The 72,089-nt window shown below is 40.4% G+C and overlaps 1 protein-coding gene and 1 non-coding gene across 2 annotated transcripts; one reads left to right on the top strand and one right to left on the bottom strand.

Moving 5' to 3' along the window:
* Positions 1-39,702: 39,702 nt before the first annotated feature.
* On the bottom strand, positions 39,703-39,773 carry TRNAG-CCC (transfer RNA glycine (anticodon CCC)). The gene has a single exon. It is a non-coding gene; the product is annotated as a tRNA-Gly (tRNA).
* Positions 39,774-48,096: 8,323 nt separating this feature from the next.
* On the top strand, positions 48,097-48,450 carry LOC133928054 (uncharacterized; the record flags this gene model as incomplete). The annotated part of the gene is made up of 1 exon (XM_062374341.1): positions 48,097-48,450. A coding segment is annotated over one exon (354 nt), but the record flags the coding sequence as incomplete, so codon positions are not given.
* Positions 48,451-72,089: the final 23,639 nt, after the last annotated feature.

Below are 72,089 nucleotides of genomic sequence, written 5' to 3'. Positions count from 1 at the left end.
GAGTCCCCACGCGCCCTCCTTCGTATCATTTTGCCTAAGTCATTTCCCTCGCCCATGCTAGGGTTCATCGCCGCACTCAGAACCCCGTAGCCCAGAGCTTCTCCGTTGCCCTTAGAGCCCCGCCGCCCTCTGGTCGCCACCGCTCTCAGAGTCCCGTCACCCTCCACCCTCCACCCTCCAATGCGCGACCCCACGCCACCTGCGAGCACTTGGTTTGGGTTTGGGGAAAGTGCTAACTGCTACCACTTCTCTACCCACTGCTGATCGCCAACACCTAGCATGGAAGAATGAAGAAGTTCAAATGATCAATGTTTTAGAAATGAATGTTGAAATTTTGCTTAGGAAGGTCTTCTAGTTACTTTGAGCATGTTTTGTGCTGGTATGTGGAATGTAAACCGAAAGATGCTTTCAACTTGATACATTTTCTTTTCAAACCACAAATATATTTGTGCACTAGTTAAAGTTAGATTTGATGTGTTGGGTGGACATGGTCTTTGTAAATATGGGTCATGACCATCCATGGGTAAAATATGGGTCATGACTATCCATGGGACATGATCTGTTTGTTTTGTTTTGTTGTTTCCTTGTTAAGAAAAGTTTTGTTGAAATGTTGCAGGCTGTGATATGTTTCATGTGAAATTGACACTATATGTAATATGTTGTTATCACCTATGAAGTGGACTTGTAAAGATGAAATGACTAATTCTCTATATCCCCATGCTATGCCAGTTATACTGTGGTTTGTAGTATATATTTCTATATCCCTTTGTTCAGTCCATATTTTAGTTTTCGCAGCTGATTGATCGACCTAAACCTAAACTTGGCAATATGAACCACAGAGAGTAGAAATGTATGTTCACATTTTGGATTGATTGTAAGAGTAATAAAGTTTCTTGTCATGAAAACCATTTTTGTTACATCCTAGTTGGCCCTTGTAGTTAATTGTCAAGCAGTTCCCTTCTTACGTTTGACCTAGCCCAAGCATATACATGATCTTATTATTGTGTGTTAGTTCCATTTTGACTTGCGATTGTTCAAGTTTATACAATGATTATATATATCAATTTATGTAGGTATATTCATAAATTAGGATTGACTTAAAAATGATATGAAAATTGACATATTATTTATGGGCCATGAGTCTCTATTTGACCATACGAGTGGATCTTGTTTCGGTTATCCTGAATTGATTTTTTGGGCATTGTGTGCAATAGTGTAATTATATCGCAAACCATACTAGGTACTATCGACGAACTATATTTAGAAACCGTATATACTTGATCAAAAGAAAATCCTTTGAATCTATCATGTTCTTAACCTTGATTACTTTTCTTTCCTCTAAGAAACCATGGTGCAGAAGAGGATTGTCACCCCTTAGAAACCACAAGCACAGAGGATGCTAGCACTAGAGACCACCTCGGAACAAGATGGGGTGGATAAGAGCCCAAGCCCGCACCCGTCATCCTCCTCTGGCAGCAATGAAAGCCAATATCATAGCCCAAGCCCTGTTTTGTGTGAGCGGGAGAGCCGACATCGGGCAAGTAGCGAAGAATACAATCTCGCAGAAGAGGTATTAAGATGAGTCAATATATTTTATACTTCTTGAATGGAGGAATATATTTTGTTTATGTCAACTCCCCTTGTTTTCTCTCTAGTTGGAGGAAGCGCACTCTCCAAGCCACATAGCTGGTAGTGGTGCATGAGCCCAAAAGCCAAGGTCACAAACACAATAGTCGACGGACAAGGTTATCGTCATGGGAATCGATACTGACGGGTTGTCTACGAATGAAAAGGCCTTAAAACAAATTCCGGAGTGTCGCTGGGCTCATGCTCGGGAGAGGGTGCCAATAACGACTAAGTTCGATGATCTCAGTGATGAAGTAAAGAGGGACTTGTTCGATAATGTCATCAAGGAGTATCTGGAGTACCCTTGAAACATGAGTGAGCGTCACACGATCGCCACGATCAATGAAGCAATGAAAGCGATCATGAAACTTCACTGAAGCTTTAAGATCAAGCTTGTTAATCGATTCTTGGCTAATGGGTTGTCGCCCTTTGAGAGCTACAAGCACTTGAAAGAGGAAGATTGGGATGCTTTTGTGCAGATAAAGAACTCAGAGCAGTTCAAAAAGGAGAGTGAGAAGAAGAAGCAGCTTTAGGCTAGGAACAAGGACAACCACAGGACCGACACAACCGGGTACGTGAGGAAAAGGGTGAAATGGCAGGTATATGATGAAATATTAGCCAAATAAGGTCACGAGAATCCTTGGTTATAATTCCTGGGACGAGCACGATCATATTTGCGTGCAAGGGGTGAGCTGTCCGAAAGCAGACAAATCACATTTAGAAACAGCGAAGCCTAGTCAATTGCAGACAAAGTAAAAGAAAAAGCAGCCGAAGCCAGCAAATGTTCTTTCACTGGGGTCAGGGAACATGATGTTCTCTCAGCGAGGCTGGGAAACCCGGAGCACCCATGTCGAGTTAGAGGTGTATCCAGTTCCTAGGGCTGGAAATACGACTTTCTTGAAGACCTCAGAATGTACAAGAAGAGGAAGAGGCTGGGTGCAGTGGACATGGATGCATTGACACAGGACATCACCTGAAAAGTTTATGCAAGTATCATGTGGCAGCTTGCAGCAAAGGGAATAGAGATTTCCATCCTAGAGGAAGCTAGCCTCGGAACTGCATGGAAGAGTAGCTGCACCTCCAATGAGGTCGATCAACCAATAGCTGTCATGACTGGGTCGAATACAATTGACCTGCTAGAAGGGTCCATGCCCTGTAGCCTTGTAATCAGGCCCGACGGGTATTACATTGAGGTTGCAAGGGGCCAGGTGTATCCAGACGTCCATATCTTGCATACGGTCCCAATACGTGCTGGCTATGTTGTGGTTACGGTGGACAAGGTACATAGCAATACCACCGATCACGTGTTGGAGCTCCCCCAATGATGAACTCACAACTCTGGGTGAAGCTCTTCGTCAAAGGATTTAGTGGAAGAGGGGCGACATTATGGTCTCCAGTGCATCCCATTCTAGATGAGCTTCAAGTGCACCACCGCTGCGCCCCTCACTTCTAGAGAAGGCAGCTTCATTGCCTTTTCCTCTGCATCTGGCGATCTTGCTTCCAGCTCCAATTCTGACTCCCCCAAAGAGCCCAAAGAAAAAGGAAAAGGGAGCCGAGAAGAAAGGCTCTAAGAAGCATCTACCGAAGAGGTCGAAGACCATTGTACCGGCGACGAAGTCCACGGACATTGGAGCAACGTGGACTAGTGCCAACACAAAATTCCAATATGGGAAGCTCTTGATGACAGTAGATGACCTAACAAGGGTGGGACAAGCATGTGTCAACCTGCATAATTACTACATGCAGACTTCTAGAGATACCAATGCTCAATACATAGTCGTACAATACAAACGATGACACTTCTTAACTGAATATGGCTACTTTCTTGTAGGTTTCAATGATTTATACGACCTCTTCAACCTTGATTCCTTGGACATATCATTATTACGAATCTTCACATTGTAAGTCCCTTGAAACTGGACATTCATTAATTAATGTCACTAAGTCTTGAATCTAAGTATATTCTTATATGTAGACACTTGATGAAATAAACAAAGAAGAACAAGGAGTCCATCGGATTTCTTGACCTTGAGGTCATTACAATCTCGGTCATCCAAGTTCACCCTGACTATGTTGTGGACTATATGGACAGGGCAATGCAACAACATTCCAAAATGGATTACCTATTAGGCGTCCACAACACCGGTGACTATTGGGTCTTACTGGTCATTTGCCTCAAGTGAAACTTGGTGTGGTAGCTCAACTCATCAAGACTAGTAGGACGAAAAGGCAAACCCGAAGAGCGTGATTACAGCGTTGTAAAATACTTCTCAACACGTAAGTTCTACTGGCTTAGTTCCCATATTTAACTTTTCTAACATTCAAATTTTCTCTAATCGATCCCTCTTTATGCAGAGCTTTTGACAAGTACCTTCGAGCTGAACCTGACTACAACGTGAAAGACGGCCGCATACTGACACACAAGACTGGGTTCGTGATGAATGCTACCAAACATATTACCAAATGCTCTATGTTGTTGATTTTTTTCTTTTGATCTAACAGTAAATTTTCTTTTCAACAATACCACCAACAACCACCCGACAACGCTTATAGATTCTATGTTGCGTGAAACATGCTCCTCATGCTCTAAGGAAAGGATATCAAATCCCCTGATGTATGTTCAATACAAAATTATTCATAACTAATCTCAGTAATTATTTTAATTCCATGAAAATATGACATTGGTTACGCATCAAGTTATGCAGGATTTTTCAGTTTCTTTTTTCGACGATGGTGCACTCTTGGAGATTCGACGATGTATCACTGAGTTCATTCTATGTGAAGTCATCAGCCCACACGGTGAGTTGCACTATAGAAACCCTAGGTTCTGATGTCTTATGTAATATGAATTGATTGGAACTTTGTAACCTTTGTGATTTTGTAATGAATTGATTGAAACTTTGTAACCTTTGTGATTATGTGATGAAGTGAGTTATTATATAAGTGTGTTTATTGATATGGAATTGGATGTATTGATGTTGTTTGCAATGAGAAGATGAATGTCAAATCCTAGCTATGCTTCAGGACGCAGCCATAAAATAAAACAATCCTGCAGGGCAACCTACACCTAAGTGATGGGTAACCTCTTTGTCCGTCACTTATATTAAGATATAAGTGACGGGTAACCTTGTTACCAGTCACTAATGTGATAACATAAGTGACATATAACTATGTTAATATATAAGTGATAGATGAAGACAGTATCCATCACTTGTGTTGTAATATAAGTAACAAGTAACTTATTAACCTGTCACTTATATATTAACATAAGTGAGGGGTACTAGGTTATCCATCACTTATGTCTTTCTCCCTAAACTTCAGTGATATGTCACAGTTACGACCCGTCACCTATGATCTCATAGGTGATGGGTTCTTACCTGTTACTTATGATTTATCATCAGTAACGCATTTGGGGTGATGATGCAGGACCCGTCACCTATATGATGGTTGTCACCCATCACCCATAGGCTTTTTTCACGTAGTGTGAAAAATAGAGAAATGAGACATCAAATTACTGATGGGTCATAACATCACTGATAATAATAGTTACGACCCGTCACTATTGATTGACTCATCGGTGATAGGTCATCATAGACTAGTCATTAGTGATGGGTCTCACTAATGACGATATTCATTCATACTTTTCAGCAATCAGTGTAGTTGTAGTTGTAGCATTATCCAAGCAACAAAAAAGAATAACAACAAAGAAATATAGTTTATTAGGTTAAATCTAATACAAGGAAAGAAGACTCTAACTAAGTCTAACAATACACTTACTGCTATATTTTTTATATGTGCATATGTGCATAGCATGATGATATATATATATTTCTTTTATTTTTCTCTTAGTTTTTCTCACCTGAGCAGCAGTAGATAGAAACTATTGTATATTTCTGCTCAAGTTTAATGTAAGAGATGGTGGCTATGGATATAAACGCGTGTTTCTAAAACGGTGCAGAAACTTCAGAGGGCAAGAACTCAATCTTCCATGCCGAATTTGGCCTCGAAAAAATTGCCAAACCAAAAAAAGTGAGAGAGAAACGGATGTAACTTTTTATGTATATGTTAGTGGTGTCAAAAAATAAAACCGACGAAATTGGAGTCCGTATGCTCATTTTACCAAAGACACTCCGAGCACCTATCAAATTACAATCATTGGCATGAGATATTCATAAATTCATAAAATATTTGTACAACTTTGGATGAAGAAAACTTTTATATGTAAATCAACAATTCAGTAAGCAACAACTCACTAAATTCGGTATCAAACAATTCAGTAATCAATAATTCAGCAAAAATAATCATTAGTGACAGGTCATAACCGTGACCCTCGCGTGCGTTCTGAAGGAAGCCGGATATTTTGTCCTGTTAATTTTTTTTATCGAATGTCATAAGTGACATGTTGTAACTATGACCCATCACTTATAAAAAGTCATAAGTGACTTGTTATATGTGACGGGTGACAGTTATGACCTGTCACTCATGACTAATCATCAGTGACATGTTCGGGGTGATAGGTACGGGATCCATCATCCATAACAATTATCACCCATCACTTATATAAGACATTTTTTCACGTAGTGCTGGCACTTTTTGATGCCAAAGTCATATGGAAAGAAAAATCGAAAAAACAATTGTAAGTTCTTCGCTTTGGACCTTGATCCAAAGTAAAATCCCAACGACCGATAACCTTGTGGTTAAAGGGTGGCCACACCCACCGAGCTGCCCCCTTTGTCCAAGCCATTTGGAAACTATGCTACACATATGCCTACAATGTTCATATGCAAATGAAGTATTGGCTAGGGTATGGAAAAGAGAAGCAAGATTTATGGCATCATCATTTACATGATATGTACATCAGAATGGGTTATCACAGATAGATTTTAAACCCTATCACAAATGGTTATCTATCTGTGAGTAGAAAGTGTTAGCGACGGTAGAATACCACACATTGTCCAGCACAACACACATTGTTCAGAATATAAACCTAGCTACATATACACAAAGTCTTCCAAACTGAGGAGATGATTGACATCATTAGAGACATCGTCTTCCAAAAGGGCGAGATGATTGACATCATGGACGATGCCATCTTCCAGAAGGATGAAATGATTAACATCATCTCAGCCGCCTGCATTTCAGTAATGCTCCATCTTGACTAACTCAGTCATGTGTTAGAACCAAACTTCATTGCTGCTGCCAAATCGCCAGCCATGGTTCAGAAAAAATGCATGTCCAAACTAGCCTTGCAGTTCACGAAAATGTCTCCGTTGTGAAGAACAATAATAGAAAAATTTCCATATCGAAGAACAAAATGTAGAATGCAATTGACAGCCAAAGCAGGATACACAGTGGTGCCCTTCACAGCAGCGAAGAACACATAGTCCACACGACTAAAATCTGCGCTAAGCATTCGCACAGTGGAAGCAGGTGTAGGGACAACCCTATCCTGCCACTATCTGATAGCAGCGAGCAAAGACATTGTAGATCTGGGATACATAAACACCACATTGCCTTAAGTTACACAGATCGAATCAAACCCTAAATAACAAACCCTAACAAAACAACGATAGAAACCCTACATTACTCACCTCAGTGCAGAGAAGAAAATTTGGCACCCAGATTTTGCTCCTCCTAAAAGGATCTAATGGCCCTAGAGGGTGGTGAATAGGGTACTAATTAAAAACTAAACCAACTACCAAAATCTAGAACAAACAGCAACCTTACCCTAGAATAAATAAAAGCAACTAAACGACCTAGCAAGCTAGAATGATAAGCACAAACATACAAGCATATAGAACATAAGTAAAGTGCGGAATTGAAACTTGCATGAAGAAAATGATAGACGTAAAATGTGGCATGTAACAAGAGTAGGGAAAGAGGACACCGAGTTTTTCCCGAGGTATCGAAGAGTTGGCACTCTCCACTAATCCTCGTTGGAGCATCCACACAAGGATGTCGCTCCCCCTTGAGTCACCAGGACTCAAGTGCTCACTAGTGATTGCCACTTTTCCATCTTTGGATTGGCGGGCATCAAACCAAGTATATGAGCTTCCCGAGGCTCCCACAAGACCTCCAAGAGCTCACTGAGAACACCTCCAATCTCCACGACCGGCTAGGTGTTGCCAACCACCAAGAGTAACAAGCTAACTGGTTCAATTAATCTCTATCAAGCCTAAACAACAGCTAGATGCACACTCACTACTCTTGAAGCACTAATGGAGTACTTAATCTTCAATTAAGAACTTGCAAATCACCTCAACTGCTCTCCCATGCCTAGATGATACACATTATGTATAAATACTTATGGGTTGCAAGATAGACGAATAAAACCAAGTAAGGGGGTATATATAGCTAGAGATCCAAATCTAGCCGTTGCCCAACCACTCACTTTTTCTGTGAACACCGGATGGTCCGGTGTACACGCCTCTGTTAACATCGGACAATCCAGTGAGTTAACTTTTTTCACACGTTGATTTCACAGTTGTCAGTAGCCGTTACAAAATACTCTGGTGTTCTTCCACATAGCATCACCGGATAGTCCGGTGAGTTATAATCCAATTCCTCCGAAAATACCAAGCTTCTGTTAAATAGTCCGATGATAACTCTTTTAAGTTACCAGACAATCCGATCAGTTCCACTCTGATTTTCTCTAGAAAAACAGTCCTTCTGTTAAATAGTTCGATGTTTGCGTCCTTCAGATCACCAGACAATCCGGTGCATGTAACTTCAAATTTCTCTGAAAAATGACTCTTCTGTTAAATGCTCCGGTGCAAAATTTCTTCCATCACCGGACAATCCGGTGAGTTCATTTGAAATCTTCATAGAGAAGAAAAATAGTCCGATGAGTATAATCCTTCTCACACCGGACAATCCGGTGAGAACAAACTTCTTGGAACTCGTCCAATTCAATCGACTTTGAGTTCTAACTTCTCAACTTCTCACCCATGGACTTCTTTGAGTTACCTAGTGCTAGATTTTCGCAAGTGTGCATCTAACTATATTTAGACTCAACTAGGTCAAGCTATAATACTTAGCTCCCCTTTATAATACGGTCAAAAGACAAAAATAATACCTATGCATACTCTAAGTGTCCTTCATCACCTTGTGACACTTAGAACTAGAAGATCCTTAATCTTGACGCAAATGTCTTTTGATCGACCAATGGAATTCCATGAGGGACCAAGAAAAACCATTCTATCATTGTGAACTAAAGAATTTTTATTTCCTTCAAAACATACGCATTAGTCACAATGATACGGTTGTCATTAATCACCGAAACACTTACCAGTTACTTAGGGGCCTAGATGCTACAATCTTCCACTTTTTGGTGATTGATGACAACACAAATAGAAATAAGGAAATGAAAATGAAGAACTCCCTATCATACTAGGCATTGAACGGCATATAACAATTAAGCAAGAGAAAGCCTAGTACTAGAATAACCTATCATGTTAGTAGAATAAGAATTAAAACAGAGCAGAAAGGAAACACAATGCGATGACAAGCAAAACACATCGATTAAGAATCAAATAGCTTGTCATTACATCAAAATCCATAAAGATCCAACACTCTGACCCTATACTACCCAAGCTCCATCTAAGTCTATGAACTAAAAAACTCACTAGTCACTCATCTACCTCTCTAAAAGACTCCCCCTATCACATAGACTCCCTCCCCCTTGGCATCTAAGCACCAAAAAGAGCACACTCCTAAACATCCGGAGGAGAGGAGGAAGTAGGCGTTGCTGGAGACGGTCGCACCTCGAACTGTGAGCCTGAGTCTGCATCTGAATCCAATAGCTCAACAGTTACGGGGCCAATAGCTGGCTGAGGAGGCTGAGCTGACTCTGACGGTGCCTTTGAGACTGTAGCTGGGGCCGAGCTGGTAGTAGTAGTAGTACTCTGAGTAGCCATCTCTTGAAGTGCTGCATCGAGCTTCTCGAAAGCAAACTGAACGACTGGAGGAGTCTGAACGGATGGCTGCTGAGAAGGCACTGTCGGCTGTGGAGAGTCCTCAAAGAGAAGAGTGCCAGTCAGAGGAGTAGACAACGAAGGTAGAACTGGCCTCGTCATAGTCCTGGCAGGCTGAGTAAATACACCAGTGCTGAAGAGAGGTGACAAAGGGAATACTGATACCGGTGTTCCCAAGAGACCACTGACACTTCCTAGGAGAGGACTAGGTGCTGGGGCTGCAGCTTGAGGATCAACTGGCCATTGCAGGCTTGATGCCTGAAAGAGAGACCCAAGACATGCAGAGATAAATATGAACATGCAGTCATTGTTCTCATGATCACCCTGAAGAGCTGCTAAGGTAGCCTACTTCTGCTGGAGTGACTGCATCATCATGAGCTGCTGCTCCTGCTGCTGAAGCATGTCTGCTTGTAGCTTGGCCTGCTGCTACATCTGCTAAAGAATAAGAATGAACTAGGATGGTGGTGCAGCGAGGGGGGGCATGGAGGTCGCTTTCTTAGGTACTGAAGGAACTGTAGAAGTGGGAACAGCTTGAGAAGACCCTCCAGTCTCAGCATCATGTGACCTAGCGACTGGTGGGAAAAACTCAAGATCTGAAGAATCCGAGTCGTTGTCACTCAAGTAGAATGCATGTGGGAGTGCTTCCTCGGCCGCTGCAAGGGTTTGATCCTCTGCTGCTGCTCTCTCTCTAACACCAGTTGGCATCCACTCCTGAGCATGAAACATCGCACGCTAGCCTCGTCGCCTATCATAAGGTGCTATGGGAGCATACACATTATAGTGTGTAGGCTACTGCTCGTAGGCCTGGACGAACTGGGGGAATCTGACTGAATGTGCAATCATGTGGGATATGAAATGTGCATATGGCTGCTGTCTAGCCATGGTCATCCTCAATCTCACAAAGGATCAAATCAAGCACATCAAATCTCTGGTGAGTGAGAATGGAGAGTATCAGCCACTACTGCAAACTGGTGATTGCCTCTCCATATCCAATCCTCGGGAGAAGGTTGTGTCTCAATGCCATATGTAAAGCCTTTGCCTCAAGAATCAGTATATCTAGCACTCTCGATGATTCTGGAGCAAAAGGTGACCTGAAGATCGGTTGGATCTCATCGTCTGTCGGGAAGACTCCATCGATAAGAGGATGGCAGGGTGGCTGAGAGTGAGGATGAACACTCTCGTGTAACCATCGGGAGCTTGCCTAAAGACCCAACGCCTCTAAAATGTTGTTCCGATAGAGTCTGAAGCTCTCACCCTGGAACATAAATTGTATGAAGTTCCTCTTGGGTGCTATCTAGACCATGGCATAGAACACTCTCGCCCAATCCTCAACATACTGGCTCACTCCAAACACCAACTCAGCTAGTCCAGGAATAGATTCAAAGTGAGCTCTCATATCAACTCCACCAGCTGCCAACTCAAGATAATACCATTTAATCTTCTTGTGCATGCTCAGACTGACTCTCCTCCTGAGATAAGAAGTGTGAAAGCTCTCCTGGAGAATAGTCCAGAACCTGGGGTTGACCCCCTCATCCCTCTGTGGGGTAAACCACTCGTCAATCGGCACAAATCTGAGCTTCTTTATCCTGGGGGACTAGTAAGAGGTCAAGTACAATAATCTGATCTCCCCCTAAGGCTGTGGCTCCTCTGTCTGCTCTAACTCAGACTCTCCCTGAGGCTCTTGACGAGCTCTCTTCCAGCTCTCCTGGCTGGACGGAATCGATCCCAACCCGGCTGTCTGATGAGTGCGGATGGACCGACGCGGCGGAGTCATATCTGTGCCTATGATCTGGAACCCTCCTTGAGAAACTGGAGCATCGGCGGCTGCAATCACCCGATCCCACTCCTTCTACTCTTTTATTTTCTTCTTTTTCGGTTGCTCGACGACCTTGCCATTGTCGCGGTGCTCACGACCCATCTAGAAGATCAAAAGATGCAATATTGATGAGCGAGAGCTTTGGGTGTTTGAAATTTGAATGAAATTTGCCCAAAATTGAATCCTAAGCCCAAATTTGTGGAGAATTTAGATAAACATGCTAGGGATTCAAGATTGCAACACTAATTGAAGTCCACTTGCATAGGATATGACCTTAATTGAAGCAATTTGACTCAATTTTGCTCCAAATTTTGCACGAATTTGAGTGAATTTGAGAAAATTCAAGCTAGGGTTTAGGGAACTTGGAAAAAACTCAAAGGAATTGAGCTCACCATGAGAAGATGTTGATCTGGAGTCTTGAGGTGAGCTTCTGTTGGCCGGCAGTGAGCTAGCGGCGGTGTGGTGAGGTTTTTGTGGCGGCGGCGCTGGAGGTTTCGAGAAACAGCAGCTAAGCGGCAACGGCTCTGAGTAAGGGCGAGCGGCGAGCTCTGGCGGCGGAGCAGGTACGCGGAGCTCGGGTGGTGTTTGCGGCGATGGGTCAGCGGTGGAGGCGAAGGCTCGGGCGTCGGGTTAAAAGAGAAGAGGCCGAGCAAACGAGAGACATATGACAGGTGGGTCTCGCCGATATTATGAACACCAGATAGTCCGGTGAAGACAAGAATGAGCACCGGACAAAGCACCACTCCATTTAACAGAACCTCTAAAATTTTGCATCTTCGCTGAAAATTGAACACCGGATAGTCCAACGTATGACCATATGCTCACTAGACCATTTTGTCTTAAAAATTCTAATAAGCACATCGGATGGTCCGGTGATGTAAACTTTGAATTCAACGGACTATTTCTTTCCACTGATAATTTTCTACCTCTAAAATGAACACCAGAAGGTCTGGTGAAGCCAACTTGAAGAGCACCGGGCAGATTTCCAGAGATCTTAGCAAACACCGACAACCAAGCATCGGATGATCCTTTCAGATTAACCAAGAGAGCACCGGATCATCCAGTGAGGATGAAAGATTTCTGTTGAACTAAAATCTCGCGTTGAGTTCAAACTTCAAACAACCACACAACGAAAACACATGTTTGGACCAGTTTGAGTGAAATCTCACCCTCTCAAACACTTATTTTCAAATATTTGCCAAAAGGCTATTTTATAATAATTTCAAAATAGGCAATAAAAACCAAAGAAAGAGGAGGAAAACTCCAAGGAAATGTAATGCATAACAAGTGTATGACTCAATAGGCATATTGCCTATGAATTCAAAGATTAATGCTTTAAATTTGTTAGGACATGACTCAATAGGCATTAAGCACTTATATATTTCTAATCACACTTATAGAGGTATATGTTCACATGGAAAGCGAACAACATTATCAAAGAGTGCTATTCTCCTTTGTGATCTCTACCACCAATGCACATGCAATGCATAACAAGTGCATGAATTTAAAAATGAGTGCAAATTATATGGCATGTGAATGTATAGCAGAAATTAAACTATCTTGTCATATTACTTCCCTTCTCAAGCTTCTTCATGGTGAACCTAACAACATGCCTTGAGAGAAACTAGGGAACCACCATCTCAAGCAAAACCCATTTTCACCACTATCTTGAGAAGGTTAGATAAGCACCTATCATGAATGCATCTATATGACAAAAGCATCACATGATATTTGAAGCATCTATAACGTTTAGCTCACTTCGCAACCTAATAAATGTGGCTTCATCTAGAGGTTTTGTGAAGATATCCGCCAATTGATCTTCCAACCTTACACCACTAAGAGATATATTATTTTTAGCCACATGGTCTCTAAGAAAGTGATGACGAATATCAATGTGCTTTGTGCGAGAGTGTTGAACCGATTTATTTGTAATTTTTATGGCACTCTCGTTGTCACAAAGGAGTGGAACCTTCTCTAGATTAACACCAAAGCCTAACAAGGTTTGCTTCATATAAAGGATTTGAGAACAACATGGTCCGGTGGCTATATATTCGGCTTCTGCGGTGGACAAAGCTACGGAATTTTGCTTCTTAGAAGACCAAGAAACAAGGGACCGCCCTAGCAAGTGGTACCCACCCGAAGTACTCTTATGATCCACACGGCATCCGACAAAGTCCGAATCCGAGTAACCCAAGAGTAGGAAACTAGCACCTTTGGGATACCACAAGCCTATGCTACGTGTATGCTTAAGATATCTCAAGATTCTTTTTACGATGCTAAGATGAGATTCTTTAGGATTAGCTTGAAAGCAAGCACACATGCATACACTAAACATAATATCGGGCCTAGATGCGGTAAGGTAAAGGAGAGACCCAATTATAGAACAGTAAAGTTTTTGGTCAATCGATTTACCCGATTTATCCAAATCGAGATGTCCATTTGTAGGCATTGTAGTCTTGATTGGCTTGCAATCATCCATCTTGAATTTCTTGAGAATATCCTTCGTTTACTTCTCTTGATGGATAAAAGTCCTTTCCTTCAATTGCTTGATTTGAAACCCAAGAAAGTAGTTGAGCTCGCCAATCATTGACATCTCGAACTCTTTTGATATCAAGTCCCCAAATTCTTTGCAAAATTCCTTGTTAGTTGAACCAAAGATTATATCATCAACATAAATTTGACAAAGAAAAAGCTCATTATCGATGATCTTTGCGAACAATGTGGTGTCCACCCTCCCGATCTTGAATTCTCGATTGATTAGGAAGTCACGAAGGCACTCGTACCAAGCTCTTGGGGCTTGCTTGAGTCCGTAGAGTGCCTTGTACAACTTGTAGACATGATTAGGATATCTATGATCCTCAAAACTGGGTGGTTGTTCAACATATACAAGTTCACTAATGAAGCCATTTAAGAATGCACTCTTCACATCCATTTGATAAAGGTTAATGTTATATATGAAGCAAATGCAAGAAGGACACGTATAGCTTCTAGTCTTGCCACGAGAGCGAACGTTTCGTCAAAATCCAAGCCTTCCACTTGTGCAAAACCTTGAGCAACTAATCTTGCCTTGTTTTGAACCACCACACCTTTTTCATCTTTTTTGTTGCGGAAGACCCATTTTGTACCAATGACGTTCTTGTCTTGAGGCCTCTCTTCAAGTATCCAAACTTCGTTGCGGGTGAAGTTATTAAGTTCAACTTGCATTGCCATCACCCAATCCGGATCCTTGAGGGCTTCTTCTACATGAGTGGGTTCCACATAAGAAATAAAAGAGTAATGCTCACAAAATGAAGCATATTGAGAGTGAGTTCTTACTCCCTTTGATGGACTCCCAATGATCAAATCAATTGGGTGATCCTTTGAGATATAAGTTTGCTTCACTTGTGGCTCTTGTGGTGTGTCTTACGGTGGTCCAACATCTTGAACTTGAGCTTACTCTTGAGAGATGTGTGTATCATGTATTGGAAGATGTTGTTCATCCTTTTCTTCATCTTGATCCACTTGGGGTGCTAAGGAGGTATGTGGAGTGGAAGTAGTAGGCATGTCTTCATCCTCCTCCTTAGGCTTGATATCCCCAATGGCCATCTTCTTCATCACTTATCTCAAAGGTTCATCACCTACATCATCACAAGCAATACCTTCTCCTTGGGAGCCATTAGATTCATCAAACTCCACATCACATGTTTCTTCAACAAAATCGGTGGCATTGTTGAATACTCTATATGCTTTGGATAGATGCATAACCAACAAGAAATCCAATATCACAATGACGCTCAAACTTCCCTAGGCGCTCTCTCTTTTTGAAGATAAATCACTTACAACCAAACACCCGGAAGTAGGAGATATTGGGTTTCCTCCCAATGAGAAGCTCGTATGGCGTCTTCTTCAATAGTCGGTGGAAATACACTCTATTTGATGCATGGCATGCCTTGTTGATTGCTTCCGCCTAAACCTTCTCCGATGTACCATACTCATCCAATATAACTCTTGCAAGTGTAATCAATGTCTTGTTCTTCCTCTCCACCACACCATTTTGTTGAGTAGTGCAGGTAGATGAAAACTCATGCTTGATGCTTCTTTCTTCACAATACTCTTCAACTTGAGTATTCTTGAACTCCGTCCCGTTGTCGCTTCGGATCTTCACTAATGTTGCTTCAAACTCATTTTGAGCTATCTTTGTGAATTTTTTGAAGATCCCAATAGTCTTGCTCTTGTCATCTAGAAAGAAAGTCCAAGTATATCTTGTATAATCATCAACAATGACAAATTAATAGAGATTACCACTAAGATTTTTGTAGATGGTTGGTCCGAAGAGTTCCATGTGTAGTAGCTCCAAGGGTCTTGATGTAGACATCATAGCCTTGTAAGGATGTGAACTTGCAACTTGCTTTCCCGCTTGACAAGCACTACATAATTTGTCCTTCTTGAAGATTACGTCCTTCAAACCGACCACCATTCCGTTCTTGAATACCTTCTTGAGTTGGCTCATTCCAATATGAGCAAGTCGTTGATGCCAAAGCCAACCCAAAGATGTCTTGGTGAACAGGCACGTTGTTAAGCTAGCTTTGTTAGAAGAAAAATCCACAAGATATATATGTCCATATCTAAAGCCTTTAAAGATTAGATCATTATGCTTCTTGCTAATAATGACAACATCAACATCACTAAATAAGCATGTGAAGCCTAAATCACATAGTTGAGCTACAGAAAGTAAATTGAAACTAAGTGACTCAACTAAAAGTACATTGGAGATAGAGAGATCATTGGATATTGCCACCTTACACAAACCTACCACATTTGCTTTTGAGTTATCAACAAAGGTGACTTTATCATGTCTGCCCACTTCATCTTCTAGAGAGGTGAACATTTTTACATTGCTGGTCATATGTTGTGTATAACCACTATCAAGCACCCAATATTTTCCGCTGGCTTTGTAGTTCACATACACACATGAGATCAAGCTTTTTGTTTAGATACCCAACCAAATTTGGTACCTTTCATGTGAGACACAAGATTCTTTGGCACCCAAATTTGCCTTGGAAACTTGCCCTTTGCTTGAGTTCCAATGAACTTAGCCATGACTTTGCCACTCTTAAGCTTGCGTAATAGAAAATGATGACCATTAAATGTAGACTTATATTTAGAAGGCAAAGTGGGAAGGGGTTTGTAAGGAATAGGACACTCCCTTGTGTGGTGACCGGTGACTTCACAATGTTGACAATAGGAGCCAACTTCTTTGATGAAACACTTACTTATCTCCGGTGACTTGATGACCTTTTCCACCGAGTTGGGAAAGCAACCAATGCCTCTCTTGTTGTAGAACATAGTATTCTTCATGAGGATTTCTTTATGCTTGTACTCCTATTCAGTCAATCAGACCACACATAAATTTAATCTTGCAATCTCATCCCTAAGCTCTTTTTCTCTTGCATGGTTAGCCTTTAGAGATGATACATCATCACATGAAGATGAGGAAGGTATTTCAAGGAGATCATCACAAGATATACATGCATTGATCTTAACTACTTTAATAGTAGATAATTCATTTAGAGAAGAATCAATGGCATCATATGCAAGTTCAAGTTCTTGATATTTGCATTTCAAGTCAACATGCTCAAGTTTTAGCTTTTGTTACTAGCCTCAAGAGACTTGCTAGATGCAACTACTACATCATTTTTCTTAAGCACATCATTGTATTTAGCAAGCAACTCATTATGACTAGAACTAAGCATAGCATTAGCATTTTCAAGATACTTGATTTTAGCTTTTTGCTTCTTAATGATAGTAGTATAGTCATTCATGAGCTTAGATAGATCACTAGGAGAAAGATCATCATCATCACTACTATCATCTTCATCATTACTCACCTTGTTGTTACCTTTTGCCATGCACATAGGCAGTGGAGGAAGGGGCGCATCATCATCATTTGTGATAGCAAGGCCCGCGAGGTTGCTGTCTTCATCATCGCTTGAGTCATCACTTGAGCTTTCGCCGAAGACCCATTCACCAACAATGTAGGCATTGCGTCCTCCACCCTTCTTGTTGAAGAGCTTCTTCTTCGAATGCTTATCTTAGCTCTTCTTCTTGTGCTTGTCCTCATCTTCATTTGCTTCAAACTTCTTGCCCTTATTCATATTCTTCTTGTTGGGTTCAGGGCAATCATATAACATGTAACCAAGTTCACCACAATTGTACCATCTCTTCTTGTCTTCTCTACGGAACTTGTCAAATTTCTTCGGACAAAATTTGTTCTTCTTGGGATCATAGTTGTAGCCATTCTTTTGGAATTTTGAGAAGAGCAAGCTCGGTGTCGGAGTTATCATCATCATCATTATCTTCTTCATCGCTTTCGCTTGATGATGGGAGCTTCATCTTCTTCTTCTTCTTGTCAACCATCTTTGCCTTGAGAGCAAGATTTTTCTTGGATGAAGACTCATGATCTCAAAATAAGAACATCTCATGAGCACATATTTTCCCAACAACGTTGGTGATGATCATGTCATTAATGTCCCTTTCATGAAGAAGAGAGATGATAATGTTGTATTGCGGCTTTCGAAGCACCATCAAGATCCTATGAATAACGTCTCCTTGAGACAATTGAGTTAGTTCAAGAGAGTTAATTTCTTCTACAAGCATATTCATGCGAGAATACATATCATTGCACAATTCATTTGGAAGCATCTTGAATTGATTGAGAGCATTCATAAGCACATGATATTTTTCCTCATGAATTTTTCTAGAGCCTTCATGAATTTCACAAAGAGCGGTCCAAATCTCATTTGCATATTCCTTGCTACGAATTCTAAAGAAAACCTCTTCACTAATTCCCTCAAATATAGCATTCTTAGCCTTAGCATTCCATCTAACTTGTTGGTCGGTAAAAGGGTGATCAAACCCAATGGAAGCGGCTAGCCAAACTTTGGGGGAAATAGCCTCAAGATAGCTCGCCATGCGAACTTTCCAATAGGTGAAGTTCTTTCCATCGAACCTTGGCACGCTACTTCCATTCCCCGGGGCCATTGCTTTAGAATTTTAAGCCTGTAAAGAGTACGAGGCTCTGATACCAATTGAAAGGATCTAATGACCCTAGAGGAGGGGTGAATAGGGCACTAATTAAAAACTAAACCAACTACCAAAATCTAGAACAAAGAGTAACCTTAGCCTAGAATGAATAAAAGCAATTAAACGACCTAGCAAGCTAGAATTATAAGCACAAACATGCAAGCATATAGAATATAAGTAAAGTGCGAAATTGAAACTTGCATGAAGGAATGGTAGAAGTAAAATGCGAAATGTAACAAGAGTAGGGAAAGAGGACGCCAAGTTTTTCCCGAGGTATCGAAGAGTTGTCACTCTCCACTAATCCTCGTTGGAGCATCCACACAAGGATGTCGCTACTCTTTGAGTCACCAAGATTCAAGTGCTCACTAGTGATTGCCACTTTTCCATCTCGGGGTTGGCGGGCATCAAACCAAGTACACGAGCTTCTCGAGGCTCCCACAAGACCTCCAAGAGCTCACCAAGAACACCTTCAATCTCCACAACCGGCTAGATGTTGCCAACCACTAAGAGTAACAAGCTAACTGGTTCACTTGATCCCTATAAAGCCTAAACAATAGCTAGATGCACACCCACTAGTCTTGAAGCACTAATAGAGTCCTTAATCTTCAATTAAGAACTTGCAAATCACCTCAAGTGCTCTCTCTTGCCTCTAAATGATACACACTGTGTATGAAAGCTTGTGGGTTACAAGAGAGACAAATGAAACCAAGTGAGGGGGTATATATAGGCTAGAGGTCCAAATCTAGTCGTTGCTCAACCACTCACTTTTTCTGTGAACACCGAATGGTCCAGTGTACACGCCTCTGTTAACATCGGACAATCTGGTGAGTTAACTTTTTCCACATGCTGATTTGACTGTCAGTAGCTGTTGCAAAATGCTCCGGTGTTCTTCCATATAGCATCACCGGATAATCCGATGAGTTATAATCTAATTCCTCCGAAAATACCAAGCTTCTGTTAAATAGTCCGATGATAACTCTTTTAAGTCACCGAACAATCCGGCCAGTTCAACTATGATTTTCTCTAGAAAAACAGTCCTTCTGTTAAATAGTACAGTGTATGCATCCTTTAGATCACCGAACAATCTGGTGCCCAGAAAAACAGTCCTTATGTTAAATAGTACGATTTATGCGTCCTTCAAATCACCGGACAATCTGGTGCATGTAACTTCAAATTTCTCTAAAAAGTGACTCTTCTGTTAAATGCTCCGGTGCAAAATTCCTTCCATCACCGGACAATCCGATGAGTTCATTTGAAATCTTTACAGAGAAGAAAAATAGTCCGGTGAGTATAATCCTTCTCACACCGGACAATCCGGTGAGAACAAACTTCCTGAAACTCGTCCAATTCAATCGACTTTGAGTTCTAACTTCTCAACTTCTCACCCATGGACTTCTTTGAGCTACCTAGTGATAGATTTTCACAAGTGTGCATCCAAATATGTCTAGACTCAACTAGGTCAAACTACAACACTTAGCCTCCCTTTATAGTACGGTCAAAAGACAAAAATGAGACCTATATCTACTCTAAGTGTCCTTCATCACCTTGTGACATTTAGAACTAGAAGATCCTTAATTTTGACGCAAATATCCTTTGATCGACCAATAGAATTCCATGAGGGACCAAGAAAAACCATTCAATAATTGTGAACTAAAGAATTTTAATTTCCTTCAAAACATACGCATTAGTCACAATGATATGATTGTCATTAATCACCGAAACACTTACCACTTACCTAGGGGCCTAGATGCTACACCTCCGATGTGGAAAAAAACCTGGGCTTAATGGCAACGAGGTGAGCGAGGTCACGTCGCTTTATCTTTAGTGAGCGAGGGGAGATGGGCAGTTTGTGTGTATGGGAAGTCAAGTGATCTGTGTGTTCGGGAAGCCAAACGGTTTGTGTGTATGGGAAGCCAAAGAGCAAGATGATCAAATTTAAAATAATTCTAGGTCTTTGATTACAAATGGTTTTTCAGAAAATTCGTTTGTGTCGAACATACAAACATAGACGGATCTTAAAAAAACCGTCTATGACAATATTATAGATGGGTTTTGCTAAACTCTGTATATGTCTGCATGATAGAAACAGACGGGTTTATAAAAATCGTCTGTAAGTTTTTATACACCCAGACGACAGTCATATTACAGACACATCTATCTTAATAAACATCTTGGGGATTTTGTTATTGACGTGTCCTAAGAAATCGTTTGTGATATTATGTCTGTTTTCACTGATTCTATAGTAGTATTGTACGGAAAGAACACAATAAAAATATCTTCAACCATAAGTCCCTAAGATACGATGTGGTCAACAATTTTACGGTTGAGGATATTACACTACTAACCAAATCGTTTTTCCTTGCAGCTTAATGCCCGTATTGTTTTTTTTTTCGTGTTGGTGCCCGTATCGCAACCAGGCGCCTGTGTATTGTCGCCCATGCATGCATGGCGATGTGCTTATGCTTGTAATTTGCTTAAACCTATCCCCTTCTACTTAAATAAAATCGGCTGACCTCCTACCTGATTCGCAAAAAAGAAGCTATTCACCAAGGTTTGGTACAAATAAGAAACCACGCGAGCACATGTGCTTTTCCGGCGTATGTTGTACCAGCCGAGTTCTCTGGTGCCGAAAGCAGCTTGGTACGACGTAGCTAGCCCGCCACGAGTGAGAGCGTCCCAGGTGCACGCCAACGGCACCCGAGCAAACGATTGAGCCTGTGGCGCGTGCCCAGTTACGAGCTAGCCGCTAGCCTAGCAAACTCTACTCCTGCAGAATTACAGCATATCGATATGGTGTCCGTTCCCATGTGATCGCCCGCTACCGCTGACAACAGCATCTAACTTGCAGCAGCAAACTTGCAGCTCACAAGCTCCATTGATCGAATCCATTTCCATATGAATTGCGTCACTGATCACTTCGTATAACTGAAACAGAAAGTTACCTCACCTGTTTATAAGGCTGTCGACACCGAGGACAGCATCTAACTAATCAGGAGATCATTGAAACTGTGGAAGAGATATAAAAAATCTACGAATAATGAAATGAGATTAAAATAGAATATTGAAGGTAATTAAACATCAACACTCACGACTGAATCATCAGTACATGATGCAGCAAGTTGCACTGAACAGCAACGTCAACGTCCATACTTATAGGAACAAACCACAACAATGGTGACAAATGAAAGCTAATAAGCCACATGGGATCACAACGTCTAGAGGAGTAAACGCGACCTAGGACCAAAGGGCATGTCTAGTATCGTTTGAACAAATCAGACAGCACTGTGTCCGCATCGTAGTCATGCCCTGTCTTCTCGGAGCAGCACTCAGGGCACTCATAGTGCTCTATGCGCTCCGCTTTATCAGCCGTTATCTTCACGCATTTGCCATGGAACCACCGCTCACAATCATCGCAGCAGATCCAGAACCCATTCGCATGGTAGCGATCACCACAACTTGCGCAAAAGGTTTTATCTTCACAGCAAACGTCATCCTTGTCCTCAACTACGCCACTAGATCTCTTTTTATAAGAAAGTAGGAACTAAGTTTATGTTAGACTTGAATACTAACAATTTGATTTGGAGATTCTGAGCTTTGAACGCAAGGCAAAAGTACCTTTTTCTCTAGATGACATAAGCGGCGATACGTGTCACTGGCAACAAATGTTTCATGGACTGTTGGCAGACCGTTGATCATAGTAAATAAGCGTTGCCTGCGAGACAAAGGAAGTGCTAATCATTAAATCAGCAACGGGGTTTCAGCTAATACTTTCACGAAAATTTGACATCAATACATGGCAGGAAGACGTATATATCTGAACAAATGACACAACAACGTACATGGAAAAAATATGGCAGGACAGTTTCCTGGATTCACATCGATAACAGAATCAGAAGGCATCGAAAAAGTTTTTCTAATTCAATGTGAGGGAAAATATCTTTGGGTATGGTGGATTGGAAAAGATCTAATAAGCCTTATCAACAAATTATGCAAAATATCACTTCTATTAAGCCAAAAATTTGCATTTACTATGATGGTTCATTTTTAGAAGAGATGGAAGTACAATGGTTTAGAGAAGAATAGATGCATTTTTACACAAGAAATATCCCGAATCTAAGCGATATTTAGATAAATACCATTTTGGATATTAAACTCGTTACTGTACACATCTAATGAACAACACCAAAAGTTTTTTATTGAAATGCATAGGATCTAAACAAGGAGTACTTTCCAGCTTTAATTGATAGATTATTTATAATTTTATTTAACGGCTTATGTCCTCAAAGAAGAAGATACTCCTCATCAAAATGAAAATTTTCGGGGCAAATATTTCACCCAACAGATGAGATAATGAAAATTTATTCACATGTGTAAACAAGAGAGAAAGTCCTATGTATGATGGAATGTAATTGTTCAACTGCTAAAGCAGTACTTCGTTACACAAGTGATTGCATATGTTTGCTCGCCTAGCCAAATGGATTTTATTCTTCTACTTCAATTTTCTAATCTTTTGAAGACAGCTAGCGAAAAGTAAAACCACAACTTAGACATATTATGGACTTTTCTCCTGAAAAAAAACCAGAAGAAAACGCTTTTTTACATTATACACAAATTAATCTTGAATAACAAGAAAGAAAATTAAAAAGCATCGACAAGTCGACTAGCAGGAAATTGTTAACAAAAAAGACTTTTTTAAAAAAAATATGAAAAAAAATTATCAACGCATATATTAAGCTTCTTGCCATGCAAGGGCAAGACAAAGAACAATGGCATGCCACCAATAGTACGTGAAAATGGAATATCATTATATAAGCAAGACCAACTCTCTGCACAATAAAAATTGTCTTGTTTTAGCGCAGTATTATTCAGTGTGTCAACAGGAACAAAACGAATTAATATACTGCGCGCCCATGCAGATTTCAAAAGAGATAAACGTATAATTGTGTACCAAGGAGAGCTAAATGCCAACATAAAACGTAGAAATATAGTTTTAACATCGTTAATGCTCTTATTTGTGTACTTTAGATGTTCCAGCTGATTACTATAATGGCACACAATTAGTGAGATCATATCCCAGGTGGAAAACTCAGTTTGTGCTGTATATCTTGCTACTATGAGTATATGCTGTCAACTTAACAATTTGCACAAGGTATTTAGCAATAGTGAACAAGCAAATATTTCTTTTTCTATCTTTTTGTTTAACACGATAAAGAATTCAAATCAAGTGCAAATTATGAGAACGTAGATGCCTGGTGGAATTACTTCTCTCTGGCATGTGCATTGTGTGTCCAAATTAAACTTCACACGTGCTGTCACGTTTCTGGCAACAAGCTAGTGCTTTCAAAATCATGTCAATTTTCATAAAGCATCTGTTAAGGGTTACAAAAGGTCTTTAAAGAATGCTGGTCATTCATCATTGGCCGGCTAGAGCAAAAGCCCTCAAGAAGACTGCAGAGACCCACTTTGTATGTAACATTTGATCAGGGGGAATATACAGGTTATGCATGGTAGACATCGTCTATCGTACATTTTTTGTGATCTATGTGTACACATAATATCAGTAAATTCAGAGCTTCTTTGACCACGGTGACTCCATGTCTACAAAAATAATTTCACAGTAAAAGTTGAAATGGGAGAGAAATGTAGGTTCCTAATAGCGTTAGAAAATCTACAGGAGGTTGAAACAACATAGAAGCACAACGTCCTCACATGTGTACATGGTTTTTTAAATGAAATGGAATGTAAATGAACAGTGACCTTTCATGATAATCCATTAGAACTAAAACTAAAATATATTCACAATATCTGCATACATTTAACTCCTTAAACTAAGGAACGTCACATGGACCATGGTAACATTTTAAACATAACAAATTAACCAAAAAAATCACACATTCAGAAAAGACCAGTAAAGTAAAGACATCTACAGATTATGACAACACCTGATGAGATGCTTTGAATTTAGTTCTTCATGATGCATAAAAGTAAATCATCAACACGGAGGGGTGTGTGTGTGTGTGTGTGTGTGTAATGAGAAAAATGATATAATACCGTTCTCTAGCATCCAAATATGGACCGAGGAAGAAGGAGATGTTGATGAGCCATGCATCGCAGTGCATTGCAATTTGTTCGAGCCACTCAAGCCGTTTCATCTTATCCCTCACTATGTTGATTCCGAGCATGGGCTCAGGTCGATCCAGTGGCACATACAATTCTGGCCGCCTCACCTCCCAGCTCCCCTTCGTGTTGCCATACAGGTACAGGAACTGTGAACCTACATCCAATACAATAGAGATGCTTGATTCACTTGGTCACCTCATTTCATGTAGCTGGGAATTGAGAAGAGCTCATACGCTAGCTCTGATTGATCCCTATTGATTTTTCCGCAAAGTACTCACCTGAGTCGCACCTGCGAAAGAGCTCCTCTTCGTCTGCATCGATGCAGAGGGCTAGGGTCAGATAGTGGATAAGCTAAGATTTTTGGTACAGGAATTAACATGAGATTGCCCAATATTAATTACAGTCTCGAGTATACAGTATCACAAGTCAAAATAGCACAATTACATAGCGTTCCGAGTAGAGCATATGTAAAGAACTAATTAAAGAGAAGTGCTGAAATAATTTTCCACATTTTCTTTTTTAACTTTTTTAGAAAAAATATAGATCGAGAAATGTAGCCAAACAATCATTCGATCAGTTATTGATATCTCATGCTATTTCTTATCTTGTTCTTGACAAAATCCATTTCTCCAAAACCTGAAAATTGCTAAAGAAGGATTATCACGAACTTGAGAAGCAGACAAACCCACAAACAATTAAGTTTATAATGTTCATATTTGTCCGTTCAACACGGATGGAAGAAACCCGGTGAGATTTTTCACTTTAATCGTTCATCTATTTTCATATCAGCAGTGAAGTAAATCAAGTTGAAATGGAACGAAATGCATCAGATCTGTGCCCAATAGCTCCATATAATAAATCAACTCAGCACATGATGTAGGATATATATAGCATGAATCACTGGTCCTAGTAACTAAATCCTCGTAGTTCTTGGGGTTTCCCTTGAACCGAGAAAACTAGCAGATCCACCCCTCGGTTACATCCACGTACGAGAGGGGTGAGACGAGACGAACGACGAGGCTGCTTGTCGTTGGTTAATTAATCACCTGTGGTGAGGGCGCGGACGAGTGCGGTGCGGCGGAAGGTGAATTCCCTGAAGATCGTCTCCACGGTGTACAGCGGCCTCGGCCTCGGCCTGGCCGGCAGGACTGGGACAGCAGGCACGGCAGGGGGCGGCGTCCGCATCTCCATCGGCTCGTCCGTGGCCTGGTCCGAGGGGGCGGCGTCCGCGCCTCCGTCGGCGCGTCCGTGGCACAGCAGGGCTGGTGGCGGCAAGCGTGGAGAGCTACTAGCGAGCGGAGGAGGAGGAGAATCCATGGCAGCCGGCGGTGAGCGAGACCGAGAGCAGGCGAGAGAAACGAAAAGCATAGTCGTTTGTATTACACTGCAGACTGCACGCCGCCAGGGCGAGGGTTGGTAGGATCCCTATGAGGATTTTTTGGGGTTGCTAGGGCCTCGGTCGGGACCAGGTGTTATGCGTGACGAGGAGAGAGAGGGAGAGAGAGGGAGTGAGACACTGACGCACTGGAGTAGGGGTTCCGAGGCTGGACGCGGCTCCGGGGTGTGAAAAGGGCGTGAGACCAGCTGGCGGCGTTCCTTATAGAGTACGATTCCACTGTTCACATGGATTTTGCCGTATTGCGTTCACGGAAAAAAAAATTGTCTAAATTTTCCGAATTTCGCTAATTCCGACCCAAACCCAAAATAGTCCATTTCAGTTAAAAAAATTTGGCACATTTCGAATGTACCCGATCCCAATTGATTCAACAGTCTAATCCCATTCCAACTTAAACCCTAACTCCTTCAATACCTAGCCTTTTGAATTATTTATTTTTTCTAGCACCTTATCCCTTGCCTCCCCACCCGAGTGGCTAGCCAAGCTCACTCCCGCTCCCCACCCGAGGGGCATCGTCGGCGGTGTCTGGATCACCTAGGCAACGCGGGGCACGTGCGACATGGCGCGGCACAAGATGTCGTTAATTCCTCGATATAGGTACTCTGGTTCCTCTCTAGAGCTGCACAATAACATTACTATAAGTTAGTACTTTATAACTTTATTAGATTGAATCAAATGGTTTCAATGGTTCGTGTAGTTTAGACTTTAGAGTAGCTTTCAACAATGGTTCTTGTGTGCTGTGTTGGTGTTAATTTTCAGCTAGAATAATGGCCAGTTCACAGTTTGAGTGAGCAAGCGTTGATGTGTCGGTGAGTGAAATTTGTATGTGTGTGCGCGATGTGTCTGCATTTTAGCTGTGAGTCGGCTGATTAAGTTGTGTATCTAGTGTGTGATGAGTGAATGAGTCGCTGAATAAGAATGTAAAAGTGTTATATATGTTCAATGGTAATTTGCGTTGCTCTTGGTCTATGATACACAACAGTGCTCGATATCATTTAGTTATCTAATGAAAATATGAGATTTTTCCATGAAGTATCAACTATCAAGTTTATATTTTCTAGTTACATGACAGGGTCCAATTAGGAGCTGAGGTTTTGCAACCTTCATATCTGCTAATGTCTTTGTGTTTTTTTAGTGGAGCTGGTTCTTCAGCAGTGGTTACTAATGTAGAAGCACCACCCACGCCTGTTGCTACTGGTGGGAGAGGTACATTGCAGTTTGGATCATTGGTTGCAAATTTTTTATTGGAGCTGGTGCTATTTCATGTTGTTGACTTTTTGTACTTGTCTTTTTTGCAGGTCAAGCAAAAGATGGCAATATATTCAATGTGTGGAATCTTGGTTTCAGTATAGGATAAGGATTAATTTAGATATGGGTTTTGTAGATTGTCCAAAAAATCTAGAGGTGCAACCCGTCTAAGGACGCATCTAGCTGGGATACTAGGTGATGTTGTTAGTTAGATGCATGTGACAAGTGAGGTGAAGCATGCTATGTGGAAAAGCCACAAAAAGGGGAAGGATAGGAGGAAAGAAATACATAAGAGCAAACAGAGGTTGGAAGATAATCTTGTGGCCCTTGGCATAAATAAATCATGAATTTCTCAATTTTTTTATGGTCCTTTGCATTAATAAATTATGCCTTTTTCATTTTGTAGCTGATTGTGGATATTGTTTGAGGGTAAAACAAAGGAGCTACAGAAGTATGTCATTCGCATCGTGTCGTGGTGCATGTCATCTAGTGTGGGTGTGAGCGGAATTGGAACACTTTTGCACTTGTTCATACAAAGGTGAGGAATCGGCTTGGTTATGAAAAGATACGAAAGCTTGTGTACGTACGCCACAATTTGAAGCAACACCTCAAACAAGGAGTGCTAGGGAAAAATTACTCTGACGATAAGGAGAATGATCCATATGCTATGTTGATGGATGCCACATTGTTTGATCAATGAAACTCAATCATAGAATGGTTGAACAAACCAAGAATTGAAGAAGATGACTTGTCTCGTGAGGAAATGCTTAGTCAATCAAGGAAGAGGAAACTTGCTAGGTTGCGAAGAAATAATAGGAAGAAAGGCAAGATGGTTGTGACGGATGAAGAAGATGACTTCATAGATTTTGAAAAAAAAAACACAGATGATAGCACTCCATCTGGTAGTCCCGCTTATGCTGAGTCTATGATAGTAGCTCATCAGGAGGCACCGACAATGATGGCCACTGAGATGACTATGAGTATGACGAACCAAGGGCATGTGATGGTAATTACTTATGTGTGTTTTCCTTTTATTTTCATGTGTCTCCCATAGTCTAATGGGTGCGCCTTTTTTTCCATAAGTAATACTGTGGGTGATACTTTGGCCACAACAAAGCAATTTGAAGAACTAGCTGGGTATGTCACATAAAGGACAAAGCGTGCTAGGAAGAAGAAGATGGTTATGGAACTTTGATCTTTTTGTTATGGCTATGTGATGCGTGTATGGACTTTGATATTCCTAGTTTCCTACTATGGAGTTATGGACCTTTGATATTTTGTTATGGCCATGTGATGCTTGTATGGACTATGGACTTTGATATCCCCACTATGGACATTTGATCTTTTGTTATGGCCATGTGATGCTTGTATGGACTATGGACTTTGATATCCCCACTACGGACATTTGATCTTTGTATGGACTTTGTTAGTATAGATATTCTTTGTTTGCAAGTTTAGTTAGATTGATTGTGACATATATTGCAATTATTTACATTTTTTGTCAAACTACGCAGTCAAACTATGGTCAATGGTTGTAGTTTGCCGAAATTTTGGTCAAATTTTAGCCAAATTTTTTAATTTTGGTTGTCTCTTTGTCCAAAAAAATTGAAATTTTGCCCAAATTTTGGTGTTTTTGCCCGTGGGTGAAAAAACCACCTGGAAAAATTTTGAACCCTGATTGCGTTATTGATGTAACAAAATGTTGCAAAATGTCTGATTCGCTTAAGAAGGCTCCCACTTATGAATGTTGCAAAATGTCTGGTAACAAGTAGAGCTATGGGGCAAGTAAAGATTCAAAGCAAAGAATGAAATGAAGGAAAATTCAATGAATTTTGAAGGAATACCTGACACAGAAGTTTAGTTGAAAAGGATGTGGTGTGGTCTACCATTTTTTTCATACATGCATATGTGCACCTGCTCTTCGGAGACATCCAATAAAATTGGAACTATTCCATTGATGACATTAAAGATTAATAAATATCTTGTTTGTGTATTGAAAAGTTTTGCTTCTATCATCGAGCACATAAAAGTTTATTTTTGCAAAACAAAATATCATTGTCTTTTCAAGTCATAGAATTACATGTTAGAGTTCATATAGAATTCTATTCAGCAATCCATTCCATTGGAATTTTTTACAATGGAATCTGTCCCAAATGATTTGTTCCCCTTATTTTGCATAGTAGACCTAGATTTAGGTCCTATCACTACCACATAAATTTCCAAGCGGCATATTACAGTCGAATTTTTGGAACTAATGGTAATAAAGGTACTGTAGTCAATTTTCTAGGTCACATCGACTAAAATAGCTGCCTAGCCAAGAACCGACTATAATAATCGCCTTGACTGTAATGCATTGCACTAGGTTCATGTCACAAACTTGCTATAATAATTTGACTAATACAATCAGTTCTGAACAAGAACCTACTGAAATATGTTACCGGCAGGGGCTGCTGTTGATGTGTCCCTAATGGGTGATGGTTGAGGGCATTAAACATCTGGGTTGTTTCGATTTCCACGCTTGCATCTATGCCTTCCTTGTGAATGTGCACCATTTTCTTGTTAACCGTGTGCATCCTTGGCTCTCGTGTTCCCACCACTTAACTAATCCTCCTGGCTCTACCATTTTCTCTCTGCCACAAGTGAGAGTAGGGATCGCAAGAGGTATATGAAGAAATAGGGTTTTCTTTTCATCCTCTAGTGCTTCATTTTTCCTTACTTAGATCTTTATTCTTATTTTCTTAAGTTATCTTCATATATATAGTTCTCGGTTTTATGTTAGTGTTGTTTTTTGCAGATCTACTCTTCTACCATTTTGTTAACCAAAGGAAGCTTCCCTTAACTTTTGAGGTATTCTTAATTGCAAAGTGAATCTAGTCCCATTTTTTGCTACAGTTAAATGGTATACTTGTTTAGAATTGTTTATATTTATAAAATTTGTTTAGGAAGATGTTTATGGAAAGGAGACATGTATGGTTCTGTCATGTTGTCGCTCATTATCTGGGTATCCTTGCAAGCCCTCAGCATCATTTGCTCATCATTACGGGATTCCAGGTTCATCCAAACCGGTGGATGATCGTTGCTTGATTGTTGCTAGTACGCTATGAGACCCAATAAAAACTTCTAGACTACCTTTGATCCCCACAATAACAACTGCTTTGTTCTCTGCCCATCAAGCAAAGATACTTTATATCTACATCGTCATCTATACACTATTGGTGATGACAGTGTCATCTTCCCCAATGTGCTCAGCTATAGCTTGTATGATGAGGCAAAGGATCCTACACTCAGGTTTAACATCAAGAAGGTTGTATAGAGAATTATTATGTGGTTTGTCTAGAGATGTTGTATTTATCGCCTTGTGCCGAGTGTGTAATCAATTGAATAGACTCGCCACTTTGTGTTGCCTTAGCTACATGCAAGAATAAGTGGCCCAAATCATTATTTCAAGCCTCGTTGTAGTTGACATGAATGGTATCGTTGTGGGCCAATAATGATTCACTCTATTTCACATATCCCTTTGCATCCTTGCTCGTCATAACCTGCTAGCATTGCAATCCTTAGATAAAACACTGTCTATCAAGGATCTACTTGCATACTTTCCAAACCTTAACTCTGACTTGTATAGCTGAAAGGTTGTGTAGGGTTTGCAATGGTTTGGATTGTACGAGTGGCTTTCCTTTCCATGCAGCTCAAGCACCCTTTTTAATCTATAAAATAAAATTAATTTTATTTTTTCACCTATGAAATAATATTAAATTTATCTTCTAAGCACACACGGCCAGCTACTCCACCCTAATATGTGGGTGTAAACCATTCTCTGTGCTATAATTGTTTAACTGACCATTGTGATCAGTACAACTATTTCTTCGTGCTATCTTGCACTCCTATTGTCATCACTACATATAAGTTTACTTTTTTGGACAAATATATAGTACCTTTTTGCGATCAGTATGATTTTATCCTTGGTAGTTAGACCGATATAGTGATGCAATTTAACGAACAATGACTAGTAGAGTTGATTCATCTAGGAACCTACTGCACAAATCATTTCCTATATAGTCCAGCACCTCTCTTAGCCGAGCCCTACCCCCTTTCACTCTCTTGATTCTACTAAGGCCCAACGCACCACCCCCTTTTCCACACCGTCGCCACAAAAGATAAACCGCGAAAGGTTACTATATGGTTCTGCTTTCGCTGAAACCACAACTGAGGGGAACAGACGATCAAAGACAGCTTTGGGGTTCATGGTTAGGGTTAGGGTTGAGAGATTATGTTTTAGGCAATGGAATATGTGCACCAAATTTCAAGTTAGAGTGGGGAGTCAGTAAAATCTATATTCATGATCGGTCGAACCGCATTGGCCAAGTGGGACAAAAAAGCCTTGATAGTTGGCTCAGAAAATAAAATTTACAAAGAAGAACAAGGACATAGCTAGATAATTACTAGTCTAACTACAATGATTATATTCATAGATACAAACTGGCATCTCCTAATGATCATATGGACTCACTCAAAACATCATGTGTCACTTGGCCCTATCGGTGTGCACCTATGTCTCCTTTTCCTTGAACCATCATAGTGTTTGACAATAATGTCATTGTTGGACACAAATATGAGATCATCAGGGGTCAGTACGGTAGGGAGATATTTCAATTATGAGCCTAAAGCAAACTTTATTAAAGATAAAGCTTCTACACTTGTTGTTCACCTTATCCATATCACATATATCCATTAAAGATATGAAGTTATTTCCCCATTGGTGAACCGCCAATGTAAAGTTTCCAGAATCAAGTATATGAGTTGCAACGTGAATGGCACTGTAGCAGCAATCATATGTTGCACTTTCCTCCATGGTAATATAAAACACAGTTTGAATTTGCCCAAATTGAACACCAAGGCATTGGAAAATAGAAGCAGCCATCTCTAGTGTCCCATCCTCGTAGTTTTCCAAAAATCTAAACATATTCCTAACAAAATAATTTATTAAATTTCACGCAGCTCTATATATGTAAATTAGAATAAACCTAGTATAACTGTATACATGCATTATAATAATAAAAAACCCCACATAACCACCTAAAATTCCAATCACAACAGACCACCATTGCATAATAACAAAATTGAACAAATAAAGGAATTGAATGGAACAAATATCTAAATGGAATAGAATGCTAACACCAATCATGTGCAGTAACAACAATCATTTGGTTAAATGAAATGTATTAAGTCCAATCATTGAGCAAAAAGCTATTGTTGGGTAGACCTGCAACAAAATCAAAAAAAAAATGCATCACATCATGTAAGTTCCGAATATGGAAAATTATTTTATCAGACCAAATGCATGAACCATTATTTAAGAAAGCAAAAACATAAACAATGAGAAGAGAACATAAAAAATGAGAAGAAAAAGCTTCAAAGCAAAGAATGAAATGGAGGAAAATTCAAGGAATAGACAATGGGGAAACCAGGACGAAGATAGAGGTTGACCGTAGATGAAAACTTTCAAGGAATTCAATTTTTTTGTAATAAACCATTTCATTTCGATATAACCAACCCAATATAAAGTGACAACCCTGACTAAAACCTTTTTCTTTTGTTCGGATCCAACACCTAGAAGCCGATCTCCATCATATAGTTAATATTTCTTGGTGGATTCAAGTCTAAAGCAATATTGATCTAGCAAGACGGCAGCCAAGATCAAAAGCTATGGGCCTTTTCTTTTTTTGCTGAAAACCAACATTTATGACTCTCTTTCCAATTTCTTTTTGCTAACTTATCCAAATCCTCTGCCTAGATACCATTGGAAAATCAATATTTTCAGGAAGAGTTCTAGCGGACACAGAAGTTTCCTTGAAAAGGATGTGGTGTAGCCTGCCATTTTTTTCATACATGCATACATTCACTCGCTCTTCGGAGACATCAGATAAAATTGGAATTATTCCTCTGATGAGATCAAAGATTAATAAATATTTATTTTTGTATTGAAAAGTCTATCATCGAGCTCCTAAAAGTTCATTTTTGAAAAATAAAATATCACCGTCTTTTTAGGTCGTAGGATTACATGTTAGAGTTCATATAGAATTATATTCATAAAGCCAAAACCCTAGGAATAACTGATGTAAAAGAAATTATATAAAATAAAACAAATTAAAAATTCCCAATATTAAAGTTGCCTAAATTTTTTTGCTAATTGCTTGTTAGTATGTTGTTCAATTTGTTGCTAATTAATAAGTATTATATAATTAAATGCTATTAGAGAAAATGGAGAAGCAATAGAAAAGACAAAGATCAAAGAAACCCTAAATTTTCCTCCCAGGCCAAATCTCTCTCTCCCTCTCTTTTCCCTCACCTGAGCCCGGCCTGCCTCCACTCTTTCTCTCCCACTCAGCCTCTCTCTCTCTCCTCTCCCGGCCCACCCCTATCTTCCTCCTGCTTGGACCGAGATGGCCAAGGTTAGCTAGACCATCCTCTCTCTCTCTCTCTCTCTCTCTCTCTCTCTCTCTCTCTCTCTCTCTCTCTCTCTCTCTCTCTCTCTCTCTCTCTCTCTCTCTCTCTCTCTCTCTCTCTCGCGGCGTGCAACTGTGCTGGGACGTCATGTTGGCCCATTCATCACACATCACCCTGCTCCACATTACCCCTCTTCATGTCACTATCCACTCAATCCTGTCTGTCATCACCTTCCTCCAACCACTTATGTGCTTCATTCAACACCGAGATGGCAACGTTGTGTCGCACCCAAATTCGACCAATCCCGAGATGGAGATTGCCCTAGAAGGTCCCCAAACTAATCTCGCATGAACCTCACAACCTTGGACTGCCTTATCTTCATCGGAGCCCGACTTTAATGAGGAAACCAAGATCGACACGAATTTGCCTTCCACGCCAAATCCAAACAAATCCAAGTGAATTCATTGCAATCTCCTTCCAGAGCCTTATTAGGTAGTTTTCACATGATCTACGCAACCTTTTGATTGAGCCGCTGCCTGAAACCCTAACCTCTTACAACCATGGGTATAAATATGCAACCCCCTAGCCCTCTTCAGCTCATCCTACAACTTTTGCCCAACTCACCAAAGCGAGATAGCCACCAGAACCCCATCTACACCGAGCTCCAAAGTGAAAATCCACTGCCGCTTGTCGCCAATCTTCATCGAGCTTCACCAACATCAACACATAGCCCAGGTGAGTTTGTTGTGCTATCATGGTCATGTTTCGTCGCTAGCCATTGCAAACCGAAGCCCTCAGCATCATTCTATTGAGTCTCCGATGAAAGCACCGCCATCACTGAGTTGCTACCGCTATATAGATCACGAGAGTTGAGCTCGACCACTCCTCCACTTTTAGATTTGAGTTGACGATCAAGATTAGAACACCACGTACCCCTTTGCTTCATTAAATCAAAGTCATCTGATTTAATACGTGTTGTCCAAATTATTTAGATCTAGCATAACCCTTCACCCAGGCAGCTTCATAATCCTAGTCAACAACCACATAGTCACCGCGTCATTCCTAGTCACTTACGTGTCACCCAGTCATCGCCGAGTCATCCTACCACGTCACCATGCCACCTCTACAGCCATGTCAGAGCCATGCATGCACCACCTCAGCCTCTAGTCTGACGTGTCAGCACAGTCAATGCCACGTGTCATGCCTAGTTAGTAATTTCTTTTCTTTTTTAATTTAAATCACTTTGATGACATCATAAATAGCGATGCTTGCGCAATATTTAGGTTTTCTCATATAAAAACAATTAGTTTAATTTGATACTAGTTTAATATGTTTTTATTTAATAAATAAATAGTTAATAAATCTGTTTAATATAATTCTTTAGTTAAATAATTTCAATAAATTATAATAAAAGCAGAAAAATAAAAAAAACCTAGAAAATCCTATATTGCTCTGAAAAATTCTAGAAAATTCCAAATCACTTAGCTTCACTTGTAGTTAATCTTTTGTCCTACTTTAAATCTTCTCAAAACCCTAACTTATCTACCATAGCTCTAATTTGATTCGTTCTTTCGCCAAAACTCTTAGAAAATCCTAATCTATCTAGTGACGTTGTTTGTTGTGTGCTATTTGGTTATTTTGGTTCTTGGTATTTATTTGTTGTATTTTCGTGAGTAGACACAAACATTCTAGAGGAGCAGAAAGGATTACAAGACTATGACTTTCAAGACCCAACTAAGTATTAGGGCAACAAGTTGTATCCTTGACCATATTGATCTTAGTTTTAAAATATTTTAGTTTTACAAACATGCATGTTAATAACACTGTCAAAAATCCCAAGTTAGGTTATACCCTAATTTTCCTTTAACATCTTTATTGCCATGGTTTTGGTTAGTTATGGAAGGGTAGTTGATGCTTAGCCTTGCTTTGAGATGGTGATAATGATAATTGTTCAACTACACTGGCTAATGGTCTTATGCAACTGTGATAAAAAAAAGTGGTAGAATATTTTTTGTTAACGACATGAAACTAGGATTTGAGCAAGTGGTTTGGATGAGACCGGTGCATATTGCACAATTAGGTAGTCTTGCTCAACTCTAAGGACTGGTTTGTGGAGCGATCATTCCAATTTAATAATACAACCACAGCTTGGTATGGGATGGGCCTAACTGATTAATTAGCTATACTCTCAGCATGATGTAGACCATATGGTGGCACAACGAATGGAATGGTGTGATTCCCTAGATCTGTATGGCATAAGAGGGGGCTTGTATTGTTGGGATGTAATTCACGGTGAAACCTTAGCGGATATGCACATGTTGAGAGTGACTTTGTAAAGACGTTGTAGTGATTTCTGGTAGCATATCTCGGAAGTGTGGAAGTATTGACAGACATGGCAAAAAAAAGGTAATCATGACTTGTGGGTAAAGTGTACAACCTTTATAGAGTGTTAAAACTGGTTAATCAATCATTCTCAAGGTTAAGAGCGACAAGAAACCCTCACATGATTAGAATATGATGGTTTGATTGGTTTAGTCAACTATGTTGTGTGATCCATAGTTGAGGGTGTTGGTTTTTGTCAACTTTGATCATGGGAGTTATGGTTGAGGTGTTAGATGGTTGATTCAAGATGTGGAAAATCTTGAGGTTACTCGTTTTATTTTATTATTCACTTAATTCATTACTCGCTTTTTACTGTTTAAAAGTAAATGTTGTTTTCATGCCATTATTGTCCGAGCCTTCGTATGCATATTTTTCTCACAACTTGCGGAATACGACATGTGCTCACACTTATTGTTATACCCTAACTACACTCAGTTGGAGAAGATTTTGAGGAGTCTATGGACGATGGTGCATTCTAAGGTTGTTCTTCGTCGATGGAGTCGTCAAGAGGAATAAAGACTTCATTTAGATCCACTGTAGTTTCATTTGATTCTTTGACCCTCTAATGTCACTTTTGTAAAACAATTGAAGTTCAAGTAAGATGGATATTATTTTGATTATTGTCAAGTTACTATGTTTTAATATTGATTCCTGATTTAGCACATAGCTGAGATTAGTCTGTTTTTTGAACCGGCCTCGATAGGGAATCTGTCTCAAGTGATCTATTCTCCTTATTATGCATAGTAGACCTAGATTTGGGTCCTATATTATGATGTACAACATAATCTAGCGTGCAAGGTATAAAGAAAGTAGATGAATCTCACATATAGAAGGGAAACAATGGCAATGAACCTGCCAAAACAAGAGAAAATTATTAGATAACATGGAACACAATCCTTTAAGCGTAACCTGAAAAGAGGAAAAACAATTGTCACTCCTTGTTAAACCACACAGGCCCTCATATTCTTGCACTGTAGAATAATCTGATGCTAAGGACCTATTTTGGAGAGCTTCAACTCCAAACTCCACCGTGGATCTAGACGGAGCCCTTCCAAACACCCTAGCTCCACCAATTCGTGGGTTAGTTAACTTCATTGAACATTCTCTCTTGTAGTTTATTTTAGTGGAGAAGCTGAAAGAGTACTTCATAAACCTCAGTTTTATATGTCTCATAAAATTAAGAATAATTACTCACCACTAGGATAATAATACCCCCATCCATCTGGAATCCTCCGGGCCGTACCCCTTAACTCCCTCTATCATTTCCCATCTCCCTACATGAATCGGTTTGCCTGTACCAAACACCGTAGCAAGAACCAATCCCTAAGCGAGGTCCGGCAAGGAAAAGGGACCGCCATTGGTTTGCCCGTACCAAATAGTCTAGCAGCCTACCGTCCCGCCGCCTGCAAGGTGAGGTCGCCCCCCTCCTAGATCTGTCTGCAAGGTGTGGTTTGTTCTTTTTGGTTTTGGTATCGCCGAGTAGCGAGCGTCTGCTGGTCCTGATCTAATTTAGCTCGTGGACTGCTCCATTTTCAATTGGTGCTCTCACGGTGAGATTTGGAGTGCTTGGATTGGTAAAAATTGCGGGATGATGGTTGTTTTGCTGCGAGCGATGCTCGAATGTGGCATCCCTACGTTAATATGAGACTAGAGTTGGTTTGATTATTGGGTTTTCCTATCTGTGTAGGCTGAAGTTTACAATTTATTCCAAGACAATTTTTTTTGTTGGTCTAGTGGTTGTGGTTGTTATATGACAATAGAGAAGCATGCCTAATTAGCATTGAAATTTAAGACGCGTCTGGAAGACGATGAATATACAAACATGTTTCAGGAGGTGACACTCGAGTTCAACTCTAACAAGAACCTGGAGGTGATCAGGAGGCAGATGGAGATGATGGAGAGCATGGAGGAGTTGCTGGCGAAGGTGGTGGAAGTTGAGTACCTGCGATCAGAACTGAAGCACGTCAGGTTCAGGCATGTGAAACAACTGTAGATGATCAGAAAGCAGAATTCACATTTCAGCACTCACCACAATAATATTTTGTTTCTGAAATCTTCAGAAAGGATTGTCAAGTCGTTCCATCTGATGACACCAAGATAGAAACTATAATCATTGTAATCAACTTTTTTGGTATCTATGATCATTGTAATCAACTTATGTGATCACTTAATGATGTAATATTTGTAATCAATTTATTTTGTGATCACTTATATTCCATTATTGTAATCTCCGGGAAAAACTATATTTTTCTACGTTGAAAACACTTACAAAAATCTTATGTATCGTATTTTGTACAACAAAACAATCACAAATATTTATATGTCAAAAATAGTATATATGTAACACCAGAAGGGTACCATTGACAGTTCTATCCAGAACCTCTCATTCCTAGATCTGGGACTACCATGCTGGCCAAATATTTTCACTGTCAGCTCCAACTCTACGATAGATCTACTCTACTATGAATTTTTAGAGCAGAGCTAAAAAATCATAGAGTGGAGCTGTATCAAACGTGCTCTAAATATAGTGTGCCTCTAATATTCTAACTTGCTCCTAATTGCTTTTAGTTGCTTAGGTTTTGTTTCTGGTTCTATATACGACAAAGAACTAAGGCTCCAGACAGCGGTGGCCGCGGAAGCGGCAACGGCGAGCCCCTCCGACAACAATACAAAGACTTCTAGGTACAGTATAGATCTAATGGTTGACATGTGGAAGTGGAATTTTGGTAAAGAAAGACGATTTTTTTGTTGCGTAGAAAATAAGTAACCAATTGATTGACATATAACCCCTTGTATTATATTAGATTTTGAAAAGTATTGCAACTTAACGAGTACGACACTTAATTAAACTTTTACATATACAATACAAGAGGACAGATTTTGTTAGCCTAAAGTGTTCATGGGGCTCCGATCACCGCTCCCGTTCAGTCCTATTATAAGGTGCTCTCAAATTGAATCGGTGACCAAGAGTACACACGTTAATTAGGATCTGGGACGCCAGGGTATGTTCCTTTTCTTGCTGCCTTGCAGGTGATGTAATTGCTAGGAATCAAATGATAGCTGAAATCGGAGCTGAAATTATGAGATGGGGAAGGTAAGACCCCAACTTCTGCGAGGCATCACTTAGGACACCAGCCCTAAACAAAGCAAGGAAAAAGCTAGGGATGCAAATTAATTAATCTAAAATACTTATCGATCCTTTTAAATTTAACAAATAACACTACTTCAGATTGAACATTTTTTAAAGTCGTTGATATTAATTGAACTAAAGAATGTTGATAGATACCCTTAAATTAATTAATTTTCACCTCTACTACAAGACCACTGGAAGCGGCCTGCGAGGCACCCGATCACAATCTTTGCTAGACTGCATACTCCGTGACAAAAATTGCGCGGCTTCCATTTGGACTCGAGGCCTGCATAAACCCAGCCGAAAAAAAAGCTTGTTACAATTTACAAAGGCTCAAAGAGCAAATAATCCCACGTTGCAGGTACGGGCCGAAGGACTGGAGTTAGACCTTAGCACAGCCTGAGCCGGGCCGCTGGAGAGTATTGTTGACCCAGTCCGTCACTTCAGTTTTTCGAAGAGAAAATGTGCAAATAAGCAACGCAGAAAAAAAAATGGAAACAATTGCGCATCCGGGGAATCGAACCCCGGTCAGTACCGTGGGAGGGTACTATGATACCACTACACCAGATGCGCCTGCTTGCAAAACTACGTACTTTAAAGTAGTTAAACTGTTGTTAATAAGCAATAGTCTTTTTCTTTTGCTGTCGATAGTTTGGTGCATAATATTGGCAATAGCCCCTAAACTACGGTTGCCTAAAAGACGACGGATAGGGGCAAGGAACCTTTGCTAGTGCACCACGGGAGGACTGCCTGATATGATGTAAATTCCAGGTGCCTTCTTCCTCGTCAGAGTCTTTGGCAGGCAAGGAACATCTCACGGCATTTACTGGAAATTGACGGGTGTTTGGAACGAATGGTTTACGGAGGCATTGTGGAAAAATGGTGTAGGAATTGAACCATATAGGAGTGGTTCAAAAAATTTCTATAAATACTCTCTCTCTAGATTCTAAAGACTAGAAAACCGGCGCGCCTGTTGGCACGCTTTGCGAGTAACTGACGGAGATGATCAACGCTACACCCAAATTCTTATAGAGTATTAGTAAAGTACAAAAGATTATATAGTATTTTTAGTTTGTCAAATATATTTCAATTTTTTTTATAGAGCTTAGTTATGAAGGGGTCTAGCTCATCTTGCTGCATTTTTTATCTCAACCTTGCATTCTTAATGTATTCATATTGTATGCTACCGTAATTTATCACAGAAATAGTATTGCATCAATCAATCGTGCTTTATATTGCATGGAGTTTATGATTTTGGTTGTGCAGAATATTTATGTATCAACGATAGTTTTTTTTTAACCAAGTGAATTCCCCAAATTTGATGGCATATTATTTGCTTAGTTGCTCCAAACTAATCAATTGGATATGTGAAGCAATACAATAAACACATGGTCAGTAGATACAAACATATGGTGGGATGGGATAAGAAGAGAGGGAAAAATTCAACCTAGGAGGACAATTAGGGGGCTATTTGTTTCCTGGTCCTCACAGGACAAGCCAAATTTTGGTTATGGATAAATTGGGGCAATGCTAAATTTGGTAGTAAAAATATTGTTTGGTTCATGACCAAATCAAAGTTAGGACAGTGACAAAATTAAAGGATGTTTGGATTGTAGCCATACCAAAAATTTTAAAAAATATGAGGACGACATGTGGGATCTATATGTAATAATTTTTTAAGCGTTAAAATATAGTTAATATGGGTCTTGATTTGTAGATTTAATTACAAAGAATGCAACGATGCAAACTGATTAAAAGTGGAATGGATGGTTTAGGAGATATTGTGATTTAAAATTTGTTAATTCAAAGCTTTTGAAATACGTGCAGCCAATGTAGAACTGCCACCTCAGCCATTTGTCTGTAGCCCTCGTTCACTGTTAACTGTAGCTGGCCGAAAAAAAAAATTAGCATGACCAAAACTTACCTCCAACCAAACGAGGGCCAAATTCACAGGCATGGCCAAAAATTGGTCTTGTCTGTTGGGGTCACCATCCAAATATCCCCTAATAAGCAGGACAGATAGATTCTTAAACAGTATAGATCAGCTACAGGTAATACAGATAAAGTGTCATGAACATAGTAAAATAATCTAATTTCTTGTTATAAGAAAATTGCTAATATGTACAAAAGAAATATGTTGTGCAGGATATTGCGAAAGTATAACATAATAACTTAGGTTGAATACAAATGAGACAAGCCTCTCTGTGACTTTGACTGTGTTCAAACATAGGAATCCAAGTCATTGCACAGGGACTCTTTGGTTTTCATTATCAAGCTCATACTATTTTGCCACCAAATAAAATTGTAGGAACCTTCATACAATACTTGCTTTATAGGCCCGGAAATGAGATACAAGTAGGAACATTGAAGCTGAAAATTATAAACAAAAATATTGTACATTCTTTTTATTTTTATTTTTTTGCTTTATCCCGATTCCCATCTTCCCTTTGGGAACATGCAATTAGAAATGAATAAATAGTAGGCCGTTTGACCACATTAATGACTGATATTAAGATCTTTGTCATTTTTGCTTATTAAGATTAGCATGTTTAGCATACAATCTCATTAGCCAATATCTCATTGATACCATTCTCATACATTCGTATGAGTCAATTAAGTCCAGCTAGTTGGTAATCACGCATTTTTCCCTTTATGCCTGCAAAGCAAAAGGATTCAATCATTTAAAAATTTACATATAACAATGCACTAAGATATAAAACTGTAGAAAATTAATGCCTAAGATTATTGGCTAATTTCATGAGAATGCAATTAATAAAAAGGTATTGGTGGAAGAAACAAAAAAAAACAACCATCAATTACATCAATAGAAACTCTATCTTTTAGAGAAGTTCTGAAAAGTTTGATTGGTTGAATATTCGTAATTCTTGCATAATCACGAAATTAGGGTTTAATCAATTTTTGTCACAATCTATCATAGTCTGCTTGCGAGTATCATAACTCTTGATCTAGAGATCGGATTGACCTGATTCTTGTTGCGTTAGTTCCATAACATTGTCTAGTTTCTACTATTAAATATGATTTTTTATTACTTAGTTCCAAAAGTACAGTTTTCAACAATCAACTACGGGGTAATGAAGGTATCTCTATGACATATCTAATAGCCTTTTCAATACTCTACCAATTCATACAATCTATCTACTACTTAAAATAAAATTACCTGAGAAGTTTTTGTTGTTAGAGATAAACGTTTCTAATATAAAATTTGCATTTCTATTTAGAAACATTAGACCATGTAATTATGGAGTTTTCCTACAGCTAAAAAAATTATCTTAGATGAGCACATAATGGTGTCAATTTTTCTTTATCTTCTCTTTTCTCTCTTCTTTCTTCAAGCAGCACAGTTCGCTGCTACTTTTTTTAATTAGTAAACCTTCCTTTATTGATGTGTTTGGCTTTGTAATGAGTTGTTTTATTGATCTGCAACAACAAGGGAAAAAGGGATAAAATAAAACAAAACGTAGATGAGTGTCAACAAAATAATTAGATATTATAAAGTTACAAGTGGTTGTTTTCTTGCTCTGTCATCCTTATCTGTTCCCACTGCGACTTCTTCATCCATCCCCCTCCCTACAGAAATGACAAATCTGTGACCTCATGAAGCTACTAGTTTACACGATTAATTATCCTTCTATTCATTATATTCAAACATACTTAAAATCTAAAATAAGCTCAATATTGGTATTAAAAAAAGTACAAACAAAGGTGGATATTGCATCAAAATATGAGACCAACTGTTTTGACTCAAGTAATTCACATCGTGGAGCAAGGACAGGCACCAAATCAGATCAAGTAATAGGAACAAACAGTTCTCTAGATATGTAGGAAATGAGCATTTTTTGGCAAAAGCTTGTAATTATAATACGCTATTGTGTGAGATATATGAAACTCTATTACTTTGAAAATCACCTAAAGATATATGCTTTGTAAGCGTAGCTTCATCACTTCAATGTGTCAGAAAATCTGTGTTTCTTTTGATAGAGCTAGCTCTCCCTTCAATGTTTGATAAAATCATAGTTCTTCTCTTGGAGAGGAGGGATATATTTCCTTTAACTATTACAACTTTTCTCTTGCCATGTGTAAACCATATTTGTAAACTATAGGAAACAAAACATGGACTATGAGATACATGAAGAAATTTCAAAATTTTCCTTAGCATGAAACCAAGTGAAGGGAAAGGTTGTTTGAATGGCATACCGTGAGGAGTGCACAGGTTAGCCCACAGTTATCAGTTCAATCTTCAAATATCTTGGTTCAGCCAAGTATGAAGCTAAACCCCAAGGAAAACTATGCATTCCTAAAAATAAATGATTGGTAACCTTGGAATGAAACGGATTGAAATTAAAGGTTACAGATCAGAATATGCACTATAGAAGATAGCAATGCAAAAGCAAACTATTAATGCTCGAGAAATAAGTGGATTAAGGAAACCTAGGTAAACAACGTGTCTAGAGTGGCAAAATAGAATAGGTTTTATGGGAGCGAAAGTACTGAACAAAGAATATATAACAACAATTCCTAATGCAGCGAACATGACCCGTGCAAAATTTTGGTAAAAACAGTCAATATGCACACATAAATTTATTGCATGTAGGAATACATATGTATACAGTCTGCATCAATAGTTAGTACATTAATTTACGATTAATATAAGTAGGACCAAATATCTAGGAATCAGAGAAAAAAAAAGAGCAAGAAGATAACTCTCAATATTTCAGTTACACCTTAAAATCCTTATTCGTGATAGCAATGAACAAAAGTTAGGTCACATAGCTGAAAATCAACATAATAACATACATAGCTGAAATCAATATAATAACTCATCATAGTAAAACTATCATTACTCGCTATTCCAAATAGCAAGAACTTCGTATAGGACTATCATATGTAAGGTGCCTCACAATAACCCATGAACACGACATCAGTTGACTACATACTTAAATCCAAATAAGGTGGAGGGTTTTAGTGTTTTGCATTTTAAAGATATGCTTGTAGGAGTTTGGTTAAGCGGTGCTACATTTGAAAAGACGACATAACCACGACAGGGAGAACACTTAACAGGTGATATTGAGCTACATTATGTTGAAAACCTTAGCTTATGATAGAAGTACATGTTTTGGATGTTCAAATGCATGCAATCCAACATATCTGTAGTGTAATAGGATTAAATAGCTTTCCATCGCATATTTTGACCTATAATACAATTTATTGTTATCTTTTTCAATCGAATTTATTCTCCAATAAGAAAAATAGGAGCCATAACTATTACAGACAATAGTTAAAGTATGTTTGAAATGACAAATAAAAGACAACTAAGATTCTATAGGCAATTCCAATAGTAATGGTTCAATTTGTTTCTTTGGAAAAGCATGATGAGGTTCAGTTCTATGTGGGACTCTAAAAAGGGAGAAGCATTGGAAGAACAATTGAACACTAAAAGGGTCGATGAGAGGTGAAATAAAAAAAATAACCATAGGCCTATCAAACATAAGGAAAGTTAGACGTAAAGTAAGATTGAATAATGTAATGCTGAGATTGTAAGTTTAAGAGTTAACCCCATGCTCTCTCTCTCTTTTCTTATCGTCTACTCCTTTGCAAACTTTGGCGATCTGGAGCCTACCTAAAGGATATTTCCACCTATCCAAGATGAAGGCTTTTTACATATTAAATGATATATATAAAAGCACAAAGTGAAAACATACAGGATAATGTGATCAAACGAAGTCTCACAACTTTTAGCATAGTTACATCTCAAAAAATTGGCAACAACAGCAGTGATCATGGTCCCAAATTAATCTAAAAAACATTTGGATTAAACTATGCATTAGACATTTGTGTGAGAGTTTCCACAAATTCTGTAATTTTTCGGTCCCTTCACTTGTCATATTTGTAATGCGATGCTTCTTTGGGTGCTAAAGAAATTGTCCAGAGAGGGCTAGTGGGGTGTCATGGACTCGTTTTGAGGCTTGGTTGCCCGAGGAGTGCATTAATTGTGGCGGGTGGTGAGCATCCAGTGGTGGCGGCCATGGCGGCTCGGTGAGTGCTCAGCTCAAGTATGGGGTGGGGGAAGAGGGGCTCAGGGAAGGTTGAGTGAGGCATATGGGTGCTTACCTGGGGCTTACCGAGGCTAGAGAGGGGTTGGGGCAGGAGATCAATTGCGGTGCGGTGTTTGGGATGAAAGCAAAGGAGGGAGCTCGGTGGGGGCTGGTCCACATGGAGGTCCCAAGTGGGCCGAAGTGCAGCGGCATAGATGGAAGGGTAGAGCAGGCAGAGTGTGGTTGTCAGCTCGACGGCCGGCAAGATTTGGCGTGGCGGTCAGTCCAGTCATTCCAGAGATTGGAGGAGCTCGGCAAGGACCCATCCCTGACCTTGAGCGGAGGCTTCGGCCACGGCTCTAGCTGGGAGGAGGCGGAGGCGGCCACGGCCGTGGAGAGCGGGGTGGCGCTGGCTGCAGAGGAAGCGGGCGCCGCGGGGGGCTGCGGCGGAGAGCTCTTGATACACATGCAGCTCTGAAGCCCGCACCTTCGCTATTTGACGTCGCACGATGCTCCCTCCCTCTGATCGGACGGCGCGAGACAAACGGCTAACGTGGACTTATGCAGTTTGAGTTTTCTTACGCGGAATCGGTATAAGAGATGAGCTCGAATGTTGTATTATAATTATTTTAAAAGTCCAATGCAACCTTAATTTTTCGATCTTCCATTTCTCTTATATCTAACTCTTCTGTTTTTTCTATCCTGTTTTCTCAATTTCTATGTTCCAAACAAGACATGTAGTTGAACAAGATGAACAGATTGAAATGAGAGAAAATCTAATAAAAGTGTCTTCTGTCGACCTTCAAAATCACCACGGCCAAGCGGTAACTCAAACCACAACAAATAAGTAGTCAAAAAAAGAGAGACAAATAACCCTCGACTCCTTCAACTGGTCTGCTCTAGCCTGTAGGCTGTAGAACCCTGGGGTATTAATTGTAGTACAATGGTGCACAGTGTCTGCATATATCTCCCACGGACGAGACTGTCTAACCTAACTGCCCTCTAACATGGTCGTTGGTGCATAGAGTCATTTTTAGTGGGCTCTACGTATCAGTGACCGTGTCCTCCTCTCTCACTGTCAGTCCATCAACCCTTCCTCAGTCCTATAGTTAAGACTTGGGTCATGTTATTTCTGAGTCACCCATAGTACGAGTTTTGGTACGGTCCAAAGCATAACACGATACGAAATATTTTGGATCGAGTCGGCACGACATAAACATTAGAGTTATGTTGTTCCTAGGACCTTGGCACGATGAACGTGCTGGCGTGCCACGATAGCTTGGGCTACACACGTGCTGGCATGGCACAAAAAGTGCACAATACAATATGTATGATCATTTTCTCGTGCTTATCTTCTAATCTCTCCGATACAAAACGTGAAACACTAAGAGAGATGTGTGAGCATGAAAAATATGTGTAAGATGGAAGAGATAAATATGTAAGCATTGTCAAATGGTATAGAACATGTGTGAGCATGAGAGACAAAAAGTGTGAGATGTTAAAAGATAAATATGTAAGCATTGTCAGGCGACATGGAGCAGAGTCGGCACGACACTATGACGGCACGACGTGTCGAGAGCTGTGTTTGGGTTTTCCTAGAGTTGAATCATGCCGACACGACACGGTACGATGGGTCAATCGTGCCTAGTGAGCATGACACGACATGGCATGAGGCATGAAGGCGTCGAGGCCCAAGTCCCAGCTAGGGTTTACAAATTTGTTTCACATTTGAAAACTGCCCTCCAACGATTTTTTTAAAAATCATGGTAACCGTACAGTAATTTGGTGGAATTCGATAGAAATCGGTTAAATTTTATCAATTTTTTTTAAAAAAATTAATTTTGAATTTAAATTTAATCAAAAATGGATCAATTTTTAAATACGAACTACAGCGAATTGATCATAACTGCGAATATCCAGCTATTACTGAAGCATTTTTTTTAACCGCGGTCCCAGCACTGCTCCGTCCTCACAGTACTATAAATCCGTTGGTCACTTTCTCTTGCTCTACCTTACCTTCGCTTCCTCGCTGTACAAACCGTCCCCTCCTCTCGTCCACATGGCCTCAGAATCTCTGCAATGCAAGGTACCTAACACACTCCCGCTAGCTTCTCCTCTTTATGCATCCATTTGGAAAAGCATTTTCAGCTCAGGAGATATGCCGTTGCCTCATGATTAACTGATGCGTTCCTTTTTTGATCGGGGAACTGATGCGTGTTTGATTTCTTGATGTTTAGGCCCTGGTGCTTAAGGTGTCCATCCACTGCGAGGGATGCAAGAAGAAGGTGAAGAAAGTGCTCCAAAGTGTTGAGGGTGAGTGTTCTACTCTATCTTTTGTTCCATTTTCTCTCCTGCAAGTGTTGCAGCATGAACTGTGATTCTGTAAATATCTCATTCACATATCTTTGGCCAAATTTGTTTTTTGTTCTGAAGGCGTGTACAAATGCGACGTCGACGCCCGGAGCAACAAGGTGACGGTTGCCATCACCGGAAGGGTCAGCGCCGACGCACTCATCAAGAAGCTGCGCAGGTCCGGCAAGCACGCCGAAGAGTGGCCCGAGGAGCAGCAGCAGCAGCAGCAACTACAACCCACCGACGCCCTTATCCCGGGAGAAACCAAGAACCAAACCACCGAGCTGGACAAGCCTGTCGCGCCCACCGAGAAGCCGGCGTCCGGCAACTCGGACGCAAACGACGCAGAGGCAGAGCTGAGCAGCGCCAATGCGTCCGTTGAACCGAAGAAGATCACCAGCGGGACCGCGAAGCCGATTCAAGAATGCCCGCAGAGCAACACTGCCAATGCCGATGTCAACCATGGCGGCGCCAAGGAGCGATCCAACGAACCAAAGAGGAAACGGAAGCTGCAGCCGGAGGAGGGACAGCCAGCTGATGCCATGGCGACGGCGGTGCAAGGCCATGCCGGTTATTTGAGCCTGGCGCCGCTGCCCGTGCAGCAGCCGGCGCATGTCGTGAACTACAGCGTGGCGCGGCCGAGCACGAGCGCGAGCTACTACTCCGCCGCCGCGGTGCCGGGCGCAATGTCACCCGCGATGCCTCTGCCGTCGCAGGAGTACTCGGCGTACTACTACTCGCAGCCGTCGCCTTACCGCTTCTCCTGCGGCTACGGGACGCCGGCGCGGGACTCCTACTGCGATCTCTTCAGCGACGACAACGCTAATTCTTGCACAGTGATGTGAAAGCAGAGCTTAGTTTATGAAGCGAGTTTAGAAGTTTAAAGTTGCGTAACATATTCAGGCCGCCTAGTTTGGAACGCCCGAATTCTCTTAGTTCCTACGGGAATTTAACCGTTTCCTATAGAATCCGTGCAAAATCAAATTCTAGCGTTCCAAACAGCCTATCTAGATTGTTGTTGTTGCTCTAGTGAAAGTTGTATCCGCTTCTGATTTTCAGCACAAGGCAAGTATTTGTAACACTTTGTAAGCTGACGTGCTTGAACTTGTGATGAACCAATTCTCAACTAGCTCTACACTAATGTTTGAAGATAACCAGCAGTATCTTGATTGTTGAAGCACTGTCGGCTTTTTGTATGCTAATCATGGTCTTGTATCTAGAAGGGCATTCTGCCATTTTACAGGCGCATTAGTTCCAGGAGATTCTTCTGTTTAGAGGAAATTCACGGGAGATTCTGTTAGCGCGTTGTTCCTTAAAACCTCAATTCATGTTATACAGGAGTAGTCAACATTTTGTTTCAGTGCATACAGTGAGGTCATTGCTGAGAATATGTAAATTTGTCTGAAACTTCTCAGCCAATTCAAGGAAGAGTTGTTGGTCATCCTCCTGTATCCATTCAGAAAAAAGAACATCAAAAGAAGGCTGAAATTGACTCAGCCTCGAGTCCCCCTTTCGCGTTGAATGGCCCGACCAAAGCAACAAGCAAAGGCAGTGCAAATAGATTCACCTTTCTGCCCTAGCAGGATATGACGAAGCTAACATGGCAAGCTGCATTCAATGCGGCAGGAGCAGGGAGGGTACACTGACAAGCCCATCTTGGCCTGAGATATGCTGCCTGACCATGACTGCAGACAAGGAACAGGCAAGGTGTGAGGCTGCAGTGGATGTGCCACGGCGGAGGCAAGGTGCAGACAAAGAACAGGCAAGGTGTTTGGTTGCAAGCCCTGGAGTGGATGTGCCACGGCGGAGGTCTGCCTGTAACCTGCCAGGGGTGGCAGTCCGGGCACCTGCCTGGTCCAGGCAGCAAATCCAGGCCCAGCCGTCCGAAATCTATTGCCTGGCCCCGGAGCGCAGCAGCAGACGTGTTGATCTTCCTCCTGCTAGAGTGCATCAACCTGAAAAAGTACCGCATTGCCCGCTTGTCGCCATGCAAGCTTTTCATCATGATGTACGCTAGTACGGTCTTTTCTCCTAAACATGGTTAACTGGACCCTACCTAGTGGGCCGGTCCGACGTCAGTGGCCTAGCCTAGGCATGACACATGACCCATAGCCAATCTTGCCTGGGGCGACACCTCGGTGCGTGGGCTAGCCCAGGCATGGCATGATAGAGACAATATGGCTTAATACGAGGCACAACACTGTCAAAAAAAATTATATATATTTTTTAAAATGTTTATAAAATTATATGTCTGTTTCAAAATTTAGTAAGAATAGGCTATCACGCAAGACCAATGTCTTACCTCACTTACGGTGACATCTTAAGTGGAAAGCTAAGTATGACTGGCCACTAACGTGGCACAAAAGTTGTCGCCAGTTCATGGGGCGAGACATTGCTCTCACCCAATGCATGAGCGACACCTTGGTCTCGCCCAAACATAAGTTGATAACAAGGTGTCGCCTAATGAATGAGAGACATCGTTGTGTTCGAATTTAATTTTGTTTGCGACAGACTAAGCGTTTGAACACCGCCAACCGGAGCGCATTGAAGTACCTCCCCCTCCGTGTATGGCCTCCAACGGTGGTGAACGAAGTCCAGGTACGCACGGTGGGTCTGCACACTGGACCAAGTTGACTATGTAACTAAACTAAGTTAGAGAAACAAAAAATAAAGGATTGAATAAATATGTCTAAAGTTCATAGCTCATACCCTATATCTACACCACAATGAGCTTATAGTCGGACCATCGACACCGTCAATAGAGTACTGGTACGTGCTGTGGTCGACAAGGAGCCTACCGCTGGTGAAACGTTCATACAACCACAACTGAAGCATTAGGGGACACCCGATGAGGATTGTGTCCACGTCAGTCTTTGTGCAAGCATCGCACATGCTGCAGTACGTCGCAGCTAGCATAGTAGAAGCCTAGCTGTACTGTGAAACCTCCCTAAGGTCGATGTTCGCAACCTCTCTAGTGTAGGGAATCATGGTCCTCGAGACTGTGTTATCGTGAGTCTCAGTGAACATGATCCACTCGAACAACCATAGGAGGTATGCCTCCAAGTGATAGGAGATGTCCCCGTTGCTTACCAGTGGGTGGATGTTGTCCGCCTATCAAAAAAGAAACAATTTCAAATATGTTCATCGGTTAGTAACGTAAAGGATATGATAAAACACTACAAGAGCGATGTACCACAAATTGAATGAGAAAGACCTTCATTGTTTCATGCTTCTCAGACTCTGGAAAAGGCCTGAACGGGGCAAGATCATCCCTCCGTTGAACGATAAGAAGCAGCCCAACATCTCGTCGTGTCACGCCATGCCCATGTCCCTCGCTCCAACAGCAGCACTTGTGCAAGGCAGGCCCATCAGCAGGGAAATGTCCTCGAGAGTGGGCGTCATCTCGCTGCACGGGAGGTGAAATGTGTGTGTGTCGAGATGTCACATGTCCACAAGAGCCGCTAGGAGGGCATTTTCATAGCTAAAGCGTGTGGCTGCCTCCGAGGCCCCCACCAACGCATCCACCTCCACCATCTGACACAGCAGAAGAAGCCCAGCAGCACTCACACTGCAAAACGAAATACAATTAGCGAACCATTGCGACAACAAGTTGTAGACAACGTTACATTGAAATGGTACAAACCTCATAATCCAGCGAGCATCAACCCTCATGAGCTCATTCGAAACATAGGGTCGTAGTACCGGGAGCTACTTAGTCTACACGATGATGCGATACGGATGGTGCCTCACGTTGAGCTGAGGGTCAAACAGCTCCAGTTGCACCATGTCTGTATGTTCACAAGTTATTTACAGTTTCATAAGCAAAACAAGCACAGAGTAACAAGTAAGCATTCAACAAATGACATGAGAGAATAGATTGTTCAAAGTGTACACAAATATGTTAACGAATCACAATTTAACACGTTACAACCTCAAACATAGTGACAGTCTCAGTACTACAATACCAAACTATAATGTTGCGCACACGAATATCTATCATAATACAAATTACAATATGAATCAAACTCAATGATTCGACGAAGCCGACGATCGATGAGTACAAGTATGTCTCCCATCTGCAACTGACCCGGAAGGACCAGCTTCTGCGGGGGTTGGTACTTGGCACACCAATGGTACATTTCTTATAAGTGTGCCCTGTTACATTGCACTTGTAGCACCATTTCACGCGACAATCGGTTTCTACTTCGTTCATGTCATTACAGAGCCTTATTGTCCTATGTCATTCCTTCTTCTGCTTCATGTTATTCAGATCAGGATTGAACACACAATCGGTCCCAGGATCCTTCGTGAAAGAACCATAAATCCTGAAGCCATAGATCTCAGGTGTTGAACAAAACTTCATTCTTGAAGATGGTACCCTCTTGGATAACTATCTCATGTTTGCCCCCCATCCTTCCAGGGTCCATGCAAAGAACTTCATATCTATGCTGTGTAGTTTCCATTGTCTTCACCCGGTGCATCTTTGCCATTCCCGTCTTTTCTCCCATGTACCTAGTCATTTTCGTCTCATAAATTAGATGACCATCATTAAACAGTGAGTGTGCTAATGCATAACAATGCATGAACCACTTACAGGTTCCTTGAAATATGAACTCTACAATCCTCACCAGCGGCAAGTCCCTCACATATTTCATCACCCAACTGTACATCTCAGTTAAATTTGTAGTCATAATACCATACCTTTCCACTTCTCCTTATGCTCATTCTCAATCCACTTGGTAAATAACCTAGTAAATGACCCAGTCTTCTGCATTATGATAGCTTCATTGTCCGTTGGTAGGGACTCAAGAGATACTAGTTCATCCTCTGATCCCCTCACGGGCCTCTATGCAGGCTCATGTGTTTGCTTCTTCATCAACTTATCTAGTATCTTCCAAAGAGCATCAAACTTTCGCTGCTGGTTCTAACTGCACAGCCTTCTGAATATGTTCATGAGGTTCGTGTTCTTGAATTGGTAGAAGAAGTTTACACCCAAATGCCTCATGTGCCACCTACTCTAGAGATCTGGCCACACAGGACCCATCACACCATCCTCCATATCTTTCTGTAGATCCTGAATAGCATTTAGCATCCCTGCATGCTAGTTATGCATAAGGCACATGTCCAGTTGAGCGCCCACAATTATCATGTTGACACAGTACAGGAACTAATACCAACTGCTGGTATTCTCACCTTCCATAAATGCAAAAGCCAACGGTAGCTCTTAGTTGTTTTCATCAACCCTAATAACAATCAAAATATGTCCCTTTGTCCATGCCGATAAGAAAAGTACCATCGATGCAAAGGATATACCAACAGTGCTTGAAATCTTTGATACATGGTCCTAATGCGAAAAAAAACATCGCTTCGGATATACTTGCCAGGTTGGGACAAGAATGGATACTTATCAATGTCGTAACATGTCCACTTTTTCCTTTGAGCAATGGTCTGTAGAAAGTGTCGAAGATTGTCATATGACGCTTTGTAGGTCCCAAACCTCATCTTAACTGTCTTACTCTTCGTCCTCCACGTCTTGTTGTAGTTGATAGTGTACTTGTACTCATCCTCAATTGCTCTGATTATAGACTCTGGTTCATAGTTCAGGTTGGTCATAATCTGGGCGTACATCATATTGACAACGAAGGTTGAGGTGATATTCCTATGGCTGAGCTCAAGTTTGTCCATCGTGCAAGTGTGGTCCACCACAATCGACACCTCCTAATATTTAACCCACTTCCCCTTAAAGCCATGCACCCGTCACAGGCAACTATCCTTCACATACTTGACATCATATTCCTTCTTGTTTGACTTGACAACATAAAACTAAAGTCGAAACGATGTCACCTATTGAGTTACAACATCCTTCATGGCCTGACTGATATTCCCCTCATTCACTATAAGGTTGTTACAGTTGAGATTGTTCTAGTCCACATGAATAGGAACATCATCCGACATGTCATACTCAGGAGCTTTGTCGGCCTTAAGATCATCCCGCTCCATTTGTTCAATTAGAGAAGTAATTTGTTCCCCCTCTTCTATGTCACAAGCCGGTTTAATCGGATCATCCGATGAATATGCAACATCCGGATCGCCATCCTCATTACCCTCCTCCTCATACTTTTTCTCATCACCCTCCTCCTCCATGTATCCCCCACCCTGTATCTCTCCAACTCCCTCATTATTTTTCTATTGCACAAGTAACATAGGTGACCCACCTCTTTCCACTACACTCTACAGGTACATCCTCCATACTTGATTTTACCTAAGTGGATATACCTCCTAGTGCACACCATCTTTCATACAGTTGCCAACAATTCTAATGGTCATATCTTAAACCTCGGGTCTATTTTCCTGCATCAACCAGTCGTACAAGTGTCTGACACTCTTTTACATAGGTCTAGAAATACCTTTGTCCACTGACTCAAAGACTGGTAGTACTACCCCTTACGGACTATATGATATTTCACTGTCCCCATAAAAAATTCTAAACTGCCACTTATTCGACATACTTGCTATCCATCAACATAAAACCCTAACATTATTCTGACATAACATAAAAAATATGTAAAACTACATCAACAATAATGCAACATTCATTAAAAATATAGCACAACAGTTAATCTATATTGCAACAAAATATCATCGGATTGCTAATCAAACACCTCTAAATACTACATCTATTACCTAAGTAATGTCTATATTGTGTCTAAATCCTACATCTACTACATAACCTAGCTATGTCTAAATACTACATCTAATTGCTAAATATGCATACAAACAAAATCTAATTGTTAAACTGTGTCTAACCCTAATTCTAAACCTATATTTACATTTATAACCTGCATCTAGTGGCTATCCTACCGGGTTAAAAAATGGACAAAAAAAGCATACCTTCTTCCTCCGGTAGGGCTTCACCTCCAATTTCCCATTCCTCCCCTCTCCTCTCCTCCTCTCCTCTCCCTCTCTCGGTGCTCTCTTCTACCTCTCTCTCGACCATGCTCAGTGCAAATGACGTGCTGACGTTGGCCGGGGTGACATGGTCGCATTTTATACCCAAATGGTCTCGGTCGAATAGGGGGCGACACCTTTTGGATGGGCCCACTTGGGAGCACTACGAGGGAGATCTCGCCCATTCACTCGGTGAGAGAAAAGTCCCGCCCAGTGAATGAGTAACACATACACGTGGCAATCAGGTCATCGCCATTATTCAATTCTGGCCGGAGATTCTGTAGGGCCCACAAGATGTCACCCGTTAATGGGGCGAGGCCTTGCTCTCCCCTGATAAACGGGCGACGATAGCCTATTCTTACTAATTTTTAAAATGGGCATGTAATTTTGCAAATATTAATATATCTATATATATAAATCAGCACATCGAGCGTGGCGTGGGAGTGCATCTTGTGTGCTTACTGGAGTTCACCGATAGATGAGCTCCGTGCCATGCCGGTCCGCAGGCACACCATCCATTCTTTCACACTGACTGCATCGACGTCTGGCTCCATGCACACACTTCCTACCCCATGCTGTCGTGTCCCTACTCACACGTGCCTACCGGTGCACCCTAGTCTCGAGTCTCGATGACCTCATCTTCTTCCACCAGGTCCTGCCACACCCTCTCGAAAGTGCCAGCCATCCAAGACCAGCTCGGCCCGCCAAACTTCCTGCTCAAGCGCTCATACTCCTTCAGCTTTGGGCTATTTTTGTGCCTGATGGGCCGGTCGTGCTTGATAGGGCTGTTCGTGTCGTGGGCTGACTTAGCATGACATAAGTGGCATGGCCGACCAACCTTCGTGACGTGCTAGACCATGCCTAACAGGCCGAGTTGTTTTCATGCCCATGCCAGGATGGCCCACTGGCCCCGTTGGCCATCTTTATTTTCTCCTTTTATTGCCTTTTGTTTCCATTTGCTTCGATTCTTTGGGATGACGATGCAATCTACAAGAGTTTAGATTTTTCTGAAATAAATTATTGTTTATTCCCAAAGCATATTAGTTAAGTTTTTGTTAACCTAATTAATACAGGGGTTCTAAAACCATAATTAATATAACATTATTTTTGCTTTTTCCAGGCACAGGCACCAACCAAACACTACAATCCGAAGCTTGCCTTGCCAGGCAAAACAACTTGAAGATTCTAGGCTATTTCCAGGCAACACTTTTTCCCAGACACATCACCCTGATCTCAAACCAAACAGGACCCTGTGCATGCCCATGACCAGACTCAACCTGATACTATTGCATTTGCACCCATGGCTACAGACAAGAACAGGTTGTGGAGGTAAAGAAATAAAGAGAGGGATGATAGGTTCCAGCATAAGAAAAGTGCAAGAACTGCTTAGGATGGATTAGTTCTGTCTCATACCAAGGTTCACCACTGTGTTTGACCGCTGAAAACCGCTGGAACCATACAGTAATTTGATAAAATTTGATAAAAACCGGATAAATTTATCAAATTTTTTATTTTTTTAATGTTGAAATTGAGTTTGATCGAAAATCAATCCACTTATGAATGCGGATGCGGTGCAGACCGAATCTATCGGTACCACGGTAACCACCCACGATTTTTTGGAACCCTATCTCATACACATGCAGGCAGAGCAGCCTGTGCAGCAAGAAGAGGGTTGGAATCTCAAGGACACTATGGACAGGGTGGTTATACCCAAGCGCTGGGCCCAGGATCCTGGAAGATCAAACAGTAGAGCTTGGCTAGAGTGAATAGGGTAGGGTAATGGGACTACACTGCAGAGTTTCAGGAACCAGGATTCAGAATTGATTTTCTGCATTTTCTTCTCAAAAGACGTTACGTAATACAGTAAGTTGCAAAGACTGGAAACCTTAAGGTACTTGATTACTTACCGTGAACATAGTCATAGACAATCCAAGTATAACTATTACTAGTAACAGTGGAAATGAAAAAAAGCGAATAACTGAGTCATCTAACATATTCATTACTAGTATTATTACTTTTATTTTAACTAATCCAGGCTTTTAGAAAAGGATAATATTATTACAATAATCAATCACTTCACTGCTCCAAGTCTCTAACATAGTATATCACCCGGACGTAGGACGGTAGGAGTGAGGAGACGCTACATGCTGTGGCTGCTTAGTTTACATGGGAATGGTCATGTCATCTAGGGATCTAGCAAGTAGCAAGGCTGCTGCGGCTACTGGCCCGAAGAGCAGGACAGCGGCGCAGATCAGTTCTGTATGGTCAACCATGTTCATGTAGCCATTAGGCCCGTAGCTAGGCTTTCTGCGCAAGATGAGAGAACCAATACATCGATGATAAGACAAGTGAAAGGTAGAAAAGAAAATATTATATCATCTTGACAGCCTCCGTCGCTATCCTGTGTTTGCTGTTCGAAGCAAGTGCCCACATACAGATCCCAGAGGGTAGGGAGAAACTAGCATTTCTTTTTGTTTGATAAGAAGAGCGACAACTAAGATTTTTAAAATCGTTTTGCAAACGGTAACCGAATTTAGATAGTTATAAAAAATCACGGTTATCACGATAACTGTTTAAAATTCGGTTAAAATTCGCTCAAAATTCATTCGATAAAATTTAAAATTTAAACAAAAAATACCAGATTCGTTTTTCGGTAACTGGTCGAATTGGATCGGTTACTAAGCGATTTTTCAATAAACTGAACGGTTTTTTAAGAAAATCGAACACTCAATAACCAAACGATTTTGATCGAAAATCGAGTGATTTGAAGCGATAACCAACCGGATTAACTCTAATATATGAATTTTTTGAAAAATAAAAAATCAGAAAAAATAGTAACAAATATGGCATAGGATTTGCTATGTTTTATTTAATAAAAAAAATTTAGCATGACCTTTGCTATTTTTTAACATTTCCAAGGAATATGTAGCACAAGGTATATGTAGCACATCAAATTAATAAATATGTCGAATTGTCCATACAAAAACTAAAAACACAATCACATACCATCTATCAGTACTTACCAAAATAATGATCGATACTTAAAATGTAGTTTGCATAGTATCCACACCACGTGCAACCTATGAGATGAAAAAAATTAGTATAATACCATGGTATGAAAATAAAGTAGTTGCAGAAAGTAAATTATCATCACCTTTAGAGCCACCAACTTGGAGATGATTAAATTCGGTTATATTGTACTCATCGGTGAATATGAGCATTATCCGTCGTGTAGATAGTAACTCTATCTTAAACTCTGTCATAAGTTTACCCCGTCCATGCAGAAGTGGTTGACCATTGTCCTTACAATATGGCATAAAATTTAGGGTCTTGCTACTCACAGACACACTGAATAGGAGGCTCTAACTGAGCATCGGGGACAGGATAGTGGTACAGATACGATCCAGAATTACTCTCCATGTCATAGTTGCTGGAATAGCTCCCACTATCTTATAGTCCATCATGGCCACCCTGTATGACATGCCTTTGTGAGGATGAGGCACAGTGATCCTAGTCCTGTGTGGCATGCGAAAACTGACTCTCACCACTAAATTGCACGGGAGCAACGACGAATGATGGGCATGGAGAAACATCGCCTCCCTGACCGTCATCGTCAGCGCTATTTTATCTTTGAGCAGCTACTATTGATTCTTGGTAAGTTGGGTTCTTTGAGTCACTATCCGTGCTCTCATCGCTTTGCACTTGTCTTTTTCCCTTACCCTTAATCTTCTTGCTCTTCTTTGGATACACCATTTGCTTCTTTCTCTTTCTAGTGTGTGTCACCTACCACTTTAGCACCCATCATTGTAAATCTTATGGGTTCACTGTGTCTGTCACCAGGTGAGTTGGCAGGGGTATGTCACTGTATGTGTCCTCCTCATCAACCTCTGGGGCAGTATTTGATCTACCGGTCTCCATCCAGTACCGGAGCGAGTTATTCTCCTCGTTCAATGTGAGCTCCATAAGCCGCTGAAATGGATCATCATCAACAGTCGATCTGATGCCTGCATTCAAAATATTATGTATTCTCAGGTTGTAGTTGACATATACCAACTTATGAAGCCTTTTATAGCTTAAGCAGTTGCAAACTTTCGTGTGGATAAATGCAAATGTACTCCAGTTACTCTCACACCCACTAGATGAAGCGTATTGAGACACTAGGTGCCTGTCAAGCATTGTTAGTGTAGGTGTAGACGAACCAAGAATCACATATGATGGTCACACCATACTCTAGCCATTCTAGCTTCCACTTATCAAATATCTTCTTCAATGCACTCTTGTTCTCGTCCAGGTACTTATCATCTATATCCCGGTCAGTTGGAGATGGTACACCCTCGTCTATTATAGAACAGATGGTCATAAGTAAAAAAAAAATATGACAACAATAAATTCATTACAAATTTAATCGCTCACCCCATTTTTGTGTTTCTTTCACTGCAGCAACAAAGAATGTGTCGTACGCCCTTCTACCAGGAATACCTAAAGTGTGGAAAAATTTAGATCATACCAAACCAATAGCTTCCTTCGCTTTCTTTCCTTTCACACTCCATGACCCGATGTCAATCTTCGGCTGCACAGGGGCTTTTGCTACAGCAACATTGTAATCTCTGATACTTGGCGGTGGCTCCCTGGTTGAAGATGCTCTCCTAAGCATCCTCTTTAACACAATGTCTCATCTGTCACTTCCACTGCTACCTCCATGCTCGTAGGACTCACCTGCCCTCCTCCTGAACTCTTCCTCGTCCCTAGACTGAGCCATGACATGCTACACATGTTCCTCTTCCGTGTCCTCATTATCGCTTGTCAAATCTACCTGAACTCTTGCTGACTCTTGCCTTCGAAACCTCTCCTCAGTCTTTCCCTTCATCTTATCTCTTGCCCTATCTAGCTCACGTCTGAAATAATCACACACATCTGAAGGCACACTATCACAATATATAACATTCGATCCGCGCCCTGTCAAATGTTCTTTCAACCTTGTGGCACCATCGCCTTTCTTTTTCTTATTGCAATAATTGCACCTAAACTCCGGGGCCAAATTGTCCCCATGCTACCACACCACATCTCTATCCGTCATCGATTAGTTTGTATTGTCTCTGTTGGAAGAAGAAAGCTCAATAGTTAACCTACTAATAATTATGTCCATGCATATTAAATTGATAAACATGTGCTGTCATGTTGCTAGTAATGGATAAATGTCTCAAGAAACAATTAACTTGACCAATATTAACAACCCTTGCCAGTACAAGGTAACAACCATGCGCATCGGGCTAAAAACTAACGCAATATGGTCAATAACCTAGCGAATCAACCACTAAATCATCCTAATCGACCACACAACGAACTGCCGACCTCTAAGAACGATTATCGAACGAGTTACATAAATAATCGCTAGTAAATGGTCGATAACTAAGTGAATTAAACACTAAATCGTCCTAATCGACCACACAATGAACTACCGGCCTTCTAAGAATGATTACCAAACACATGAAAAATTGCTAGTAAATGGGCGGTTACCGAACAAGGATCTTCGAAAATCGCTTGACGTCAGGTGCTCCGCGCTGCTCTTCGAAGGCCGACGGTAATCGCTCAGATGCGGTCGGTTACCGACGCTAATCGCTCGATAACCAAAGCTTCAACGCCGGATTTCCACCAAACTGCCGCGGATTTGGTCGGTCGGGCGATTCTTCGATTTTTGCTGCGGAGAAACGCGAGGAGAAATTGAGCTGTGCACCGACACGAGCTGAACGCCGGCTGCCCTTATCCACTTGAGTTGAACCGAAACAGGCCGATTTCATTGTGCACTCGGCCCGTTTCGGCCTTCTAATCATTTTCGGCCTTTTTACGAACTCCCAATATTTGAGCAGCTATTTGATGATGCAAACGATATTTTTTGTGAAAATTCTTTTCATAGATAGTCTTATAATTACCTCTAGTTTTTTTATGGAATAGTCTTAGAATTACCTCTAGTTTTTTATGAAATTTTTTCTAATTTTTTTAGTTTCTCAACATTAATTCGAATTTTTTGAATTTAAATTCGGTTATCGATTGCATTATGAAACCGAGCCGGACCGGTACGGTTGGTTATCGCGTATTTCAAGAGGTAACCGACACATTTTTAACCCTGGCGACATCTTGAACTCCTAACCTCAATTATCACAAACTTGAGCTCTAACAGTGGATGGATCACATGGATATCCAGCGAGGGCGGGCTGCGTCGGACCATGGTTGTTTCAAGAAGTGCTATGTATCTACAGTGCTCAGAGTGCTTAAGGTTGGTTCTCTACAGATCGTCTGAAACACTAGCCTTTGTGATGTCTGAATGGGAAGCACTATGTATCCAATGGATAGTTTTGGATCAATAATTAATTTAATTTTTTCTGAATTTAAGAATGAATCTTTAGTTCATTTGTTTGTTTCAAATCTATTCAATAATTCAGAAAATATAAAACTTACATCCCTACCCTCTGCCCACCGTGGCCGCCAAACAGGCCAACCGCGACCAAGTCATGACCTGAACCCGAGCCGACTCCTCTCGGTCTCATCGGGCGCACACGCTCTGCAGCCGCTTAAGCACGCGGGCCTTGTGCCGATGCTGCCGATGCCGCACCATGGCCATGGCCGCCCCGGGAACCATGGCCCTGCACATCTACCGACGCGCCACATAGGCTAGGATCTGGTGTAGCATGCGGTCCGGCAGTGGTCGCTCAGGCGTCGCATCCAACTCGGGATTTCTTTGCTCTGGAGCCCATGGGTAGCGTGTGGTACTTTGGGACGACTCGGTTTGTTATTTGTCGGACATGCGCACATGGTCCAATTGTCGCCATGTTAACCCAAATCTGGAATCAGGAGTTGAAACTTTAGTTTCTCTGCACGCTACTGCAGCTACTTAGTACTCTTTTGATCATAAATACATGTATTCTGAAAAATGTTCGGTCAAATATTTAAAACTCTGACTAATAATAGTTTTTAAAATATTTAGTTTGTGAATTTTAAAATCATATATATAGATTTATCTTGTAAAAATATTTTCATAATATCACAAATTCAATAGCTTTTATAAATATATTTTAATAAAAAATACTGTTAAAACTATGCATTGGAGACCATGTATTATCCAAAACAACATGTATTTATAACTGAAGGTAGTATAACACACCTCCTAGGCTTCAATGGCCCTAAAGCTGGTGACACTTCGGACGATGGTGTGACGACCGCCATAGTTTAGTGGCGGGGATTAGAGCCGACACCGTGCACACACACTCTACAGCGTGCTCCATCAGGACACACATTGGCACGTGGGCCTCGTGCGGAGGTTGATGGCGCCGTGGACATGGATGGTCTTGAAGATGCCCTTGTGCTTCTCAATGCACTTATCCTTTTGAATAAAACCGGTAGGAGGAATGCCCATTGTATTAAATAGAGAAAAGCCTGCAAGAAAAACAAACAAGATCAGAGATCCTGGCAAATCCCCAACCCGAAGATGAAAGTCTACTCTCGTGTTACAAGGCGCCCAAGGTGGCATGCGTCCGCAAAAGCCCAAAGAGTGGCTTCGTGCATACGCTTAATCACCCCGACACGCCCTGCGTTCCTACCACCCGTCACCATCACAACATTTTCGACATCAAACTTGATGAAATCCACAATCTTGTTGATCTCTTGGTCGATCTTGATAACACCGAGGGTCTGGGTAGCCAATTGTGCGCTCGTCATAGGTATTCACGAAAGGGACACACCCTTCTTTCCAAACTGCATAGACCTCACCTTGGAAATTTTTTATTTACCTTTTTTAATTTAATATTTTATTATTAACTTGTCTCAGAGTAAATTCAATAGCAAGCCCTTTTGCCACGTCGGTCGCAATAGCGTGACAAAATAACTATGTCGCGGCAATATAGGTTAATGTAAATAGGATAGAAAGCAATTTTTTTCAAAACAAGCAAAGACTTGTGATAGGGTGATCCCCTGTCTCGTCGCTTTTCAACCTAGTAGGAAATATTTTGACTAGAATGCTATCTAAAGCTGTTGATCACAATCTTATTAAAGCGCTGCTTGCTGACTTTAGACCTGAGGGTATTATTTCTCTACAATATGCTTATGATACTGTCTTCTTTTCAACTATTGAGGAAGATAAACTGAAGAATTTGAAATGTACTTTAGTGTACTTTGAAAAGCTGTCATGAATGAGGATAAAATTTCATAAGAGTGAGTGTATTCCTATGAACTTAGAGGAAGAGCAGGCCATAAGATATCACATCTTTTTGGATGTCGTATTGGCTCTCTCCTAATGAAATATTTAGGAGTCCCTTTTCACTTTAGTAAGCTTAGGAAGGAGGATATGCAACCTCCAACGGACAAGATTATTAGTAAAGTAGCTAGGTGAAGAGGTAGGTTGCTCTCTTACATATGGAGGTAGGTTAGTGCTGATTAAAATTTGTTTGGCTACTATTCTTGTTTATTTACTCACTACTATAAAAAATCCCTTCATTGCCGACCCATAAAGGGGTTTCACTGTCGGTTTTGGAGCTGACAGTAGGCAGCGGGCAGTGATAGTCCCTGACTATCATTGTCGGTCCGGGGACCGGCAGTGAAAGGGTTATCACTGCCGGCTGAAGGCTTCAGTCGGCAGTGATAGTCGGGCACCGAATCGATCTTTTTGGAGCTAAAAAAATTATATTTTTTTGCACCTTAGGAACCCCACGACGGCTAGAAGTCACAAGTCATGCGATCTTTTTGGTGCTGGAAGTCACAAGTCACGTGATTTTTCGCACGAAATACGCGCGCGTGTGATTTGTGGCACTCGAACTCAGAATCTCTCAGCTCACACAATACGTCTTTACCATTCCACCACAGAAGTACTAGTGATATTATTAGCATATGTAATCCTTTTGACATCTTCTATCTAAAAGTTCAAATGATTATTTAGATATATAAATGACATCAAATGAAAAAAATTTAACTACAAAGTTGTAGATCTCATCGAGGGCTACAGTTTTGATATAAAGTTTATCCCAATCCGATTTCGTATGAAAAAATTATGAATTTTTTAAAATAAACTATCATCCACTATCACTGCAGGCTCTAGCCATGAGTCGATAGTGATAGTATCACTACTGGCTTATGGCTAGAGCCGACAGTGATAATCAAGATTTCACTGTCGGCTCATAATGAAAACTGGCAGTGATACTATCACCGCTGGCTCGTGGTTAAAACCGGCAGTGATAGTGGATTTTCACTGTCGGTTCTTTTTCAAATGGCATTTTAGTGCCACTCCATGATACGAACCGGTAGTGATGAGCCGACATATAATATATTTCTGTAGTAATAACTCTCTTTTATCAAATTTCTAAAATGGGCCATTCAGACCATTAACAGTTTTGGGCCATTCGAACCATTATCATATGGCTCAGTGCCTGTTGAATAGTTTTGATGGTCATAGAAGCTACCACCTGGCAAATTGGCCGAGTCTGTGCTTGAAACATGAGTATGGAGGTTTAGGTGTGGCTGATCTTAGAGATCCTAATTTGTGCTTGCTTGGGTCTTGGATTAAGAGGTACTCTAGTGTAAAAGAGGGGTTATGGCATTAAGTAATTGACTTTAAATATAATACTGACATTGCTAGAGAAAGATTGATCCTTGACCCCTCATCTCTAACGGTTCAAATAGAACCGTTTGAGATTATATAATCTCTAACGACCGGTAAAGAAACCTATTTGAGATATGACTGGAAGTAACGAAACGTTATAACTCATATATAACGGTTCGTAGTTATGAACCGTTATAGATAAGTGAGAACGGGAATATTCAAATAGAATGCACATCATATTAAAACAAGAAATATTTAATGGTAAGTGGGCTCTCGTGAGGGCGGGAAGTCTCTGAGTTTGATTCTCACTAGCGACTAGTAAGCACTACTAAAAAACTATTTTTTAAACACCCAGGGTGCCTTTCCACAAGCGGCTGCTTACGACAGCCGTCTATGCAAATGAGATAATTACCATAAACGGTTCTTTATGTGAACTGTCTATATAAAAAATTATTTTTAGAGGTGGCTTCTTATATGATCCGCCTCTAAAAATGAGATGATTACCACAGAGAACCATATAAGAAGTCGTTTGTGTAAAAATACATTTGCAGAGGCGTTTCCTTATGTGAACCGTCTCTGGTAATGAGTTACAAAAATTCATAACTTTTTAATACAAAGTCAGATGAGGAAAAAATTATTATAAAAATTATAGCCATCGATGAGATCTATAATTTTGTAGTTGAGAACTTTTTCATTTAAAGTTATTATTAGATGACGAAATATCAGCCTTCATCAATAGTTTGAGGCATATTCAAATGGGTCTATCCAGAACTTTGTGTAACACCCTTGGCCCAATAAAAGCCTAAAATGTTACTTAACTAGGCTACAAGCATGCCGATCTATAAAAAAATTAACACCACCTTTAAAACGAGAGGCAACGTGATAGCAATAACAGATAGAGGTATATATTATGAAAGAATATCACACTAACATTTAATAATATCCTAGTAAAAGAAAAGAGCTTGACCGCTCTAAAACATCTTTAAGATAGTAAGCAACGACACCAGTATCTATTACATTATTATTGCAATACTACTTTGTATGGTTTAAGTAATATCACAAACGTGTAAGACGTGCCGCTAAGTCCTTCCCTCCAAGTTAGCATCAAGAAGACAACCTGGGAAGGGAAAAATACAAGGATGAGATTGGGTAATCTCAATAAATGAACTACTTTAACAAACTATTTAAACCACAATATTTAAAGCATCAATTTAAAACTTAAACATGTATAAAAAATATTTCATTATTCATCATATTCATTTTTAAGCAAGTTAAATAGTTACTTCTAAAAGAAGATCAATAAATACATTTTCATAGCAAACATAACTATAACATGAATAAGATAAAAAAAATTATCTAACCCATACGATATGATATGAACATAAATAAGCGACTTCAACTTTTATAAGTTAAATAGGACTTGTAAAAAAATATCATTATCTAAAACATTATGAATAGAGTTCAACCCATATTAATAATAAATAATAGCTATAAGAATAACTCACTTGTAACCACATACCTTTTATAATTAGTAAGATTACTCAAATATCTGCATACCATTCATCACAACCAAATTGTATATGGAAGATTACTGCAACACGATATGATGTATATGGATACTATGTAATGCAAATCCATGTAAGACTTCAATACCTTCATAAATTCACAAGTTATACTATAGTAAATATATCCATAGAGAAACGTCGTTTCTCATAATAACCTCCAATGCAACTTCAACATATCCAACAATCAATTCCATACAGTAATACATACGAATGCAATAACATATCTTTTTTTACATCACACCCCTCCTCGGACAACGTAATGTGTACCGGTACGATCGTGACCCTAAGATCCCGACATAACTTCCAATGCACTATGTGGAAGCAAGTGCATATGACATATTGCATTCATGTAATACTTCAAATGCCAAAAGGTACAGTTTATATATAACATGATCTTCATTATGCACATTCGAAACAGAGATATAAATAATGCATTCTTCGCAAGCATCAATCAAGATATAAATAAAGGCTTTATGATCAAACTCCGACATACTAAATATAAATTTAAAAATAGACTTATTTCGTATGTAACCGCTATGAATATCGCATTCTATGCAGAGCACCAATAAAAACAATCAATCCATCTATGTTAACCCATGATTAACCTTTTTCATTTGAAACATGCATACGATAGCAAGAACTTCATGATTATAATTAAGTTATGCTTTGATTATAATTAAGTTAGTTCAAAACAGAGATAATCTACATAAGCATACCTCATATGTTCAATATACAATCATCCACACACTGAATTTCTAGAACCATCATCACGTATTTACAATTAATCATTCATCTATATTTAATTATAATGCAAAATACCAATATCAGATCCACATTACCATCAACGTAATGTAACATTCGAATAGAATTAGGACAATAGATTTAATCCTCCAAATTATTAAATATAACTATATGTACTGTATTATTAAAAGTGGAGATAGTAAAAATAACATGTTAAAGTTATAGCAATGTAACAGCTACATCCACTTATCTTTACAGATGATGAAGACAAGACATAAACATCTCAGCGTAACACCACATGCTCAAGCACTCATATATCAGAACCACAATATACCACACGATATATAAACAATAAGGAACACAGTCCTACGCCCGCAACCCGACAAACATACAAACCGATGTCTCCACATTCGTTAGACTGCAGCAGTGCTGCTTCACTTTTTATTTTTATTTTTTTTCTACTATACATTTAATAATAAATAAATACATATTTGAAAACTTAGAATGAGGGCTAAAACTTTTGTTGAGAAAAATGTAATTTTATTCTGCGACTAAGGTGGCCTAAACTGCAACAAAAAAACATGTTTATGAAACTGTCTGAAGATTCAGGCAGCATGCTTCACATTTTTATATCAGCTAAATCATACGGCCAAAAAACATCTAAAACTTCATGGGTATGCATATCTTAACACCCTATACAACTTTTTAGTTGTAACATTTTGCAGAAAAAGCCTCTGATATAGCTTAATCTATGTCCGAATTTAACTGAACTTTCTGACAGGCAAAACATGATAGCTAGATTCAACAACCCATAACTGAAGCTCTACTCCACCAAATACTATAAAACTTTGTGGACATGTAGATCACAACATAAGCTGCAACTTTGGTATAACTTGGATCTACAGAAAACATCATTATCATGGCCTAATCAAGCTTTGAACATTTGACACTGAAATCTGTCAACAATCGACAGCAGAAATTTCAGAACAGTGTAAGTAGAGCTATATCCAACGAATAAAACATACTATATACCGTTGGAAAGCTTAACAAATCCTCTTCAACTTTGCTTCACATTGGAAAAATATTCGGCCTCTTTGGTGGTCGAAAACTGAATAAACCTATTACCGTCAAAACTGTGAGTCAACTTCAAATTGCGATTAGTCCTAAACAGAGATGACCCGTTCTGTGATTCTAGAGACACGCGCTGTGATCAAACCGATGTTTTCCCCAACTAGATCTCCTCCAAAACTACGAGTCCTACACTAATTTGTAGCAAAACGGAGGGGGAAAACATGGATCCATACCTTGTAACACCACAACAAGGATCTCCACAAAACCTTAACCCCAAACCTTTCATCTTCTCTCCTCTCCTCCTCTCTTCTGCCTTATTCCCTCCTTTCTTTTCCTCCTCCTTTCGCTGGACAGCTGGATAGGGAGGCACCAAGGGAGAGGACAAGCAGGGAGAGGGCGCCCTAGGGAGGAGGAGATGGAGGGGGGAGGAGAGGGATGCACACCAACAGAGGGAGAGGGAGGGGGTTCAATCACGAAATAACAGAGAGGGAGAGAGATAGATAGGGGTAGTAGGATGGGAGAATTCCCTTGCCATTAAAAAAAACTTTTGGTTACCTCTTTACCACTAGAAAATTCAATATAATCCAAAATTAGACAATATACGTAACTATATTTACCAAAATAGATAATAAGTTATCATATTTATAATTTTATCATTCGTATTTAGTACCTCATTTACCGAAAATTGACTTTCGGTACACCGTACACCGAAAATACGTGGGCCTAGCCATATTCGACACACGGGGTGCCGAATATGGCACTGTAGCGCATATTCGGCACACGAATATCAACCATATTTGGCACACGGTGTGCCGAAAATGGGCTACAGTGCCATATTCGACACACCGTGTGACGAATATGGCCCGGTCATAAACAGTAACAGTGGTGCGTTGAATTTTGCTTTCCCTCTTCTTCAAAATGGTGGTCTTCTGTTACTCCAAAAATTTTAAAACTTTTTTTACGTATTCTATAATCCATGTGCAACCCATTTTAATTAGATTCACTAAACAATCCTTTCTATATTTTAAACTAAAATTCTCCAAAAAGGCTACTTTTATATTTTTGTAACAATTGTTAGTGTCTCAAATAAATATCAAAAATCTAGGAAAATTCATTAATATTCTTCTTATGTGATGGACTAATTTCTAAAATTATTCCTAGCCCTAGGTTATATGATAGAAAAGTGAGTTCCTTTGTAATGCTCTATTTATATGTATTTTTATTATTTCATATGATATTCTTGTTTTAATTCAATTTGAGATCAGGGGCGGGCCTACTTAAGGATATGGGTGTAAATATGTACATCTAAAATTTTGTGCAAATGTTTTCTATATGTCATGTTCTATATGTGTGTCTGGTGACTATGGTCCACGACGGCTCAAACCCATCTCACCACGACCTGACAAGCGTTGGCTCAGCCATAGCTCACGACCCACACCTCACACAGCCATGCGTAGCAGCCCAGGCATCCTTGATGCACAAGTGACGACTGCATGCGTGAGTGCGTCTGGCTCCTAAGAGGTTGAAATCATGCGTGTGATTGCATAACGACCCAAGACCTGATGAGCACTGCACTTGACATGTCGACCGTGAAATGACGGTGGCTGTAGCGTAGGACGAGCTAGGAGGATGGTGGTGGCTATAGCATAGGCGTGAGCTAGGCGGGGCACGTCGGCGATGACTGTGGCGCTGGCACGAGCATGATGGGTATATACACCTAAATTGAAAATCTTAGGTCCGTCACTGTTTGAGATTGATGACCACTGACAAAAGATAATTCGCCACTTTTAACGACAAGAGGAAGTTGAAGAAGATACATTTGATGTTGAGTGGGTGCTGATTTTTTCAATAATGGAAGCTTTATTATCTCTTATCGTCATATCAAGATGATACAACAGTAAAAGAGAGTGATTTCGGTTTTTGCATAATTAAGATGTACATAGCCAAAAGGAAAAAACAAAAACAAGATAAACAACACGACTCTGAAAAGGGAAACACATCAAAATGGGTCTAAGAATGTGAGTCAACTATGCGTAGTCTAGATTGCCACCAAAACGAATAAAGCACAACCCAATAACTCACTCCAAGTGTGCACACGCTGTAGCCACGGGATATCGCTGCTCTAGTCATTGTAGAATATATCACAAATGAAACCACCACATACGAGAGAAGATAACCTGTAAAGGAGATGAACATTACTTTTTATTAAAGATAATATTATACTTACATAGCCATATAGACCCATAAAAAACAGCCACCATTAGATTAGCTTTCCACTATTTACTTAGACTATAGAGTCAATTAAGAAATAGATTAGTTGTGCCGCATGGTGGAAAAATATTAGAGAGGGCGCTGATTGGCAAGATGCTACCTCCGTCGACCCTTCCCATCCTATCATATTCATATGGCCGATCTAGGCACGCGAGCACCTGGGACGAATAAAGAGCAGAGCAAGAACACGAGCGAATTTATGCTGCACAAAACCTAGCAGCGTTTTCTGTTTTTCGATTGCAATTTATAATGGGAAATAAAAACCAGAACGTGGCCGTTGAGGCCTTACTCTTTGGCGCGCCGTGATCCTTCACGACCGGGTCACGAGGGCACGACTTGCTCCCGTACGAACTTGGCGCACGTCGAGCTAAACTTGTGCACGCCCGTCGAGCAGGTCATGCGCTAGACTACCTAACTGATCAAAGCGAAAAAAAAGCCTAAACACATGAGTGAGAAATTAAGTTGAAATATATCTTGATTTATATGTGATGAGTAATTGATAAGATTGTCGATTTGATTTGTTAAGTTTTGGATTGTTTGAGCATGATTTAAGCATTTTGATTATGAACTAACTAGAGTTAGAGTTGGAGAAATATTTTTACTTATTTTATAGTGTGCATGTGACGGATGTAACTTGACGGTCAATGATGGGTGATCGAAACTAAACGGGTGCTTTGTGCCGGACGATCAAGGAGGCCGAGCGGATTCAAGGGTGATCCTAGCTATACACGTGAATGTTAAGCAAAATATGAAATAGAGGATGAAGATAGCGTGTTAACAAAATCAAGCGAAAGGGATTCTGGTGTAAGTGACAATGTAGCTCGAGGGATCAGGAGCGGAAGAGATTTGTCAGCGGTCAAGATCGCAAAATAGAGTACACATGTCGATATCAGAGCGTTTGCTTAAGGTGTAAGCAAGTGGCGAGTCATGCTTTGAGAAGCGTATAGAGAGTTTTACGATTGAGCCTTAAAACCGTAAGAAGACTGGAGGAGTATGTAGCATCATCGCGAAGGTTGCGTTGAGATAAAGCTAAGTCGTGAAGGCACCACAGCCGTTTGATGGACGAAACAAAAAATGAATCAAAATACATTCGATGATAGGTAGAAGTGTACTACCAGAGAGGAGTATTTTGGTAACAAGTTAGAAAATTTAGAGGTCAAGTTTTCTAAGCCTATAAATAGAGAGGTAGAACTATGAGAGAGTTGGAACTAGCCACTTGAGCCCCTTATGCCACATATTTGAGAACATAGTGCTAGGGTTTTAGAGGACAGAAAGATAAGTGCTTAGCTTATGTAATATGTGACAGTTTTTTAAGAGAAAAATCCTTATAATCTGTCTAAAATAGGACTGATATATTTGATTAATGAAGTTTATGTTTTTGCGTATGCTTAAATTCCCCTCCTTCTGGTCTTTTTCTATTGGTTTCCTTGTAAGTTTGTAAGTTTTTCTTTTTCGATTGTGGTTTTCTTGTTGTTTCTCGTTTTTATCTTTGAACTGTGATTTTTCAACCTTAGGAAATTATTCTTCTTCTTACTAGAGGTATAAACGTTCATATACTCATATATTTGAGAGGGTCTTGAATCCCCTTATCTCAAGACTATCAATTTGGAGAGTTGTTTATTTCAGTGACTGTCTTTTTGCTTTATTCTTCATTCAAGTTTCAAGTTTTTGTGTTTAAAGACATATAAAATGACCTTGAATAGAGTCTATGGTTCATATTCCATCCATGGAGTCATATAGTCTTAAAACTTTCTTTCTCGCTTTGTTTCTCTAAAGTTTATGCTTCCGTTTGTGTGTTTTTGAGGAGCGTTAGGTGAATAAGGAGTATGCCATCTATTTTACAAAAAATTTGTAAGACACTTATTAACCCCATCTATTCGTCGTTCTCGGTCATACAATTGGTATCAGAGCCAGTTTGATCCTTTATTGACTTTAACTGGTTTTGTGATCTGTAGGCGACATGAAGAGAAGTGAGAAGATTCTATTGTTCAATTGAAGAGAATTTTCATACTAGAAGGTACACAAGAGGCTTATCTTCTAAGTCCAGGAAGTGCAATATAGGAAGTAGTTGATTCCAACTACAACATCCCTGCTTCTGGCACGACTTGGGTTCAAAGCAAACAGTATGATGCCAACAACAATGCCATAAATTTTTTATTCACTAGTTTGAGTCGGAATGAGTTTGATAGGGTTCAGCACCTCCGTACTGCCCGGAAGATCTAGACTACTTTGAGTGTCTTCCATGAAGGCACTAATAAGATTAAGGTCAGACGCCACAGCACTTACAACCAAGAATACCAAA

Source organism: Phragmites australis, chromosome 9, assembly GCF_958298935.1.
Source record: "Phragmites australis chromosome 9, lpPhrAust1.1, whole genome shotgun sequence".
NCBI classification, from domain to species: Eukaryota; Viridiplantae; Streptophyta; class Magnoliopsida; order Poales; family Poaceae; genus Phragmites; species Phragmites australis.
Note: the sequence above shows the minus strand (reverse complement) of the source record. Positions and strands in the feature narration are given on the sequence as shown.